At 43.6% G+C, this 72,089-nt stretch overlaps 1 protein-coding gene and 1 long non-coding RNA gene across 3 annotated transcripts; one reads left to right on the forward strand and one right to left on the reverse strand.

The window, feature by feature from the left end:
- Window positions 1-336: 336 nt before the first annotated feature.
- Window positions 337-43,161, reverse strand: LOC135910265 (uncharacterized). 2 transcript variants are annotated; one of them, XR_010566981.2, is made up of 6 exons: window positions 41,433-43,161; window positions 36,284-36,373; window positions 27,657-27,757; window positions 26,650-26,753; window positions 3,066-3,180; window positions 337-1,083 (listed from the first exon to the last, which is right to left on the reverse strand). It is a non-coding gene; the product is annotated as an uncharacterized lncRNA (long non-coding RNA). The 2 variants fall into 2 exon arrangements; XR_011508970.1 differs by lacking the exon at window positions 27,657-27,757.
- Window positions 43,162-57,306: 14,145 nt separating this feature from the next.
- Window positions 57,307-59,869, forward strand: LOC135910262 (uncharacterized). The gene has a single exon (XM_065442338.2). It carries the CDS (start codon window positions 57,726-57,728, stop codon window positions 59,841-59,843), a length of 2,118 nt encoding a protein of 705 aa, XP_065298410.2. The 5' UTR covers window positions 57,307-57,725; the 3' UTR covers window positions 59,844-59,869.
- The last annotated feature ends 12,220 nt before the right edge of the window (window positions 59,870-72,089 follow it).

Here is a 72,089-nt window from a genome sequence, read left to right on the forward strand (position 1 = left end):
TTGCACCCCGTTCAATCGAGCACGGGGGTGCAGGGTGCGCTACTGCACTTCGGGGAATCGGGGGTCTAGGTGCGGTGCACCGTGAATAGGTGCAGAAGGTGCAGAGAAACTTGGTTGAATTGAACAGACCTACTGTTAGCTTCGAAATAGAACTCCACGCAAATCACGTACGATGTCCACTTATTGTCCTAGCCGTCGTCAAATGGTGGTACTTGTTATGATCCTCTTTAAGCATAGTAGCCTTTCTTTTCAATATGTTTGTACATTTCTCAGTGCCACTGCTACACCATGCCCGGGGGCTGAGAGCGCAGTATGCAAGACACAGCAAACCTTGGCTGCCAGAGGAAGGAACATTTATTTTGCGTCAGTTGTTTCTTAATAGCCACCCATCAGAATACGACAAACAAATAGAATCAAGTAAAACTCAGTGCATGCATAAACAAGCGCTATCACGGACAAGCACGAAGTTATGCACGCGCACTGGCAGCACAGTCTATATTGAAGAAGTTTACTACATGCATAAGAATGTTCAAGTAGTGACGATGAAAGCATATCTTTGATACTAGACCCACAGTGTGATATCTGTCCAACACAACCTCTTTAATACTTGCACAGTCCTCTTGAATAATAAGTAAAATATGCTGTTTCCAAAAAAGATCTGAAAGCACAACTAGCATTGAAAAGATCACTTGCCCTTGTGAAGGTTCAGGTGCTCAGTTAGGTTGCTTCTAAATCTAAAGGTCTTAAGGCATAAGTGGCACTGAAATGGCCTCTCACCTGTGTGAATACGGAGGTGATCAGTAAGAGTGCGCTTATGTGGGAAGCTCCGAGGGCATGAAGGGCACTGAAATGGCCTCTCGCCTGTATGAGTGCGCAGGTGTACCATGAGAGTATCCTTTTGTCTGAACCTCTGAGGGCACAAATGGCATTCAAACGGCCGCTCGCCTGTATGGGCCATAGTGTGCTTTTTGAGATTACACAATTTATCAGTCTTATAGTCACAGAAGTTACAGTGATGGCGGCGTCCCTGATGTGACTTGCCACTTTTCGTAGTGGCAGCTTGACAGCTGGAAGGCCTCCATGCTGCATAAACAAATTAGAACAGGTTACCATAGTAATACTTTTCATTTGAAAACAAAATTGTAATTACGAAATGCCAACAAAAAACACAAGATAGGTACTAATACTCATGATTGCTTTTTTCTTCATTGAAGAAGTGTTGAAGGCAATTTCAGATCAGACCAAACATAGCATTGCTTGTCAACTAGTTTTGATTTGCCTAATATATTTACGTGTGGTTTCTCAATGGTTCAGTTGGTGAAATTCACACATACCTATTTCTGCTAAGAAATAATATTATATTTTGAATTGTAAAGAAGATGATAAGGTGAGAGCACGGGAAGTGTAGTATTACTGCAAGCTCCTGCTGCAGAGTTTTCAGTTTTCTCTTTAGGAAGCCTAATGTCCAATGCCAAGCAAGCTGTCTGGTACATAAGCCCATCAGTAAGAAACAGCTGCTGGCATCACAAATACATACGCTTGAACTATCTGCTTTATATAGGACCATACAAGAGCAACAACTCCTTTTTAAATGCAAGAAGCAACACAATAATAATAATATTTGGGGTTTTACGTGCCAAAACCACTTTCTGATTATGAGGCACGCCGCAGTGGAGGACTCCGGAAATTTCGACCACCTGGGGTTCTTTAACGTGCACCTAAATCTAAGCACACGGGTGTTTTCGCATTTCGCCCCCATAGAAATGCGGCCGCCGTGGCCGGGATTCAGAAGCAACACAGTATATGGTTCCTCGGGGGATGAGAATGCTAGCACGATGCAGCTTTGAACTGAGACAAGTTTCATTTGGTCGAGTGTACTAGGTTATTACCACTATTTCATCCTTTTATGGAAGCTGTTTGTTGTCTCTGCTATTACAGCTTAACACTCTGTAACATAATATTTCTCTTGGCAGAATATGCATAGTGGGCGGCGGCTGTTAGCCACAACAGGGTTCAACAGTACCCTGTACACAACTTTGCTTGACATCTGGAACATCTAGAGAACACACCAATGTTCAACGGTCATAACAATTGCATACAGTGCTCTAGATGTTGCTCCAGCAATGCTCTTGTTCACAAACATTACTTCAGCTACATTATTATGCTATACCTTCTTTTCTTAAGCATAAAAGATCTGAGCAACCTTAGCACATACTAACACACATAAAACACATACACAGGTAACAAAATGTCCAATTAAGACAATGGTGCTAGCTTTGAAAGGAGGCTAATTCAAATATGTTATTTTGCTGTGCAGGAACTACTTTAACTCAAGACAAGCAGTGCACAAAATGAGCACAATAATCGGAAGCTTGTCATGCTAAGTTACTGATGAGAAGGAAATAGCCATGCAAATGCATGTGTGTGAATTTCAGTGAATTTGTTATTTTCAGGCAGTTGTGTAATTAAGATTTATTGCATGCAATAAATGAACTGCCAAGTGCGATAATTCAACTTTCGTTGGAGCACCAAAAACAGCAAAATGCTAATGATACCGAAAGATTACATACTACAAGTGCAAGGTTTAAAATATTAAGAATGAAGAATGCTATAACATTCACTAGACACTGTTATTTTTGCACTCGGACAGACATTGCGAACAGAATTCTTAGTGAACAATAAAGACTCAATTAGTACTATAGAATAAATTCGAGGGTTTTACACGATCTGATTGCGAGGGATGCTGTAGTAGGGGATTCCGGAATAATTTGAACATCCCAGGATTCTTGCACCCAAATCTAAGTACACGGGTGTTTTCGCATATAGTTTCCATTTAAATGCAGCCACTATGTCTGGGATTCAATCCCGCAACCTCGTGCTTAGCAGCCAATCACTAAATTACTACTATAAACCACTATGCATAAAGGAATGCCTACATCAAACACAATGAAAAGGCTGAAACAGAATAATAACCCCAACAAACTCCTAGGAAGAACGTAGAAGTAAAATATACATGAGCCTAGCAGAAAAAGATGTAAAAAATAAAGTGCGAGAAAAAAACACGCCATGGCATGGAGTAGTCACAACGATGCCACGAATAAGCAGTAACATCGCATATCATCAAGTTGGTAGATGGTTGGGGTCACAACATGATGCACTTTGTCCACCGGTGGCACACACCTAGAGAGAGAAAAAGGGAAACAAAGTGTTATCAACAATGAACAGAATCTTGAGCATAATTATCGGACCCACAAACATTGCTACAAGCAATAAAGTTGTGAGCAGCAACTTAATTTTAAAAGTAAGAGAGTAACAATTAGTTCATGTTTGAATGGTGGCTATATAGTTTTTTTCTGAGCTATTTACAATATAACACACAACAAAGTAAATATCTGTGTGCGACATATGGTGACCTGCCCCAGCGCTTTCCTGAAACTGGGTTCTGCTTGCACTGTACATATCTCTGCCCGAAATCTAAACACACAACCAAGATCAATGGTAAGATGCTGCTGTAGCATCATTTGCCTATATTTTCATAATTTTAGCTGTTTCATTACGACACATATTGTACTGCTAAGCACAAAAGGCGTCAATGACCTTAACAAATGCACTCATAAATAACGCAAACTGAAGAAAAATATTACACTAATCTCAGAAAAAAGTAAGCCCAAGATGTCTTCTTGCAATGTATGATCTGGCTCAGCTCAGTGCAAGCATCGCACTCAGTTAATTCTGGGGAATGCAACTAATAATCTGTCATAGTATACTATTGCCCAGTTACCCGCCCACAAAATGGAAGACAACGGGCATTGTCGAGCCTCAAGTAAACTATGTGTGAGGTGTTCGTCTGGAAAGTCACCGTCTATCTCCTGTACCTGGGCTGATTAAGAAGATATGCAAACCGAAAAATAAAATTTTTGTTGTAGAAAATAATGTTTCTAGATTTTGATTCTGTATTTATGCTTCAACCGCCTACTTCTATGTGCAAGAGTGTTAAAACATTGCTCCAGCAAGGATATCGCGAAAAATAACTCTAATGGGGGCAGCTAGCCCTGGCATAGTCGACACCAGCTGATTTCTCACTTTTCAGCATTGCTCAGGCAAAGGCTGTGCTTCCTACATATAAGAGGCTGACGAGCAAAAATCTGTTGTTTTGCTGGATTCAGGACAAACTCCAAAACACGGCTGATTCTTTCAGGAGCAAGATTTGGTTGCTGTGGAACAAGCAATTGGCTTCACGCTGTGAAAGCCACTTCTACAGCCATACTGTTGTGCAACATAGGCTTTGAGAAGGTTCTACAGGAGTTGGTTACCCTCCAACTCAGGAATTGTTAGCTCTGAGCAGCCAGAGAAGGATCAAAAGAATCTCTGGAACACAGAGAGCTGAAGCCAAATTCTTAATATCAGAGTGCTGCAAACAAAGCCCAGCTGGAAAGGTAAGCTCACAAGGGTTATCAGGATTCTACTGACACAGAAGAAGAATGTTAAACTCGAAAAGACTGTTCTGCATTCTCGGCAAATTTCATGGAAATAGATCATATGCAACAGTAATGCCATGTTTATGAACTTGCACCTTCATTTCCCTCTTTCTTTTCAATCTTACACTGTTTATACTAGTACTTTTGCAAAAAACAATTTTGTGTTTAGTGTGGCTCAGTCTAAGCGTAATTTTGTGTATGAATGTATGAGAACTTCGAAGATGCAGCTGTTTCGGCATTATTCTAATTTGCGGTAACTTTCTTCAGGTGCGTTTAAGGTTACCAATTCTTCTTCTTGATAACTACACTTATGACTATATTTTTCTATTTAGATCATACAGCTTGAATGGATTCTTTTAAGGCTTATTTTTTATATTTTTCTGAAGCTGTATGTAGCCTATTTTATAACTATCTCCTACGCTCCATTTTAAGACACAGCGTTGCACACTTTCCTATTTCCAGGGAGTACAGAAAAAGATCAGGTAAGATATTGACAAACTAGTATATTAAACAACCGAGAATCAGTTGTTTTGTGCATGAAGTCCACCCATTTACTTTTATTAATGAAGAAAAGGAATTTTTCAAGCATTTCAAAGAAATATTACTAGAGAAAGATGATGTGCCAGAACTGTAGTTGTAACATTGTAGAAATGGAGTAAACGCATGGATCTTAATGCAAGGCTAAAAACTTAAATTACTGATAAATATTTGTCATAGCAAGTGCATACAATGGCAATAATAGGTCAACTTCCAAGTGCCATCGCCCAACATCTCTTGAAGAAGCCAATATATACATGGCGTATGAAACTGAATAAGTTTATTACATATGCTATAAGTGCAAGCATGGAAATACAGTAAGTGCTCATCAGCCTCAACTTTTAATATCTCGTAAAGTCCGTGAGTAAGTAGAAATCTAACGCGCGCCCGTTTTTCAGCAAGAAAAATTTTTGCACAACAACGCCCCATTTGCAGAAATGGGCTTCGCCACGCAGTTCCCAAAGTTAGCTTCGCAGCAATAAGGTTGCGTTATGAGGGAAAACATACAAAAGTTCCGAACTCGGTTTAGGTTTATTGTCCTATTGCTGCGCGCAGGCAATTTACGGCTAAATTTTCTCCTAAATATAAAGAAACGCATTAGAATTGGCTAATTACCGTAGTAAGATATTGCGAGCTAGGGTTATTACTTGAGTGTCTTCATACAGCAGAGTGAAAAGGTGCGTTTCGACGAGCGATGACATGTGCTCAAAGCAATCTCCGCCTCCTAAGCTCCGCCGAGACAGACGCTGCTACAAAGGGGCCATTATCGGGGTCTCCGTAGGGGCCACTCGCCCGCCTGTTCACTTGCCAAGTTCGAATTATCTGGCGAAAGCTAACTTTAGGATCAAAATAACAGAACTTTGGAAGCATACAAATGCAGGGGCGCAGGTCGGGACTCTCCGTATCGAATTAACCGCAGTCGAATTACTGAAGTCTGTTGTATTCGAGAAAATATTCTCCAGAAAAAGAATCTAATATTTTGTTTCTAAACAGAACCAAATATAGATTGCCTGGAGTCGTCCTGAAAAAAAAAAGGTAGAGGGAGAAGAAATAGCATTATGGACTGTATTTAGATGGCTTAATTGCCGACGTATCTAAATGCATCTAACATTGTTTGTAATCCGACATACACTCCACTGCAGAGCTTGTAAATGGAAAGCAGCTGCTAATGGTTTTTGGGCACTGTGAGAATGTCAGCAATAAGTTAGTAAATTCAAGTTTAATAGCGCAAAAACGACTAAGGCCATACTGCACCAGTCACAAGACAGTAGAAGATCCAATGTTAAGGCAGCAATAGCTGCATTACCCCCCCCCCCCCCCCCCCTAGAGTCGATGTAAATACCCAGTTTCATCTAAAAACTTGGACAAGTTAGTGAATGGCACTAGGGGCTCATCACCCAATATTAAAGCAGGGTGTAAAGGTATGTGCAAGTGATAGAAATTAGTGAAATGTTTCCGCCTGTGTGCTTCAGTACGTGGACAACATAATGATGTAGTTTACTGTAAGCGATTCATGGCATTTCTCGCAAGTTGGTGGGTTTTCTTTTCGACATAGAAAATTGTGTGTTAGATGCACGTGTCCAATTCGAAGTCGACATAAGATCACCTCATAGTACCGTTCTTGGTGACTGCATGATTTCCACTCGCCAAGCAGGGGTTTAGTGATATGTAACTTGTTATTTATGCACGAGTTCCATTCTTGTTGCCATTTTGATGTTAGGGCCTTACGAATCGCTCGGATATTGTCTTTGTATGGAAGTGTAATGCGAGTTATGCTTTTACGCAGTGCCATGGATGCTCTTCTATCAGCTGCTTCATTTCCTGGTACTCCAACATGGCTTGAGACCCAGCAGAATCGTATGGTTCCTCTGTATTTCTTATTAAAGACCATGTCTAAGATATCGCCAAGCATGGGCTCTGACGTGGAGCTTCAAGTACATATACAGCTCACAGGGCACTTAATGAATCAGTATAAATAATAGCATTCTTCTGCTTGTCGGTAGTAATTTTCTTAACTGCCATCCATATTGCATAAACGTCAGCGGTAAAGACTGAAGAAAAATTGTTATACGAATGCTATTTTCGCAATTTTTCTTTATGATCCCGACACCTACATTTTGTATTTTAGAGCCTTCAGTGTAAAATTCCATGTAATTTTTAAACAGCAAAGTGTAAGTAGTGCTCTGCGGTGCTGTAGGGAAGGCCCATTGCAGTCAACGTATAAACTTTGTACACGCGATGTTCCATAGGCACCGCTAACCAGTCGTAGGCCGAGGTTATGGACTCGATCAAGTCGCTTAATGTAGGACTGCCCAGCTGCCCCATAAACTACACTACCATAGTCAAGGATGCTACGTACAAGGGACCGGTATATACGTAGTAGCCATGATGATGATTGGAGTTTATTGGCGCAAGGGAATCTAAGGCCAAAGAGCGCCAGGACATGTGTTTTTGTTTAGTAAAATTGTGGGTTTGGTGCTGTGACTTAGAGGTCTACACGTAAGACAAATCTATAAATACTAGTGAATGAATTCTAAATGTATGAGGAGAAATATAAAGTCTTAAATGCATTGGTTATAGGCACACATGGTAAATTGTTGTGGATTGATCGAGTCCCTTGCTGTACAATTCTTGCTCACGCAACGGCAAGAGAGCTCAGACATACTGTTGTGCGTCAGATTACACTTCACCTGTGAGGCACAATCTGATGGTTAGCATGGAATGAGATATCTAGAAAATTAGCTTGAGCAAGATAATTAAGCATTATTTTAAAGTTAAAAAGTGCATCTTCTGATAAGAACATCGAGGGATGGGGTGGTATATGGTGTGTGTAGAGTCTCTTAAAATGAGCTACTCGCTCTCGGTGAAGTTCGGGACATTGAATGAGGACATCTAGGATGGTTAAGTTCTCACCGCAGCGTGTGCAGGTCGGTGGGTCAGTTGCAGTCAATAGGTGTTTGTGTGTGCCATAAGTGTGTCCTATTTTGAGTTGTACTAGGGTGACTTCGGTGTGCCTATCAAGCTTCAGCGGGAAACATTTGGTTAATTGCGGTTTAAGCAGGTGCAGCTTATTTTCCACTTGCTTGTCCCACTCAGCTTGCCAATGGTTATGAAGCACCTTTCGTACAGCAGGTTTCATATCTACGCCAGGTACCCAGCTTTTACATCAATAATATCCCGATGAGCCACTCGTCCAGGACTTTTGTCTGCCATTTCATTGCCTACGATCCCAGAGTGTCCTGGCACCCAGCATACAACAAGAGCAATGTTTTGTTTATATGCTACGTGAATGTGTTTAAGGAGCATGTTTATTACAGGGTTTCGGCTTGTTTTGCCACAGGACAGGGCTGTGACAAGACTTAAGGAATCTGTGTATATTATGGACTTTTGTATAGTGTGCTGCACTATGTATTCAATGGTGATCAGGATACCATACGCTTCGGCTGTGAAAATGCTGCTATGTTTATGTAAGGTTTTAGTGTTGGAGAAGTTTGGGCCATGGGCTGCACATGATACTGAAGTTGCCGACTTCGAAGTATCAGTGAAAAATGCCATCGATCTATACTTGTCTTCAAGGGCTAAGAAATGTTGTTGGATGAGGGCACTTGGACAACTCTTTTTGTTCAGTTCTCTAAAAGACAAGTCCCAGGTAACTGTACATTGCTCCCAAGGTGGGATAGGTGCAGCATTGTCGCTTTCCTGACGATCTGTGAAAAGTACTCAGAGTTTTTCCGCAATAGATTTTACTGCCAACGGGAACGGCGGGGCGTGTGAAGGCCTGTTTAAGTACAACTGATTTGTGGACTGATCCCTTATGAGTGCTTTGCATGGATGTTGTTTTAGTGACATGATTCTTATTGCATAGGTGACTCCCAGATATGTACGTTGATAATCCAGCGGCCACTGATTCGATTCTGCGTATAGACTTTGAACGGGGCTCGTCCGAAAGGCACCAAGTGCTAGGCGGATACCTAAGTGATAGACAGGATCAAGTTGCTTAAGTGCTGTCCTTGAAGCCGACTGGTAAACAATACATCCATAGTCTATGCGTGACAACACAAGGCTTTTAAAAAGAGATGGGAGGCAATACCTATCTGTTCCCCACGACTGATGAGATAAAATCTTTAAAAGGTTCATGGCTTTAAGACATTTCAGTTTTAACTGTTTTATATGCTCCATGAAGGTTAGCTTACTATCGAAGATTACACCTAGAAATTTGTGTTCTTTTTTATTTATCCGGTTTCTCTCATGCATCATAATACAGAGGTCAGGACATATCCCTCTACGTCTGGAAAACAGCATACAGGTGGTCTTCTCTGCACTGAATCTAAACCCGTTTCCGTCTGCCCATTTCGCGAGCCGGTTAACACTTAACTGTATCTGGCGTTCGCATATGGACAGGTTGCACGATTTAAAGCTGATTTGGATGTCGTCTACATAGACAGAATAAGACACCATTGGTGGTATAACAGAGTGGAGAGAGTTCATTTTGATTATAAAAAGTGTGCAACTTAGCACACCTCCGTGTGGTACACCGTTTTCTTGAATAAAAGTGCGCGATAATACCTTGCCAATTCTTACGCGGAACTGCCTTTCAGATAGGTAATTTTGTAAAACATTCAGCATACTACCACAAATTCCATAGGACGACAAGTATTGCGGAATACTGTATCGCCAGGCAGTATCATATGCCTTCTCAAGATCAAAGAATACAGATAGACAGTATTGGCTGTGTACAAATGCATCACGTATATATGACTCGAGCAGAACAAGATTATCGGTTGTTGACCTCGCTCTTCGGAAGCCAGATTGGCGAGGGTCGAATATACTATTATAATCGAAAAAGAACACAAGGTGACGGTTAATAATTTTTTCTAACACTTTAAGTAAGCAGCTAGTGAGTGCAATTGGTCTGTATCTGTTAACTAAGGGAGGGTCTTTGCCGTCTTTGAGTATTGGTAGAACTATTGCTTCTTTCCAAGAGGAAGGTGTATGACCAGTAGCAAATATCTTATTGTAAAGGCCTAACAGGCAGTTTAGGGTCTTATAAGGCAGATTGTTCAATATTTCATAAGTTATTGCATCAGAACCTTGAGCCGAGCTACCACAAGAGCCTAGGGCAAGCTTGAGTTCATGGAATGTTAACAGTCTATTGTACCCTTCTGATGACTTGTGTAGATGCACAAGAATATTTTCAGCTATTTTCTTATGCTTTAAGAAAGTTTCGGAATAGTTTTCCGAACTTGATACTCTCTCAAAGTGCTCGCCAAGAGTGTTTGCTTGGTCTTCTATTGACTCACCAGAGCCATTGACGACAGGAAAAGGATTTGGACGTTATCCTTTTAGTTTACGTACCCTGTTATATACTTTGCTAACATCCGTGTATGAGTTTATTGAGGATATGTAGCGTGTCCAGCTTTCTCTTTTGGATATTCAGTGGATACGGCGTCCATTTGCTTTGCACCGCTTAAATTCTATTAGGTTTTCTGTGGTTGGATAGCGTGAAAATCACTCCATGCTTTGTTCTGGCATTTCTTTGCAGTTTCGGAGTCTTTGTTCCACCACGGCTTTGGATTGACTTTATCTGTGCAGGACTGAGGTATGCAGTTTTTAGCAGAACAGAGGATATGTTCAGTGATGTAGCTGGCCAGTTCCTCTACACCTAGGTGGTCCACATCTTCCAGGCACAGTTTACATATGTTTCTGTACTTTGACCAGTCTGCACTACGAATTTTCCACTTTTTGGGGTAAGCTGGTCCATCCTGCCACTTTGTTGTTTCTAGGAGTGTAGGGAAATGATCGCTCCAATATGGATTATTGATAACTCTCCATTCCAGGTATGGAAGGAGTGACGCTGACCCTACTGCTACATCTATACATGAATACATGTGTGTGGAACTGTAAAAGGTTGGCTCTGCCTTGTTAAATAGGCAGGCTCCAGAAGAAAGAAGGAAGTTCTCTATTGCCCGTCCTCTCGCATCACATCTTGAGTCACCCCAGAATGTGCTGTGAGCATTGAAGTCTCCGATTATTATATAGGGTTCGGGAAGCTGGTCAATCAGCTCTTCAAATTCTGCAATGTCAAATCTTTCATCAGGCAGTAAATATATCGAGCAAATAGTTATAAGTTGCTTGAACAATATAGCCCGAACAGCCACTGCTTCAAAGGAACTTAGGAGTAATACATGCTGGCATGCTACTGACTTTTGGGCTATGATTCCCACACCACCTGAAGAAGAATTGCCATTATTTCTATCTTTACGGAAAATTATGTACTGTTTTAAGAAGTTGTGGTGCATAGACTTTAAATGTGTTTCTTGAACACAGAACACTCGTGGCTGATATTCCTCCAGTAGATCTTTGACGCCATCTAGATTGCGAAATAGGCCCCTGGCATGCCACTGAATTATTTGTGTAGCCATATTGAGGAAGATTTTTGTTGTCTGTGTTCAAGAGCACGTGGTAAAGATGGATGGATATGTATACAAGGGCAGTAACCGTTTAGGTTACCGGTCCCTTTCTTTGAGCAGTTACAGGTATTTTATCTCTTCCAGCGCGCTCTTGAGAGCGCTGATCTTTCGGCGTCGATGATGCCGGGGATTTCTGATCGACCTCCATAACCTTCTCTGAAGCGCTGGAGGATTGTGAACTAGGCGCTGAAACTCGCGTCCTAGGCCGTGTAGTTCGGATTAGGTTTGGGACCTGCGGGACCGGAGTCGGCAGGCCCACCTTCGATGTTGATGGAGCAGCACTTGCTGCAGCCACCAGAGGGGCAGGCAGAGTGATTACCGGGCCACTATCAGGGACCACGGTAGACTCCCTAGGGATTTGTGACGCTGCCCCCCGTTGCGCCACCTTGGAAAAGCTTGTGTGATCTAAATATGACAGACATTTCTTTGCTTCGTGAAATGTTATATTTTTTTACCTTTAATGGAATGATTTCTTTTTCTTTCTTCCATTTAGGGCATGTTGATGATGTTTAAGGTTTAATGGCGCAAGGGCCAGGTATGGCCAAAGAGCGCCATGCTAGTGGTAATGAATATGTCATGGTCTGATGGGCTCTGTGAATTTAATGTGACTCGGCTGTAAAGAGGCCTAAAAGAGTTTGTGTAAATTGCATAAAATTACACGTAATAAAATTATGGCAATGATTAATGACATGTACTATGATCACTAAAATGCAAAAGGAATGATGCATTACATAAAATATGCAAGATGCTAAAATTATCTAAAAGCACTACTGCCTCACCAGAGCCCTTGAAACGCAAGGGCCGAGAGGCATGTGCTATACAAAATAGCTATCACAGCGGCATCCTCTGGAGAGAGGAGACGCTATGAACATATAGGGCTAATTAGATGTAACACAACATCTTTCAGGAAGTCTAGGATTGCGTTAGTGTCAAAGAGCGGTTCTGGGCCGAGTAACATTACAGGATGAAGGGGAATGTGCTGCCGGTATGCTAATGGAAAATGTTTCTTTTTGTCAGATTCGGCTTTCCGACACTCCAGGAGGACATGGAGAACGGTCAGCCTCTCCCCGCATCTCCCACAGGTTGGGGGCTCATTTCCAGTGAGTAAAAAATTGTGGGTGCCAAATGTGTGTCCTATTCTTAGACGACAGAATAGGACATCTGTTTGGCGTGATTTTGTATTCGAGGGCCAGAATCCTAACTGTGGTTTTATCAGGTGGAGCTTATTACCCGTTTCCGCGTCCCACATGTGTTGCCAGTGATCTCGCAGCCTCCTTCGCAAGAAAGGCCTCAGATCTGTGACAGGCACCTGAGCGGTAGGGTTAACAGTTTGCGATGCGATTGATGTGGAAATCTCGTCCGCCAGAACGTTACCCTCAATGCTCCTATGGCCAGGCACCCAGCATATAATGATACGCTGGTTAGAGCTGTACGCTATACACAAGACGGAATATGGATCGTTGTGTGTATAGAGTGACATCAGGGCCTTCACGACACTTAGGGAGTCTGTATATATCGCTGACTTTTGGAGTTTTGATTTTCTTATATGCTTCACAGCAGACAGTAATGCGTAGGCGTGGGCCGTAAATATACTTGTTTCCGGATGTAGTACATCGGATTCTGAGAAGGATGGGCCGACAACAGCATACGACACCCTGGCATTAGACTTCGAAGCGTCTGTGTAGAAGTCTGCGCAGGAGTGCTTGTGCTGGAGTTCTAGGAAATTAGTTCATATTTCGATCTCTGGTGCGTGTTTTGTTACTTCTAAAAAAGGATATGTCACATTCTATGACCTGCCACTCCCAAGGCGGTAACAACTTGGTTGGATGCATTAGGCGAAGCTCGAGGAGTGGGACACGCGTTTCATTACTAAGCTCCCTCACTCGAAGCGAGAAAGGCTTTCTTACAGAGGGGCGATTATGGAAAAGTGTAGTGCAGGTCATATCGTTAACAGTGTTAAAACATGGATGTTGATGATTGGATTGCATTTTTAGGAAATATGTAAGGCTGATGTAAGTTCTCTGTAGAGGGAGGGACCATTCATTTGATTCCGCGTATAAGCTTTGGATCGGGCTCGTTCTGAAAGCGCCAGTGGCTAACCGGATACCTAGATAGTGAACAGGATCTAGCATCTTTAGCGCGCTCGGGGCGGCAGAGTTATATACTACAGCACCATAATCCAGTCGAGACCGAATTAGGCTCTTGTATAGGTTCATTAAACACTTCCTGTCACTACCCCATGTAGTCTGGGATAGAAGTTTCATTAAGTTCATTGTTTTTAGACATTTTTCTTTCAGATATTAAATGTGTGGAATAAAAGTGAGTCTGTAATCAAGTATAATACCCAGGAATTTGTGCTCTTTGTTGACAGATATTTGGTGTCCACACAGTTCTAAGGAAGGATCCGGAAACAGGCCTCTCTTTCTTGTAAAAAGAACACAAGAGCTTCTGTGGGGGTTGATTTTAAATCCGTTTTTGTCTGCCCACTTGGAAATGTTGTTCAAGCCCTGCTGCACCTGTCTCTCGCATACTGAGAGGTTACAGGATTTGAAGCCGATTTGAATGTCGTCAACGTAGACAGAATAAAGAATGGCAGGTGGTAGCGAAGCACGAAGCGTGTTCATCTTCACGATGAAGAGCGTACAACTCAGCACGCCTCCCTGTGGTACACCTGTTTCTTGTGTGAAAGGTCGCGACAATACATTGCCGATTTTCACTCGGAAGATGCGATTCAACAAATAGCTTTCTATTATTTTCAGCATATTGCCACAGATGCCCATACAGATTCCGACAAGTCTCGCAAGATGCCATAGCACCATGTTGTGTCATATGCCTTCTCCATGTCAAGGAATATTGACATGAAAAACTGCTTATGTACAAATGTGTCCCGAATATATCCTTCAATGCGTACAAGGTGATCTGTTGTCGACCGGCCTTCTCTGAAACCGCACTGATAGGGATCAAGTATATTGAGTTCAAGGAAATGTATGAGTCTGCTGTTAATCATTTTTTCAAAAACCTTACACAGGCAGCTTGTAAGAGCTATCGGGCATCGGGCAATAGCTTGCCGCCATGGATGGGTCTTTCCCCTGCTTCAAAACAGGGACCACAATTGCTTCTTTCTATGCAGTTGGAAAGTATCCCGCAGCCCAAATAGTGTTGAAAATTGTGAGTAGTGTAACTTGGGTGTCATTGTGTAGGTTTTTGATCATTTCATACATGATGCTGTCAGAACCCGGTGCGGAGCTCTTGCATGATCTCAAGGCAGCTCTGAACTCGGCAATACCGAAAGGACAGTTGTACGATTCATTCTGTAGACATTTTCTTTTGAGTGACTCACATTCTTCTATTTGCTTATATTCCAGAAAGTATTTCGAATAATGTTTTGAACTTGAGACACACTCTCAAAGTGCTCCCCAAGTGAGTCTGCCTGATGTTGCAGCGTATCACCCTGTGTGTTTACCAGAGGGAGTGAATATGTTTGTCTCCCTCTAATTCTATTTACGCGGTTCCAGACTTTCGCGTCATCTGTAAATGAGTTCATGTTAGATAAAAACTTTTGCCAACTCTCTCTTCTGGTCTGTCGGCGGGTTCTCCTGCCTTGAGACTTAACTTTCTTAAAATTAACAAGATTCTCTGCAGTGGGCGAAGCGCGTAGCAACCCCCACGCTTTGTTTCGATTCCTACGTGCGACTCTACATTCATCGTTCCACCACGGGACATGCCGTTTGCATGCCGAGCCACTTACTTCACGTATGCATTTAGATGCAGCATCTATAATGAAAGCTGTAAAGTAATCCACAGCAGCATCAATTTCTAACGAGGACATTTCATCCCAAGATATGCTAGTTAAGGTTCTGAATTTCTCCCAGTCGGCTGTATCGATTTTCCACCTAGGAGCCTGTGGTAGACATTCGTTTTCTTTATATGTTCTTGGTAGTATAGGGAAGTGGTGGCTCCCATAACGATTGTCGTTAACTACCCATTCAAGTTCAGACAGTAGTGACGGGGAGACTAGGCTAAGGTCTATTGAAGAAAATGTTCTGTTTGCAAGAGAATAGTATATCGCTTCCTTCTTATTCAGAAGACAAGCACCAGAAGAGAAAAGGAACTGTTCAACAAGGCGTCCTCGCGCATCTATACGAGGGTCACCCCACAGGTAGTTGTGTGCATTGAAGTCGCCAAGGACCAGATAAGGTTCTGGCAATTCATCTATGAAGGATTGAAATCCATGTTTAGTTAATTTGTAACGTGGGGGTATATAAAGCGAGCAAATAGTGATGAGTTTGTTTAGCAGAACAACTCGCACCGCCACTGCTTCAAGGGGCGTTCATAGCTGCAATGGTTGACATGCTATACTTTTATGAGTGACAATCGCAACACCACCCGATAATGCGACGGCGTCATCGCGATCTTTGCGAAACGTAACATACGTTCGGAGAAAGTTTGTGTTTGGATTTTAAGTGTGTTTCCTGTAAACACAGCACTTTAGGATTATGTTTATGGATGAGTTCTTGCACATCATCAAGGTTTCTAAGAAGACCCCTGACGTTCCACTGAATTATTTGCGTATCCATTTTTATAGTAAATTGGTGCTTTGTTTACGGAAACGGCAGTGATGCCTTAGATTACAGAGCTCTTTCGAGGCCCTGTAACCGGGGTTTTGCCCTTTCTGGAGCGTTCGAGGCAGCCTCGCCGCTCCTTAGGCGTTTGGTGCGCCTTGAGGACAGGCGTAGTGTCTATTGCCTCTAGTGAGGCTCCGGACACGTGCTCTTGCGAGCGAGAAGTTTTCAGAGAGAGTCCTGCCTTGGAGGGCGAGACCCCTGCACCCACCAGCCCGGAGGTCGATGGGGCTCCCTGAGGAATTTGGCTGCGCCGGCTGTTGCCAGCGCTGAAGGGGCAGGGGAGGGTGGGGCAGTCTCGGCTGCGCCCACCTTCGGGGTCGGTGGCCCCGTCTGCTGGGTAGACGGAGCAGCGCTAGCTGCAACCGCCACGGGGGCAGATGGCGTAACTGCTGACTCACGGCTTGTGGGTCGGACAGCCGCCGGAGGCCGTTGTGACACTGCCCCCTGACGCGCCACTTCGGCAAAGCTGGCCTTAGGATGGTATGCAACCCGCCTGCGTGCCTCTTTGAATGATATGTTTTCTTTTACTTTGATTGTTACTATTTCTTTTTCTTTCTTCCAAGACAGGCATGACCGCGAGTATGCGGCATGCTCGCCATCACAATTGACACAGTGGAAAGAATTCTCAAGCTTCAGAGGAGTGTTCATGCGCGCTGCATTTCGCACAAGTTTGGCGGCCTCTGCAGCTCTGCGAACTGTGGCCAAAACACTGGCACTTGAAACATCGGAGGGGATTTGGCACGTACGGTCTTACACGGAGCTTGATGTACCTGGCCTCGATTGACTCGGGCAGGATACCTAAATTGAAGGTGAGTATTAGGTGTTTGGTCGCAAGTTCTTTACCATCTCGCCTCATCTTAATTCTTTTGACATTTATAAGATTTTGTTCACTGAAGCCCTCCAAGAGCTCAGCCTCAGTGAGCTCCAGCAAATCATCGTCTGAGACAACGCCGCGGGAGGTATTCATTGTGCGGTGTGGGGTTACTACTACTTGGGTCTCCCCAAATGATACTAGCTGAGGCAGTTTCTCAAATTGCTTCTGATCGCGGAGCTCCAAGAGGAGGTCACCGCTAGCCATCCTCGACACCTTATATCCTGGACCAAAAACTTTGGTAAGAGACTTAGATACAAGGAATGGGGAGATTGTTCGTACTTGTTTAGCTGGTTTTTCTGCGTGGATGACATGAAAACGAGAAAAATTGTGGACTTGTCGTCCGAAAAACTGAAAAACTTCTTCGGTGCGCCCTCGTTTCTGAGGGCGATCAGGTAGTTTAGGAAAAGCATGTTCCATAAGTAATGTTGGATTTTCGGCCGCGATGCCGACCACCCACCATGGAGCTCAACAGGGGGACGAGAGAGAAGTTCCTGCTAAAGAAACCCTGCCAACGCCAGCCATACATCGCTGCTATAACCAAATACTGCATAACCAAGGCTGGCTAGCTACGCAAGGTTAACCCTTGCCGCCTGGAAACTAGGAAGTGAGGAGAAGTGATGAGAAGAGAGGAAAGATGAAAAAGGCGAGAGAGAAAGACGAAGATTGGAGAGGAGGACAGTGTGGTATCCATAACTTCTGGTTTCGGTTTTGCGTCTTTACATCAGGGCGCCACTCAGCACCAAACGCTGCAAGTTGCCTCCTCAGAAATAAACAGGCATTCTTCGTCTGGTCCCCGACTGGAGTAGTCCGGCTCTTATCTTGCGGCGCTGCGCGCCCAGGCCGTTAGGCCTCATGCCGTAACCCTTCCATCCGGCCGCCCCGTCGAAGCCACAACAGACAGGAAAAGGCGACTACCGATTTCCCCCGGGTGGGTCAGTCCGGGGGTGCCGTCTACGTAAAGCAGAGGCCAAAAGGGTGTGTTGCCTCCGCCAGGGGGCCTTAAAGGTCCAAACACTCGGTATCGGCTCAACCCCCAGGATCCCCCTTTCCCCGGAAACGGCTAAGCCGTACATGGCTACACGCGGGAGGCTCCAACCCTCGTGTGCTCGGGTACGTGGTGTCGCAACACACCAAACGCCTGCTGATGCAGACGCCCCTGCGGGGATTTAGGGCATGTTCTAGAGTAGGCTGGATGGCTTCCATCACAGTTGACGCAATGTGGAGATGAGTCACAAGTGTCTGATGGATGATCGTTCGAGCTGCATTTTGTGCAAGTCTGCCTTCCTCGGCATGTCTGGGATCCATGCCCATACCTCTGGCACTTGAAGCACCCTCGAGGATTTGGGATGTACGGCCTAACACATACTTTGATATAGCCTGCATCGAATGTACTAGGCAGTAGACTGGTACCAAAGGTTAATACTATGTGCTTTGTTGGAAGTTGTTCATTGTTCCTGCGGATTAGGATTCTTTCTACTTTGATCACATTTTGGTCCTGGAAACCTTCAAGCAGCTCTTCGTTACTAAGGTCTAAGTAGTCGTCTTCAGAGATTACTCCACGGCTCGTGTTCATGGTTTGATGTGCCGACACAGTGACTGCTACATCGCCAATGCATTTCAAGTCATTAATTTTATCATGTGTTTTATCCTTCAATTCAAGGAGCAGGTCTCAATACGACATCTTCGTAGCTTTGTAGCCAGATCCTATAGTGTTTGCGAGGCATTTTGCCACCAAGGGGGAAAATTTATGCACGCTCTTGTTGCCTTCACTGTGGATTACTTGGTACTTAGGGAAGTGCTCTTGATTGTTCTTCAAAAAGAATTGAAACGTTGCATCGGTGCGCCCTCTTTTTAGAGGGCGACCAAGGGAAAGTGGTTTGCTAGAAGCCATATAGAAGTCTTCAGTTCGGCAGCAGCGCCAACCGCCCACCACCGAGCCCAACATGGGGACGGAGCAAGTCCTATGAGTAAGACAAGCCCTCGCCAGTTGTATGGTGCTACTATAACCCAATCTGGAGTACCCAAGGTTGGCCACCCACACAAGGTTAACCCTTGCTGCCAGGAAAGTCGCGGAAGTAAATTGAAAAGAGGAGAACACAGGAAAGATTGAAAGGAAGAGAGAGAGACACAGAGTGGAGAGGGGGACAGAAAAAGGCAACTACCGATTTCCCCCGGGTGGGTCAGTTCGAAAGTGCCGTCTATGTGAAGCAGAGGCCAAAGGGGTGTGTTGCCTCCGCCGGGGGGCCTTGAAGGTCCAAACACCCAGCATCAGCTCAACCTTCTTGTGCTCGGGTACGCGGTGTCGCAACACACCAAACGCCTGCTGACGCAGACGCCCCTGTGGGGATACGTAGTAGCCATGTTCAGTCAGATCCCCAGTGCTTGTGTGATAAAACGTTGAGGATATTTAGTGCCTTATTTGCTTTATTTTAGTTGTGTTAATGTGGGCCAGGAAGTTCAGTTTTGTGTCAAAAGTTATGCCTAAAAATTTGTAGTCTTCTTTGACCGGCAACGTTGTACCATCCAATGTGAGAACTGGACTGCAGTGTAACCCTCACTTCTGGGAAAAGAGAACTGTAACAGTTTTGTGTGTTGAAAATCGGAAACCATTTTTGTCATCCAATTGTATAAGATTATTTATGGTTATTTGTAGTTGTCCTTCGCAGGTGGGTAAGTTTGAGGCGCGACAAGCCACTTGCAAATCGTCGACATATATTGAATGCATAAGAGAAGAGGGGATGATCTTATTAACAGAGTTCATTTTTACTATGAAGAGTGTTGTGCTCAGAATGCAACTTTGTGAAACGCCATTTTCTTGTGTAAATGTGCATGAAAGTTGTGCCGAGACGTACTTGAAATGTTCTGTTAAACACTAAATGGCATAGCGAATTTCTCAGTCTGCTGTGAATTCCCAGGTCCGCCAGGTCTCTCAAAATTCCATATCGCCACGTGGAATCACGTGCCTTTTCTAAATCAAAGAAGACCGCAAGACAGTGCTGTCTGTGTAGAAACGCATCACATATATTATGTTCTACTCGCACGAGATGGTCAGTGGTGGAGCAGCACTTTTTGTATCCGCACTGGTGCTTGTCTATTAGGCTTCTTGTTTCAAGGATGAATGTGAGTATTATGTTCATAGTGCTCTCATAGGATTTGGCTAGACAACTTATTGGTGCAATGGGTCTATAGCTGCAAGGGGATATTGCGGGTATAGCAGATTTTAGAAAAGCCACTGCTACGGTGCTTTTCCAATCTGTAGTCATTACCCCAGACTATCACACCTTGTTGAATTTAAGAAGTGCCTCAACCGATGTTTCAAATAGGTGTGCCAGCATTGTGTAGTGGACATGGTCAAGACCTGTTGCCGTTTTCTTTACCAGGAGAAAGAACCCTGTTCAATTCCTGAATTGTGAGGTGATTATTATAAAGTTTATTTGAAGCCCCAGTGGTGGGCAGTCTCTGCTTCTCCGCCGATTCTTTATATTTTAAGAATGTATGCGAATAGTTTGCTGAGCTGGATGCGTTGTAAAAGTGTTCACCTAACAAGTTCGCCTGGTCGTATAGTGTTGTTTGTGTGCCCTGACATGTTAGTATTGGTATTGTGTATAATGAGTACTCTCCTTTAAATTTCTTCACCCGGTCCCACATTCATTTTCATGTGACTGTACTATTGAGTGAACATATGTACTTTTGCATTCACGATTTTTTTGCCTTTCTTCGACTAAATCGCGCTTTGGCTTGTTTGAAATTTAAAAGGTTGCTATTGGTGACATACCTCCGTAGAATTCCCCAGGCCTTATTTCGTTCTTTTTTCGCTTCAGTACACTCATTTGTACACCAGGGAGTTAGCTTCGTGTGCACAATACCGGATAACTGGGGTATTGCCTTTTCTACTGCTGAGATTTTCACCTCAGCGAGCTTTTTGTTAAATTCATCAACGCTTAGTTCTGGCGAAAAGAAATCTTCCAGCTTTGCATTTTCCATAAAAACCGGCCAGTCAGCGAGCTGCAATTTCCACTGGCGTGGCCTAGTGCTTAAGGTTGGTGGTGTGATAAGAGTTTAATGACTGCGGGTAAGTGATCACTGCCATATGACGTGTCGAGAGCTTCCCATTTAAGATCACTAAAAAGAGAGGGCGAGCAAAAAGCTAAATCTAAACAACTAAAAGTGCAGGAAGTCGGTGAATAGCAGGTCGGTGCACGCAAGTTTAAAAGACAGATGTCATTTGACAAAATAAAGTCTTCGAGTTGCCCTCTTTGGCCAGTTTTGACACTGCCCCAAAGAGTACAATGAACATTAAGCTCTCCTACTAAAACAAATGGCTCTGGTAACTGATCTGTTAAATTTTCTAAGTGTTTAGTAGTAAAATGGGTGTGAGGTGGAATACACAGTGAACAAATAGTGATGGTATTGTTAGACAGAATAGTGATGGATACGGCCTCAAAAGATGCATTCTATTGGATATTTCATGTAGGAGTGCCGCCCTGCACGACTACAGCGACTCCTCCTGACAAGCGGCTGGAACATTCGCGGTCCCTTTGGACAACAGTGAAGCCTTTAAGGAATTGACTCTGTCTAGGGCCTAAGTTTGTTTCTTGTAGGCAAAATGCGACTGATGAAAACTTATTTATTATGTCTTTAATGTCACCTAAATTGTGAATATCCTCTACAATTCCAATGCATGATAAAAGCCATAGTGGTAGAATTGAGAATTTAATTTATGTGTATGTACTAAGCAATTGTAGGTAACATTTGTTAAAGGTATTGTACTATTGCAATTATCTCTTTCTTTTTCTTCCAGCATGGGCAAGATCGTGAATACGCTGGATGATCTCCTTTGCAGTTTGTACAGTGTGGAGGAGCATTGCAGTTCTCCGACTGATGGTCATTGCCACTACACTTTGCACATGTCGATTTACCTCTGCATGTTTGAGATGCATGTCCGAACCTCTGGCACTTGAAACACTGCCTCGGGTTTGGGACATATGGTCTCGCATTGTTCTTCACATACCCTGCATCAAATGTACTAGGTACAATAATGGTACGAAATGTAAGTATAATGTGTTTGGTTGGAATTTGTTCGTCATTTCTTTGGAGAGTTATTCTTTGAACTTTGATTACATTTTGTTCTTGGAAACCTTCCAGGAGTTCTTCATTGCTCAGGTTTAAGAAATCTTCTGATAGCATGCCCCTGCTTGTGTTTAGAGAACGGTGTGCTGAGATTGTGACTTTGATGTCAGCGACACTGGTGAGATGAGTGAGCTTTTCTACTTGGTCTTTGGTATTGAGTTCAAGGAGGAGGTCCTCATTTGACATCTTTGAAGCCTTGTATTGCTTTCCAATTTTTTCTACGAGGCATTTCGCCAATGTATATCACATGGTAGCATGGGAATGTTTCTACGTTGCTTCTCAAGGTGAAACCAAAAAGTGCTTCGGTGCACCCTCTTTTGTACGGACGATCTGGATGGTGGAGGGGGGATGCATTTGCCATGACATTCTTAGAATATTCAGCGGCGATGGTAGCCACCCACCACCGAGCCCAACAAGGGGACGTAACAAGGTTAGGAAAATACGTGTGGACGTCAGCTATACAATGTCGCTATATCCTAATATATGTGCCCAAGGCTGGGTAGATACACACGGTTAACCCTTGCTGCCTGGAAAATGGGAAGTAAAAAGAAGTGAGTAGAAGACAGGAAAGATTCAAAGTGAGAGAGAAAGACGAAGATTGGAGAGGAGGACAGGAAAAGGCGACTGCAGATTTCCCCTGGGTGGGTCAGTCCGGGGGTGCTGTCTATGTGAAGTGGACGCCAAAGAGGTGTGTTGCTGCCACCGAGGGGCCCTAAAGGTCCAAACACCCAGTATTGGCTCAACCCCCACGATCCTCTTTTTCTCCGGACATGGCTAAGCCATGCATGGTTAAACGTGGGAGGGACTAACCCTTGTGTGCTCGGGTACATGTGGCGCAACGCACCAAACGCCTGCTGATGCAGAAGCCGCTGCGGGAAATGTCAGCAATAAATAACAAACAGCCTGTCACCAGATGCACATAGAATGTCGAGTTCCTTCAAGGATAGAAGAGCAATGCTATGGCACTGCATATTGCTTTAAAAGGGCAAGACCATGTTGCGATTGCCCGAATACTTTTAGGCTGCATTTTTTAAATTCTCTATTATTATAATCAGTCATCTGTACATGCTATGTATATCGTTCCACACCCTTCTGTAACGCCTTCGGCCCTTGAAGGTACAATAAATAGATAAAGAAAGAAAGAAAGAAATACAAACACGTTACACACGCTGCCGATCGAGTTGCCCATAAAGTCACAGTGAAACCTGGCTGTCGCAGTCGAGCTTGCGCAAGCAGAAAGGTGTGGTTCATCGAGCGTTCACTGCGGCTGTCATTGCTTTTATCCACGGCTTCGTGTCCTTCAACATCTTGTTCTTTGTGTTGCTAAACTACAGCGGCAGTTGCAGCGAGTTTGATCTTGGCACGCTTCCATGCTTGGTAAGCTTCTATATAACGAGCTACTCAGGCTTCCTTTTGCACCAGTGTTTCAGCAGGCAACTTGGCGTTTGCCTGCGATTTCGCATTGTGCTGTCTAGCTACATCTATTGAATGACTGCATTCAGCCTGTTGCTTGCGCTGAAGTGGACAGAGAGACGGCCCAGCGGCTGCGCCACCCATGGAGACGCTGAGCGACCAAGTGCCAGTGTGGCAGTCATTGAACGTGCGTTTATAGTCTGCCGTAGTCGGCAAACAGGCGAGCGTCGCTCAACGCCTTCTACGTCGGAGCACGTGGGCATGTCCAATTACACTGGCTGCACCAGTGTGTCAAACACCGGTCAAACACCGTCAAACTATAGATGCTGCTGTTCTCGCCAACATGATGTAATGTGTGCGTGCGCTCACAGTACATCGGGCTATGTCGGCACTTTCACCCTCACCTACTCACGTAGTACCACACCGGCAAGGCTCCGAGCAAGCACAGCTGCAATGCCTCTCCACAGTAGATCACGTGGAAGCTCAAAGTCATTGCGACACAATGAATGACCTTGAGAGACATGGCATAGTAGAGCTCTCGCTCTTGAAATTGCGAAGTGAGATGAGCTGGTGTGTAGCATTCATGCATACGGCCACTACTGTGAAGTGTAATGTTTCCAGTAACGTGCTCAAACACACTTGATATTTTCCAGATAAAAGTATGCTTGTATATAAATTGCAATATAACAATCTGCATTACTGTCATTTGCTTCGTACATTTATTTTCTATCGCACACTTGCGCAAAAATGGCCTGCATCCAATGTTGGAACATTTTATACATAGTTATTGCCCATGACTATTTTTCATTTTGTGATCTTCAGGACCATGAATGCCACAGGGCAGCAGAAATATAAGAGAACGTGCCCTGGTCAGAAGGACGCAACAGCCAGTGTTCCCAATACAATATTGAAACAAGCACTGTGCAAGAACAAGCCTCTGAATAACATATTTATGGGCCCCACGAGGACATACACAAGGTGCTCTTTGCATTGACCATTCAAGAGGGAATCCTCCTTTCATATAAAATCTCACACTATACATCACGAGCAATTCTTGAGTATTGTCTGCTGTAACTAATTTTCGTTGCCGAGGTGGACTGCAAGCATGAGATACCAACCATATCACAGCTGCCAAATTCATATTTAGTGCTGGCAGTGACTGTATATTCCTCTTGACATAGCCTGAAACACAGCAACCTGCGCTTTGAAAGTGTACATGTACCCAACATCATAAATGCAAATTTTGCTGGTGACATGAAGCAAGGTATCTACAGGGTTTTTGTAGAAACGTTTTTCAGACTCGCAATCATAGAAACATTTCCATTATTCTTTTCAGGCCTGAATAATCCGCCAGCAAATATAGTTCATTAAATGGTGATAATGATTAAGGTTAATGACGCAAACCCCACTTTGGCCACAGGGTGCCAAGACAATGGCGATTCGTTGGCTCAAGGTAATGATAAGAAACAAACAGATAATCCATGTAGTAAAGCTAACTAAAGGCACTGGTGTATAAGGCCACATTAAACAAAAATTGACTCACCATCCAAGTCCTGTGAAAGTGGATGTCCAGCAAAACTGTTGCGAAACCACTGCTACAACTGCTGCGAGGGTATTCAATGTTTAATTTAGGGTTCCAGTGCTTGTTTTGAGCTCCATCTTTATTGAAACGTGTGCTGTTCTGTTGCACAGGTTATTTCAATGAATGTATGCACTGACTGCTTCACTTTACTGAGTGCTTGTAGCCGTGCATTATGAGGGGGTTGAGCCAGTGTTGATAATTTATGCTCACAAACAGACAACGAGAGGCTAACAGCTTCACTATAAAAAAAGAAAGAAGATACATTTTCTAAAAAACATTGCTGCATCAAAATGCGTGTATCATGGCCCACGCTTAAAATAACTCGCTCACTGGCTCTAGCAGGCAATAGCCAAACCAATTTTGATTCAGCAATCATGTTTGTGGGCAAGTAACTTTTTCAGTGGTTTTGTAAACGAGATATCCACTCAAAATGTGGGCCAAACATGTTGCCTTGCTCTTCTAGTTTATAGCACGTGACATATACAAGGGTGAGGGGGGTTAGCTCTTTTACCCTGCACACCATGCTATAGAGTTCGTAGAATATGCAAAAGTTTATGGACAAAATGCACCCTGACCAATTATTCCTTTTTTGCTTTCTGACACACACATCTCCAAATTGCTTTACATTGTTTAAAAGGTATTTGATTTTAAAACGTAGGGAACATTCAAAATAACACCCAGGTCTCATTCTGCATGGAAGCACCATATAGTAAGAGCGACGTGCACAAAACAGACGCTGATGCCGAGAAAACTACCGACATAAGGGTAGCTCCAGGTCGTCTCCAAAGCACAATGTTCCATGCTTTTTGTTTATATCTCACATTTCTTGCCATGGACACCACAACTGCCCCGATCGAGGTGGACACTTGAACTATGTCTAAGCACAAGTGCACATAATCAACACCATCTAGAAAGTGAAACGTGCGACCATATGGCGTTCCCTTAAGTACGTAGGTTACATTTCCCTACATGCATAACTAAAGCAGACACAGAAAGACGTGCGAAAGAAAGAGGCGTGCGCAGAAAGAAGGGCGAAAGAAAGGAGATGCGTCTCTGTTGCTAGGCAACACTTTTCTGTGCATTGCATGTGCTCGCAAGACCTGATGCACTGTCGTCTCCGCTCACCTGCATACTTCTTTTTGGGGCGCCGTCTCATTTTTTTCCAAACCCATGCATTGCGACATCCACTCTCTGGGCCTTGTCATCTGCTAGCCTATTGCTTCGACTGCTGTGAAGGATACATGGAAATCTAAACATACCCAGATTTCAGAATATTAGTTTGTACTACTGAAGTTTTGTTAACATCACAGGGAAACTGAATAACGATCATTATTCTGAAAAGTTCGGGTTTCTTAAGTTCGTAGTACTGAAATTTTTTACGTTGAAACTATGGAAGTCGGCAGAGAATTTCTGAAAAGTTTGTTAAAGTGGTGTTCGTAGTAATGAGGCTTCACCATACTTCAATAGGTAATGCTAGATGATCTTCGCCTCATCTCTACAAGAGAAGTCTTTTGGTTTGGCATGAGTCAAGACAGCTTACCTCCATGGCCTTTGGCGGAGCACTGGAAGAGTTGGGAGCTGGAGGAGATGGTTGGTCTCTTCATTGCAGTTTCTGTTGAATTTTCACTGTTCCACACCACGCATCTGCAGTTGGTCGTACAGTGAATGGAGAATAGGGCCAGGTCAGCAAAGCTATACTGTACTCCTGTGGACACATGCTGCTTCACAACCCTACGAGCTACATCGGCACAGTTAATGCTTGAAAACATGTAAGTGCCTTCGCACACTTTGGAGAGATACACATTTTCTCGAACTTGTAGCAGGTTCAGTATCTCTTTTGGTGCACGCATGAGAACATACAGCATGTGGACGACTGCCAGCTCAGGTACCTCTCGAATGCATTCGCACAGTTGTAAGAGTTGTGTTCATGTTTACTGAATTTAGCACACGTGAATTTACAATTCCAAGATTGTGAGCTATGATGAGACTCCTGGTATTTGGAGCATATCGGGTTTGAAATGTCCAGTTTCACTTAATGCTGAGAAAAGCTATAGTGCCTTTCCCAATCAGACACATTTAGTTAAAAGTGAGGACTAGGTATTGTATTCATATCTCTTTGTTGGCTGTTTCACTGTTGTGCGCCAAACAGCAGTACCTGCTTGGCCATGCATCACATTCAGAATATCCGCGTCTTTGCTGTTTAAGAAATCTAACTTCAACATGGCAAGATGGCAGGTTGATTCTAGACTTTTCTCCAAGATGAGACCTTTCATACGGTTTAAATTGTGATGCAGTGAAATTGTCTGATCAGTGATTGCAGCAAATGCGAAAGTGAGTTCCTTTGTATTAAATACACTTGAAAAGGAGGGCGTTTGAAAATTCTCAACATTTGTCTCTAGTATGGCATGCTCACCCAACACACAACCAGTTGTAAGTTTTTAGGTCTCTGGCAAGAACACATAGGGAAAGAAGTCAGTGAACCTGATCTTCGAAGCAGCCTCCAAGTTAGTGGTCTGGTGGTATGAATAAAGAGCACGCTGTTATCACCTTCTTATCGAAAACTGCTCAGATCACTTCAGCTTCAAGTGACGAATGGACGTCCACATGTTGACATGCAATGGACCTCTCTACAGCAACTGCCACTCCACCTGTAAGATGGGCATGCAGTGTATTCATTTTGAGAAATTGGTACGTTTCAGGTTAAGGCATCTTGAAGACTTTCGACCTCTAACTTTCTATTTTGACAGTCGCTCTGCCATTGAAAAGTATCAGAGAATGAAAAGCAACTGTTGTATCTGGAGGAGTTCATCGCGACCTGTCTTTCTTGCCACTCTCAGAAGCTTGCTTGTCTCTCATTGCTAAGGCTGATACAACAGGCACTACCGCCATAGACACTAGCAAAGAGCTGAAGGCTGGTCGAAAAGGGGCGATACCTCCCCAACCCATTTCAATGTAATGATAGATAATCTTAGCATCATCCCTACATGGGAGACCATGCAGTTTGACAAGGAGTAAAGAGAGCACACCTCAATGAGCATGGGTTTAGTACCGGAGGAGGTGGCTTGGTGGAAAAGGAACAGAGAACAGGGTCAGTGCAAGGGTGAGTGCTCACCCTGTTCTTTGTTCTTTTTCATTATCCCTTCCACCTTCCTTCTTTGCTCGTTCGGAGCTGCGCTACATATTTAAAAAGTCATAACATACCAACTCGGCCAAACTGCTATGCTTTGGCCCTAGCGAGATTCGTTTGCTTGATGTGTTTGACTGCAAAGAGTATCGCATATTCTTCCGTGTAAAAATACATGTGTGTGGATTCAATTTACCAGACATTTTTTTTAACAACGATGGTCCTACTGCTGTGTAAGCAACACCACAAGGGGACATAGAAATATGTTGCAAGAGTATGGCTTATGTGTAAAATTCAGCACAGGAATACTTCTCCTCACGTTCAAGAAAATGCGAATGTATGTGTGCCTGAGGTGCTCATCTTGATATTTCTATAAAAGAGACATCACACTGAACACTCTGCCACTCCCAAGGTGGTAGAAGCCACGTAGGAGCCATTAAGACATCCTCTAGAAGAGAGGCGCCCGTTTCTTCGGACAGTGCTTCCAACCGGATGGTCAGAGGAGGCCTAGTGGTTGGGTGGTTACGGAACAGCCTGGCTGTGGATAGGTCGTGAATAACAATGGCGTGGGTGATGGAAATCTCATTTCACCTTCAGGGGATACCGGAAACTTAAGTATATCCTTTGGAGATGTAGAGAAGATTTGTTGGATTCAATGTACAGGCTTTCTATAGGACTAGTCCTGAATGCCCCTGTAGCAAGACAGATATCCAGGTGGTGGACGGAATCTAGTATCTTCAAAGCACTAGGTGTGGCTGAGTTATAAACAATGGCTCCGTAGTCAAGGCCCGACTGTATAGGACTTTTGTACAAGCTCAAGAGGAATCTTCTTTCACTTCCCCAAGAAGTGCGAGTCAATAGCTCGAGCACTCATTACACTCTGGATTAGATGATACTGTGTCCCTTCCATCATTATGACTGACCTTGGCCGTCAATTTGACTCAACCTTATTTGCCACTCTATCTCACCCACTCAGCGTCAATCACATCAAGATAATCAACTGTCACCCGATATACAACGTGATCATCGAACGTTTTCACCGCTAACTTGCTTGTCACTGCTTTGCTTATGGCTTCAACTTCTCTTTTATCATGGATCAAGCACCTTCCTTTCGTTATGCTTGGCATTTGCACTGCTCTTCGCAGTGGTTCTTCCACCAACGCAGTCGAGGTTATGTTTGGCACAACTCTGCGAGTCCCTGGCGAATTCTTCAGCGACTCACCCACCGCACCAGCTGACATTTCCAACTATGCCTACAGTCTACGCAGCACTATGCGTACTTTCCTTCCCCCCCCACCCCCCCCTCACAATAACAACGTTAATCCTGACGTGTATATGTCAACGCTGGCCTTAAGAACTCCACACAAGTCTTTGTACACCACGATGCACAGCGTTCCTCCCTTACAGCCTCCGTGTGATGGTCCGTTCAAATTACTCAAGCGTGCGCCTAAAAACTTTCTTTCGCTCATCAACGGCCTGGAAGATGCGGTCTCCATCGACCGTCTGAAGCCTGCCTACTTGAACTCGGACGCTTTAGCCACTTCTGCTGTCACATTTTCTCCTGACCAGCCTAGTCCTACTTTCCGTGTGCATTTCGCACCACCGCCATCTGCACGTGGCCATTCGTCAAGCTTACAGCTTCCTCACTAGACGGGGGGCCCTGTAGTGCACTACTACCTGCCACAATGGCCCGGTCACAAAAGACGACAACATGCCTAGCATGCTGACGGTGCGCGAGCAGTGGAATCTGCAGCATCAGGCTTTCGTTTGATTGAATCAGTTCAACTAAAATAGAATTCATGGACACCAAGCATCAGCGTGTGTCTGGTTTTTCTTTACTTACAAGCTATTTTTAGCCCACAAGGTTATTTGATATACTTGCATCTGACTGTATAGTTTAAAGATCGGAAAGTGAGATGAGGTGGTGTGTAACGTTCGTGCATGCTTCCACGTGTAACGTTTCCGGTAAAGGTACACTTGTAAACAAATTGCAACAAAGTAATTCACATTACTGTCACTTACTTAACATATTTATTTTTTTATATCTCAAGCTTCTTCGAACATTGCAAGAGGCCATTTTTGCACATGTGTTATGTAGTTTATGCCCTTGCCTATCTTTCTTTGTTTTGTGGTCTTCAGGACAACGAATGCCACACGAAAACAGCAATATAACAAAAAGTGCCCTTACCAGAAGCACACAGCAGCCAGTGTTCCCAACACAACACAAAATAAGCACTCTGACAGCGTAAGCCTCTGAATAACATAGTTATGGGCCCTCACAAATATATAGACAAGGTGCCCTCTTTGCCTTTACCATGCACGAGTAAATCCTCCTTCCACAGAAAATGTCATATTATGCTTTCCGGGCAATTTTCGAGTACTGTCTGCTGTTACTAATTTTTGTTGCTGAGGTGGACTGCAAGCACGACACGCGACTTATATGACAGCTGCAAAATGCATATTTAGTAGTGGCAGTGGATGATTGCAGTTTATTGGTGCAAGGGCTAGAAGTGGCCTAGGAGCACCAAGACTATAATAATAGACTGCCATTAGCAAATGATTAATGAATAACGAGACGTAGATGAAACACGGCTGTATAGAGGCCTAAAAATATTTAATAAAAAGTGCGTAAATATGTTCGCAATAAAACCAAATAACGATACATATGCTATGTATAAATGACGTACTACGATGAGGTGATGTACTAAAATATGTTGCTACAAGGGGCACTACTGCCTCACCAAGGCCGTTAATCACGAGGGCCTGGAGGCATGTTACATACAGGTCGCTACTATCGCAGCATCAGCCTCTAGTAAGAGGGTGTGCTACAAATATTGTGGGTTTATAATGGACAAGAAATTGACATCTTGAAAAAATATTCAAAAATTATTTATTATTAAAAATTGGTTCTGCTCGAACAAACAATACCGGATGAAAAGGAATGTGGAATCTGTATACTAGACGAAAGTGCTACTTTGGTTCGGCTTCTGCTTCCCAACACTCCATCAAGACATTGAGAACGGTCAGCCTCCCACCACACCTACAACAGGGGGAAGCTTGACTACCGGTCAGCAGGCAAAAATGAGTACCATATGCATGTCTTATTCTCAGTCGACAGAAAACGACATCAGTTTGTCATACTTTTGTTACAGAAGGCCAATTTTGTATGTGCGGTTTAATTAAACAAAGTTTATAAGGGGTTTCACGGTCAGAGATGAATTGCCAAAAGTTTCGCAGCATTCTGCGCAAGAAAGGCTTGAAGTCTGTGGGAGGGATAGCTATGGTAGTGTTATAGGCTTTCATTGTTATGGATGTAGCAAGTTCTTCTGCAAGCATATTGCCCACTATGAATCTGTGGCCTGGCACCCAAAATGCTACAATGTGTTGGTTAGATGCATAATAGTATTCAGACACGATTAGGGGCCATAGATTACTGGATTCCTATATTTCTGTAAAGACACCAAGGCTCTTACTCCACTTAGGAAGTCTGTAAATATTACAGCTTTTTGCAGTTTTGATGCTTTGTGTGTTTTACAGCCGAGACTAATGCCTCAGCCTCTGTAGTAAAGATGCTCATTTCTGCATGCAGAATTGTTGAATTCCAAGAAGGATGGCCGACAACACGTCAGATACAGAATTAGGTACATTTTATGCGGTGGTATAAAATTCTGGACAGGAGTGGTTAGACTGGAGTTCCACAAAGTGCATACAGATATGCATCTCTGGAGCTAGCTTTGTAACTTTGACAAAGCACGTGTCGCGTTCTATCAGTTGCCACGGCCACGGTGGCAACAGCCTTGTTGGGTGCACATGTAGTGGGATGTTTATTTCCTCGCTCAGCTTCGCTACGTGTAGTGAAAAAGGTTTTCTCATTGAAGGTTGGTTTTGAAAGAGTGTGGCAGACGTCAAATTATTAATGGTTTTATAACAAGGGTGTTCAGGATTAGATTTCACTTTGAGGAAGTATGTGAATCTTATCTATGTTCTTTGCAGGTGGAGTGACCATTCATTAGATTCCATGTATAAACTTCGTATGAGACTAGTTCTGAAGGTGGCCGTGGCCTGGCAAATACCTAAATGGTGAACGGGATCCAAAATCTTCAATGCACTTGGAGCAGCAGATTGATATATTGCAGAACCACAGTCCATACGTGACAGTACGAGGCTCCTGTACAGGTTAACTAGGCAGCCCCTGTCAGTGTCCCATGTCGTCTGTGGGTGGCAGTGACTTTAATTTCATCCTCATATTGACTGAAACACAGCAACCTACACTTTGAAAGTGCAGCTGTACAGACCATCGCTATCACAAGTTTCCCTGCCCACACGCAACAAGGTATGCAGACTGTTTTTGTAGAAACTTCTTTCAGACGGGCAATTAATCCAACATTTCTGCAACTCTTCAGGCTTCAATAACCTATCAGAAAATATGCTTCATTAAATGGTGATGACATCTAGAGAGCAATCACATTCATATGCAAGAAACTTTTTTCAATAGTGTTGAAAACTACATGTTCACTCAAGATGGACGCCAAGTGTATCCCCTTGCCTGTGACATTGTATTGTATTGCCCGTGACACATACAAGGGTTAGGTGGCCAGCATTTTTAACCTGCACACCCTGTTATAGAGCTTCCAGAATATGTGCGACTTTATTGACAAAATGCACCTTAACCAATTATTCCTGCTTGCTGTCCGAGACACCTGTTGCTTTGCCTCGTTTAAAAGCTATTAGGTTTTTAAATGCCGGGAGCATTAAAAATAAAAGGCAGGCCTTCTACTTTAGCTGATGCTAGTGTGCATTCGTCACCTTACAAAGGCTTTGGGTTGACTCGAGGTATTGATGATCGAGGCATGATTTTACATGCAGCATTATGTCTATGGTATGTCATTTCATCTATGTTGAGTTGTGTTCATGCAGCTGTCAGGGTGGAAAGCTCCTTGAATTTATGCCAGTTTGGAACACGTAGATTCCATCACTTCAAACATAAAGGACACCTGTATTCTTCAGTTGGCTCAAGTAACACTGAAAATTATCACTTCCAAATAGCCTATCTAATCATTTGCCAATGCAGGCAAAGAAGTGCAGATGCAGAGACTGTGACGTCTTATGAAAAATTACTGTTATGTGTAATGCTACAAAAAGTAAGCAACCTTGTATTAAATGAACTTGCTACAGAGGACGTCTGAAGATTCTCAATAACTTTGCCAATAATATCATATGCTGACCTTCCCCACAGTGATTTGCAAGTGCATGTATGTCTCCAACAAGAATGTACGAGGAAGGACTAAGATGAACCAGATTTTCAATATCGCCTCTAACTTGGTGGTCTGGTAGTGTATATAAAGAACACACTGTTATTGTCTTGTTAAATAAAATCGCCCGTATGGCAACAGCTTCAAGTGGCATATGAATACTCCCATGTTGCAATTGCCATTTCATCTGAGAAATGTGGAATAAAAGCACTTCAATGTTGTCAGTATTTCATAAGAGACATCTAAGATCTTATAGTGCTTCTTGCATTGCCACTGAAACCTAGAAGAGAAATAAAAAAATTATGTGTGGGTGGTAGTCAAACTAAATGGCAGGCTTATTTGGAGCAGTTACTCATAGTCTTTTTTTTTTCGGCACGCTCAGAAACATGCTGTGCTCTTGGTGCTAAAGCGGATGGGCCAATGCTAAATGATCTTTACCTCATTTCTGTAAGAGGCGTTTTTGAGTTTGGCATGAGTCAAGACAGCTTACCTTCGTGTACTTGCAGCTTACCTTCATGTAGCTGGCAAAGAATATGGCGTTTAAATATAGGAGTGTGTCGTGCGCTTTGAGGTGTAGGTGCTCAATCACCTCATAAACTATTTGATCGTTTCCAGCAGCCGACTTATTGCAACAATTTAGTGCAGCCTGAAATTCTGCCATGTGAAAGATGGTTGCAAGATTCACTTCTTTTCCCTTTCCTATTCAGAGGTAGTTGCTCCACTTTTTGGTGGTACTTCAGGAATGTATCTGAATAATGGGATGAGCTAGAAATGTGCTCAACATGTGCCACTAGTGAATCAGCTTGATCCCCAAGATTATTTGCCTGTGTGTTCACTAATGGTAGCGGATGAGTCTGCAGACCTTTGATTTTGTTCTCTGTTCCAGGCTATTCTTTCATCAGTATCAGAATTAATGGTGCAAATTATTTTTGCACCTTCCCTTTTGGCACGACGGCATGTCCCTCTACTCTCAGACTTTATTTTCTTGACAACGATCAGATTCTCTGTAGTTGGAGAGTCTCGAAGATGGCTCTAAGCATTAATTTGATTTCTATGCGCTTCCTTACACTGGTCATTCCAGCAGAGAACATGTCGCTTACAGCGCAATCCATTTGTTTCGGGGATTCCTACTGACACCCCATCCACCACAAACGCCACGAAATATGCCACTGCATCATCGAGAGTGTACAGATGTCATACCAGGTCAAATGCGCAAGCTCCCTGTACCGTTGTAGTCGGTACAATCAACAACCCACCAGGGAGCATGTAGAAAGCACTCATCACCTTTTGTTAGTTTCGTGACAATGGGGAAATGGTCACTCCCGTAGCGATACATAATCCACTCCACTGAAGATGCGGCAAGGGTATACTCGATGCGATGCTTAAATCGATAGATGAGAATGTTTTGTTTGCGACAGTAGAATGTAGGCTCTTTCCCTTTTAGCAAGCAAGCATCTGTAGAGAAAAGGAGGTCTTCTACTAAGCACCCTCTGGCATTACGACAACCTCTCTAAAGAGTGTTGCGTGCATTAAAATCTCTTACGACAATATAGGGTTCAAGCATGTCATAGATAAAGATATGAAATTTTGTTTTTGAAAGATGGCAGTTCGGAGGGGTGTATAGGGAGGCAATTGTGACCAGCTTATAAAAGAGCCCCTCCTGGACCACAACTGTTGATAGCTGTTGATAAACAGCTGTTGATAAACAGCTATCAACATAAAGCTGTTGCTGCTGATAGACAAGAGCACTTATCACCTAGTGTGAAGATGCTTGGATATATTACTGATTGATGGCAGTACCAAGTTGTGTCTTCTGAACGAACTTGTATATGTTTTCTTTTTTTTTAATGATCTCTAGCGCCCAGTGGATGGCATGCCCTCTCCGATCGCGAGATATTGGATATCCTCTTCGATAGCGGCAGCGATGACTAGCCAGAAGGCAATCCCAGGTGTGAAGGCTAAAGGAAAGAAAACTGAATGCAAATGGGAGAGCGAAAAGAGGGGTGCTGCTTTGCACATGCCTCAGTGTTTTCAGATTTTTCACACTGTGAAACGCCTCTGACTTGTAAAAACTTCACAAAATAAAGTGTGAATATTTCTTAAATGTTGATGAATCTATTTTTATCAGTGCCCATCAAATAGTTTGCTTAGGCGCTCATGACGCGTTGGGGCTTTCAGTGAGAAAATGCGAGGCACGTATGGCACGCACATGCGCACGGCGGGCACCCCGCGAATGGGTTAATGTCATCTTGATCGTGCTGTAAAACCCGGACATTCCAATGCATTATTTGTGTATCCATGTTATATCTGTGTCGTGCTGTGTGGCTAAGAGATATAGATTAATGTTAGCTCATAAGACCTTTCCAGAACCTGTGATATAGCATTTTTTTTTTTTGTTCTTGGCGCTTGAGTTTTGCCGTTCCTTGGGCGTCTGAGACCGCCCTTGTGCTCGTATCCATCACCTCATCTGAGGCGGTGGATAGTGCCTGTTTATCGGGCTGTTAAGGGGGTTTTACAGCCTATCTGCATGGGCAGCGGCCCTGGGTCTGGCAGGCCTGAGGGTTTGCTGGTGCTCCTTGGCAGGGGCCAGAACAACACTACCTACTACAGCCGGAGAGGGGGGGGGGGGGGGGTCAAGTAGGGCGCTGGTGGCATGACCGCTGTCAAACTTTGTGCTACTTTAGAAGCCAACAAATGACGTGGCCCTGCCCCCCGGTGTGCCAAACCGGTGTAGAAAGGACTTGACTGATTGAATGAAAACACTTACATGCCTCTGGGAAACATTGATTTAGACTAACCTTCAGTTCCATTATTTGTTTTTCTTTTTTCCAGTGGCGCAGGATCGCGAGTAGACAGGTGGTCTCCTTCACAATTGGCACAGTGGGTTGCTGAAGGGCAGACGTCAAAAGAGTGTTCAGTGCAGCTACAGTTAGCACAAACAGCACGCCCTCTGCAATTTTGCGAAACACGCCCAAAACGCTAACACTTGAAGCAGCGACACGGATTTGGGATGTATGGCCTGACATGAAGCTTACAGTAACTGGTTTCGATTGATTCAGGAAGGTTGCTGGTTCCCAAAGAAATGACTATGCACCTAGTTGGTAATTGCTTGTCATATTGCCTTATTTTTATTCTTTGCACCTTGACAATGTTCTGTTCTTGCCATTCCTCTAGTAGTTCACTTTAGCTAAGTTCAACAAGGTCATCTTCCAAGATGGCACAGTGCACTGTGTTCATTGACCTATGTGGGCCTACTGAAACTGGAATGTCTCTGAGCGCTACGAGCTTCAAGAGCATGTCGTACTGTGGTTTGTTGTGAACATCGAGAAGACTGCCGGTTCCCACCTTCGCTACTTTATAACTTGGACTTACTGCATCAGTAAGAGATTTGGCTACAGGAAATGGTGAGATCATTCGTACTGTCTTAGTTTCATACTGACTGTGAACAGCATGGTACTTGGGGAAAAGACTTTTGGTTGCATGAAAAAAATTGAATGTTTTATCAATGCGTCTCCTCTTCAGGGAGCGATCACGTAGTGGTGGAAAAGCATTCACTATGACTAGGAATTTTTTAATAAATCATGTTTTTCCTTCTGAAGTTTCTTTCGTTGAACCCCTTCTTGGGGCCTATCTTTTTCTAGTTGAAAGTATGATCCATACTACTGTATATGCTTGAGAGCCTGCAACAAGATAAGCCGAGGTACACCCCTACAATTTTCGCGAGGACCCATAGCCCTCTGTTTGGCAGGGAGACAGAACACATTGGCCAAGGCTTGGCTAAGGCTTCAACCGACACCATTTGCAGTTTGTTACCCTCCACCTTTCGACGTATTGCCATGGTAACGTAAGCAATTGGTTGTAACAGCTCAAAGCGCACGTTGGTGGAAAATATCAACACTTTGATCACTGAAAGTGCTCCTGTGAAGCTATGGCTCATCATGAGAAAGTTTTGGCATACATAAAGGGACACTAAAGAGAAAAATGATTTCTTCTGTACCGGTAAATTACCTTTCTATGACACCAAAAACACCATTCTAACCACAATAAGGCACTTGGTAAATCAGAAAAAGTGCAAAAATGAAAGACAGGTGGTGACGCCTCCACGAAGTTCTCGCCGCTGGTCGCTGTGACGTCATGAATTTTGATGGCATCTTCTACACCCTACTTAGTTATATAGCGAAACAGATTGACTACATTGTGTTCTAAAGGAGCAAAGCATTAAACATTGCAAGTTTCGGGAACCTTTAATTGGCCAACGCGGCCGTAAAGCGAAACCATACTTTGGAATCCCTGACGTCTCACTGACATACCGGCGTCGGGGTTCCGGCGCAAAATTCAAATACTGTTTGATGAAAAGAGCGCTACGAAGACGCGGACGAAAGAACAACATGTATGACAGACATGTTCTTTCGTCCGCGTCTTCGTAGCGCTCTTTTCATCAAATATGCATAACCAACTCGCCCACATCAAGCTTCTGCTGCTTCAAATACTGATACTTCGACTTTCATTTACTCAAAAGGATAGACAGTTGGGCAAGTTGGTACGGTAACATGATTTTGGCTTCTAGCGCGAAGTGAAACACTGACACAGAAAGGAGCAGACAGGATGTGTTCTTCATTTTAATAAAAATTTAGTTGAGAGTTAGCGCTCGTCCTGTCTGCTCCTTTTTGTGTCCGTGTTTCACTTCGCGCTAGAAGCCAAAATCATGTTTCATTTACTCATCTAATAATCAAACTATTATCTTGAAATGACTGCCCGCAGGGTTCTCAAACAATGCTTTGTCTCAACTGTTTTATTGGTTGCTTTAGTTTCCCTTTAAGGATACATTATAATCCCAGGAACTTCAATGCAGGATGCACTAATAAAAGCGAAGAACATTTTCTTGGACACATGCTACCAATGCATAAAATAGAATCCAAAAGCTTTATGGACGTACATTAAAGGCAACAGTTGAGAGCATGTCATTGATTCCTCTCCTTGATCAAGACTGTAAATAGACAACAATCTCGCGAAAGCTGCTTGCTTCAATATTTTTTTACACTTGGTGTTCAAGTATGCACACAAGATGGCAACTTTCATCCTTGGTATTGTGAAATGGATAGCAAACCCACGAAACACAGGCTCCTTATCACTGTAATCCACCAAAACTACTCAGCAACGTTAAGCGAGTAACAGCTGCAGGCTTGACGATACAAAAAGTGTTGTTCAAGTGCATTCTCAGAGAAAAAATATCTATTTTGACAAGGTCGCTAGGAGAAATAGCCTCACCTCAAGACTGGAAAATCGCAAATTATGTGCTGCTGTTAAAATCTAACTGCTGTAGCATTGTTAAGAATTACCCCGAAGTTTTATTAACAAGTGTCACATGTAGGGGACTCTTGAACACATCTTTTTTTCTGTTATCGATCACTTGAACAGATATATTTTACTGAATATCGAACACAATGGCTTTTGCAAGGCTATTCCTGCATAACGCAATTCACTGCACTCGCACGATTTAGCAAATGCATTGCTTGAATGTTTCTCACTTCACTGAACTGTTATGCAATCTTAAAAACGCCTTTTACTCTGTCCATCTGACAAAAAAAAATGCAATCGTATAACATTTAAATTTAAGTAACTGTATGTATTAAAGGATATCTACACCAAGGGCTCCAGAGAGTAGTTATGCCCACCTGCCATGCTAAAGAAGTCGAAGTGACTCCGGGTGTACCGCAAGCTTGAGTGTTTGTACCACTGCTGTTAATAATTTACATGAAATATATATTTAGAAATATTACACCATATATGACACTATATGCTGCCAATTCTGTGCTGTAGAAGATAATTATGAACACAGATAATTTTGCTGTTTTGCAGACTTACATTAATAGGACGTCTGGGAGCTGTGATCACTCACACATGCAGGTTACATACAGAGAGGAGTTCATAAAAGCTTTACAAGAAAAAAAAGAAGGGCTGATGACACCGATTAGTGAGTTGCCAAGTACCCTTTTCTCACCTGAATTCCTCTGACATCGTCATACCGATCACATAAGTGGGATGTCACAGAGGGGACTCATACTGAGGCCAAGCAGGCCCATGTCATCATGCGAGTTCTCTTCACAAGGATTGCTCCTTTAGTGAAGAGTACAAGGTTGAAAGGATTAGGAACGGAAGAGTGCTCATTTACATTGGAAAGTGAAGCTTATTTACATAGAACAAGAGGTACTCGTACTGGCTGGAGCATGGAGCGCAGTATATCGTTATCATAGCATGAGCTACAGGTCAGAAGGCTACATCTTTTTGGTGAGCACACATCAGAGCACAGTAGAATAGCACAGGTATCCGCATTTAGCCTTTCTGTCCTCCCTAGATCCCTAGGCCAGTGAAATCGTCGGTCACATCATCTTCCAATCGAAGCGCTCGCAGCTGCCTTGAGGGCGTGTGTACAATCTCTCCAAAACATATATCTGAACGCTATCGGATAAATACCGCCGTGCGCACATGGCTTACTCTCCCAGATAAAGAAAGGGATGCTAAGCCAGTGAAATCTGCCGTTACACCATCATCAAATCAGAGTCCTTGTAGTTGCATTGGAGTGCGAGTGCACACAATCGCTCCGGAACATTTCTTCACTGAACACCATCACATAAATACCCCTGGGCCTGCATGGCTCACTGTCCTAAGAAAGGGATCCCTGTAGTCAGGGTTGTCACACTTGACTGCAATTGGGCACTTTGGCTCCTGGTATGGCCCAGAAGTGACCATAATGAATCTGCGAATAACAAATTTTTCCAGGAGTTTCTTGGTCTCAGCGTCGTGCCATAAATCAACCTCACAGCTGTCAAGTGCATTTCGCCTTGGTGTCGCCGCTGGTCTGTCCGAGGGAACGTATTGTGAACCTGAAGAAGTGATTGCTCATAGTAGGGCAGCAGAGGCTGGAAGATCACATTCCGCACTGCCAGATCGTAACAGTACATACATGCAGCTCTTGAATGAACCCCTTCCACGATGTCATGCGTCGCTTTAGGTACGCGACTGGGTACGTACTGCTGTTTGAAGAAACTCCTTGATGCCAACTTGGAGCAATGGGTATGTACAAGCTCAGTACTGGTCTTTAATGAGTCTCTTCAATGCCAACTAGGTTAACTCTGTGTGCGCCAGTAGGTGTGTGCCACTATACAATGATGAAACAAACCTACGTCACATACCTTGGCTTTGCCCGACTTGGTTATGCCAAAACAAAATGCTAAGGACTTCTGCTTCATCTGTGAACTACTTCATTCGGCTTGGACCAGTGTTTGGAGACAGAACCCTATAGGTTTGTCTATGCTAGCAATACGATGGTAAAGCCGCTAAATGAAATAAAGTTAGTGCCATCTCCTCCACCTGTGCTGGGCTTCACTCTCTGTTCTGTCAACCGTGGCTTCCCCTACAGGGTGCTGAACTTGCAGACGCTCTTCATGCATCTCTGTTCAACCCTAAGCAAGCAGCGAGAACACAAAGCACGAATCTATATCAATAGTCGGCACTCTTTGTCGGCATCGCAGATTGTGTTCAAGGTAGGGTCCCCACGGTGTTGCCATTGCCGCAGTACATTTCGTCACACTTCATAACGGTTTGATGTGGGTGAATAAGGTACTGAAGAGAAATACCGGCTTATAATGTTTCAAACGTAATAAGCGCACCTGTGTGTTTACATACCGTCACCGATTTTTTACGAACGGTGATACACTCAAAAGGTGCTGCTAGCATACATTCAGGCCAAGCAAAGACTGCACATGAAATGTATGACTGAGTCGACAAAAAGCATGTGCGTTTGAAGACTACTTGATTGAAGTCAGGCAAGAAAGTTGCAAATGCAGCGGAAACATGCGACACTTAGGAAAAGCAAAAACTAATGTAGCCGCGTACAACAAATGGCAGCATATGAGGTTAGTGATGAGCAAAGAATCGCTCGCCTACCTCAGAGAGCCGGGACCATTGCGTTGCGTTGAAATCACCCCAGCTGATTCTTCGAAGCCAAACCTCCCTCTGGGCCGAATCTCACTTGGCAGATGGAATACAGAATAGTTGCGTGCCATCCCTTTCACTTGTGCTGTAATCGAAGGCACAGCAACACTGCATTGCAAACATACAAATTCGTACAAAAGCACAATGGAGGTGTGAAACATGGTGCCTGGGTACACCGCTCGCAATGTTTGGCACCGTGAAGGCGGCGGAAGCAAAAAACAACCAACAAAAAGGCACGGGAGGAAACACGACGGTTTTCAGCCAATGGGAAGGCCCAGCGTCAAGGTAAAGCGCGGGAGAGGAGGACAGTGGTAAACTTCAAAGACTGGAGCTGCTTTTGATTTGTATTGGGCAATGTACACGAAGGGGCACCGCTTCTACTTATGCGTAGATGTGTTGCACTGGAGGCGCAGCAACTTCGTTGCATCAGAATATGTGAGCATTCTGACATTTCGGAGGGCTTTCATATTGTTCTAAGGACTGTTGCTGCTTCGATGAGAATTTGAAATGACGATCCTTTACAAAGTTGCACAACAAAGCAAGCATCGTTGCCAAGCTCAGTACATAAACTGCTCCAATAAGCGAGAAGACTTATGTAAGAATTGAGCTTGCTCACATTCATTAAAGAACACTTATGCTCCCATATTTTCACATCACATTCACGAAAATGCTGGTGGACTGCCTTGAGATCCATCTACTGTTGCATTTCCCTTCTGAAAACCAGTAACCTATCCATGCATGCTTGTACGCCTGTCAGACCGCCAAGCATACTTTTCACGATGCGCTGAAAAATAGCTGGTGAGTAAGACACTCCAAAATGTAGGCGATTGAAGGAAAGCAACCCTTTGTGGGTAGTGATGGTCTTCAACTTCTTTCACGTTTCATCAGATAGAATCTGGTTATAGGTATCCTACAAATCGAAAATGCTGTAGATGTCTCCATTGTGCACTGCTGAAAAAATATCGACGACTGGAAGCAGATTATGTTGTGACACATGCTGCATTTACAGTTAGGTCGTAGTAAACACAGATCAACAGATCCATCTTTCTACAGTACCAGCACAATTGGTGTAACCTATCCTCAGTGAGTCACAGGAGAAAGCACGCCCGACTTGACTAGCCTTTCAAGCTTTTCAGTCACCTTGTCTCACACTGCATACGACAGTAGCCTTGCCTTGACAACTACACAGGGGCTCCCCTCTTGACGTACAGGTGAACAGGCAGAGCTTTGAACGGACCTAGTTCTGGCTTGAAGACGCTGATACTGCAACATTTCTTTGAGGTCCTTATGTCGTCTGCTACTACTCCTGAGGTTTGGGACTGTAGCACCTGAGATTGTTCAGGGCTCGAATAAGGTTGCAACCAGATAAACATGGCCCTGAATGATGAATTACTGTCATGGAAGCAGTCAATGACTTGCACTCATAGCAAACTGTCATTGTAACCTTGCCAGCCATAGCTAGAGCTCCCAGTTATCAGGACAACCTTAAGTCTGTGTTCTTGGTTTTAAGCCACATTGTGCAGTGTATGTTGTAGACGTTGCAGGGAATGACGCATAACAGGGCGCCAAGGTCCATTTTCATCGACGCCTTCACAAAACATGTGCTGCACGCCACGGATGACTTCATTACTCAGCACCGACACTTGGCTTTTGGCGATTGTGAACAGTCACCAAAGTTGCATTTGTCAGCTTGTCTGAGCTCGACGATCAACTGCTGCGGTGATTTGTCTTCATTTTGCATAAGAATAACAATCTGAAGCTTTTTCTCCAACCTGGTTTGGCCTGGGTTTCTAGAAGACCTCCAGAATTTCAACAGCCTCCTTGTAGGTGAATTGGTTCATCTTACAAGAACATCACCCATTGAATACGTCAATTCACTTTGATCTAAGAGCCAAGACAAGAAGTATTGTCTTATTTGCATCCTTTGCAATGCTGTTGCCTCATCAAACGGTGGTACTTGTCACTACAATGCACAAACAGCAAAGCCCTTGCATTCCAATATGTGAATACATTTCTTGTTGCCATTGCTACACCATGCTGGCAGGCTGAGACAAAGTATTAAGACACAGCAGACATACGCTGCCAAAACAATACTTATTTTGTCGCAGGTGTCTTTTAATAGCCACCCATCAAGATCAAACCAACAAATACAATCAAGTAAAACTTGCTGCAAGCATAAACAAGCACTATCACTGGATGGCAGGAAGCTATGCACGCGCACTCATAGAAGTCTACTTTGCAGCAGTTTCCTATATGCATAAGAATACACAAGTAGTAATGATGGAGGCATATCTTTGATACTAGACACAAAGCTTTATATGTCTTACAGAGGTTCATTGACACTTGCACAGTTCCGACAAGTAAATAAGGAGTTAACGAAAAAGCTCTTAAAACAGAATTAGCATTGAAAGGGTCACTTGTCCTTGTGATGGCGTTTGTGCCTATTAAGGTTGCATCTCAATGTAAACGTCTTAAGGCATAAGTGGCACTGAAATGGCCTCTCGCCTGTGTGAGTGCGCAAGTGATTATTCAGATTGCACTTAAGCGAGAAGCTCCGAGGGCATGAAGGGCACTGAAATGGCCTCTCGCCTGTATGAGTGCGCAGATGTTCGTTGAGGTTACCCTTACTGTTGAAGCTCCGAGGGCATGAAGGGCACTGAAACGGTTTGTCGCCTGTGTGAGTGCGCAGGTGTACCTTGAGACTATACTTATGTGCGAAGCTCTGAGGGCACAAATGGCATTCAAACGGCCGCTCGCCTGTATGGTACATGGTGTGTCTTTTCAGATGACATACATTATCAGTCTTATAGTCACAGAAGTTACAGTGATGGCGGCGTCCCTGATGTGACTTGGCACTTTCCGTAGTGGCAGCTTGACAGCTGGAAGGCCTCGATGCTGCATAAACAAATTATAACAGGTTACCATACCAATGCTTTTGATTTGAAAACAAAATTGAAATTATGAAATGCCAATGCAAAAAACACAACGTAGATACCAATACTGACAATTGCTGTTTTCTTTATTGAAGAAATATTGATGGTAATTTCAGATTAGACAAACGAAGTACGGCTCATCTATTATTTTTTATTTGCGGTATATGAATTTTCCAGTGTATAAGTCCCTCTTCTACAAACCGCACCCCCCTCAGAACTGCAGTTTTTCAGAACAAAATGGTATATAAGTCGCACCAGTGTATAAGACGCAGCTGTTCAGTCGGTAAGCAACTTAAAATACAGTGACATTTCACTTCGTGAACGCAGGTCATGGTCATATTGTGTATTTCTGCCATCATGGCCGCTGCTATATACTGCATGAATTCCAAGGCCAATAACATCGTCCCCGTGCGCCATCTATGCTGTATGTGCAATTTAAAGTGTGCAACTGTAAGCCAAATCGTGCACAAAGGTGGAAAGCGGACACGGGAGGAAGGTTTGTACTGTCGTAGCAACTGCGTAGTTTGCACAAAGGCACGCGCGTATCTTGAAAGCGAGCTGAGATGCGCCGACTTCGTAGTCTGTCGACTTGTGGCCTTCCACCACTCACATTGCTGCTCCATCCTTCTCGCACTGTGTGCTTCCCAACTCTATCACAAAAGAACCCGGTACCGCCATAGCGCGCACACAACCTGTAGCAACTGCCAGAGGAAACCCAGCGGGTTGCTAGAGGCCATAGCATCCCATATGATTTTGACAACCGTATACCTCAAAAAAAAAAAAAAAGAAACAGGACAGAGCTGTATACAAGTTCTACCGGTGTGTAAGACGCACCAACAAAAATTTCCGAAAGAAAAAAGACTTGTAGACTGGGAAATATGCTATGGGTGATTGCTCAATGACCCATATGGAAAAATTGAGACATTTTCGCAAAGAAAGCAAATTTAATTTTAGGAACATCATAAAGTCAGAGAACGAGAATTGTAGTATTATTGCAAGCTGCTGTCGCAGGGTTTTCAGTTTTTCTATCAAAGAAACCCGAAGTTCAATGCCAAAACAAGCAGTCTGGTACATAAGCACATCAGTAAGAAACATAGCTACTGGCTTCACAAATACATACACTTGAGGCGACCGCTTTATATAGGACCATACAAGAGCAACAACTATTTTTTAAATGCAAGAAGCAATGCAGTGTGTGGTTCCTCAGGTGACGAGAATACTAGCAGGAAGCAGCTTTGAACGGGTACCAGTTACTTTTAGTCGAATCTGCTACGTTATAACCACTACTTTGTCGTTTTATGGAAGGTACTTATTCTCTCCTATTACTGCATAACACTGCATAAAATAAAATTTTTCTTGGCTGAACCGGCATCGTGGGTGGCGGCTGCTGGCGACATAACTACAACAGGGTTCAGCAGTAGACTGCACCGACCGCTGCTTGACATTTGGAACATCTAGAAAACACGCCAATGTTCAACAGTCAATACAACTGCATACAGTGGTCTAGATGTTGCTCCAGCAATGCTCTTGTTCGCAAACATTATTTTTCAGCTACATTATTGTGTCATACTTACTTAGGTTAAGCATATAAGATCTGAGAAACCTTAACATGTACTGCTCAATTAAGACAAAAACTGCTCAATTAGGACAACAACAATCTGACTTTACAGGTGACAAAATGAGCACAAAAATCAGAAGCTTGTAATACTTTGGTTGCTGATGAGCAGGAAATGGCCACGCACATGCATGCAAGTACAAGAAAAGAAACCAGACAGATTATACAACACACTGAAAATAAAAACTACAAAGTATGGAAAACCCAGTTTTACCGACTCCTGCGCAAAAGCTTCTACATCAACAAATGAAATAAAATTTCACAATTCAAAAGACTCGAGAAAAGAAAAGGTAATGTATGGAAAGAAGCAACCGGTCGCCATAAGAAATGCTTCGCTGCCATAGCCCCAGCACAGTTGCCTCAATAATAAATATATTTGATTTATAACACACTTTTAGTATATATCTATATAAACATGTCTCATAAAACAAAGCAATAGCAAAAGATACTATGTCCAGTACACAAGAGAGAAAAGAAACAATGTCTTGAATCTGCAATTAATGCTTCAGAGCTGAGACTGTAGAAACAGAGGGATGATTCTTCTAAACGTACCAAAGAAGACACACTGCAAAAAAGTCGCAGTTTTGACCGAAAGCCGAAGCATTGATTGCGACAGCAAATCATTAGATAGCTATACAAAGTAAGGAAAGTACATTTACCGGCCGTAGAAACTTGTACACATTCGCTTATTAAATTAACAAGCACAGTGCCAGGTGCGCACAGGTACACATGAACTTCAACATCTCGCGTCATGACCGCGGAAACTTGCTGTGAAAATGCTGGAGTGAGGAATCGTGGCAGCAACAACGAGTGAATTGACCTTCATGCATCTCTCGTTTCAATGCAAACGAAACATCAAAAGCACAGAGCATACAAAGCTACTGGAACTGCGAGCACTCTGCAAACATCGCAGATCCTTTTAAAAGTGAGGCCACTGTGGGCGTGCACTTTGGCCACGTCGCAAGCTGGTTTCGAGTTACGGCAACTGCACGGCAACACCACAAGCGCCTGCCACTGGTATAGACCCTCGCCTCACCGCTGTACGTCGCATAGGACAGAAGAGGACATGCTTCCGGCCCACTTTCCTCGCTCACGCAGGCAAGATTAAGGCAAATTTGCTGGCTCATCCTCGAACACTGTCAATCGCACGTACAGCACAAAGTGCGCATCGACGATTTTATCGCCCTTGGGCTTTACACGAAACTCATGGCGACATTGACTGAGGTCAGCAATGCGCCTGGAGTGCCCACGTAATTGCTATCACAATAAAAGTATAAAATACAGAAATAAAATATATCTAGCCGGATCACAGACCAACTTCAGTGAATTTGTTTCTTCAAACAGTGGTGTAATCAAGACCTACTGCCTGTATTAGGTCAACTTGCAAGTGCGATCACTCAACTAGCCTTGGAGCACAAGACAATAAAGTGCTAAAGGTGCCAAAAGATTACATATTACAAGTGCAAGAATTAACCCTTTGAGGGTTGATTTTTTTTTGCCATATGCGACCACCCAGGGTCGATTTCTTTTAATGCGGATTCCAAATCTTCTTAGGGACTTATTTTGAAAAAAATTTACTGTAATTTTTCTAGGGTGACCGTAAAATGAGAAAAAAGATCTTTTACATTGCTATATATGCACACTTCATTCATGAATAACAAGAATAAAAAAGGAAGTAAACTTATCACAATTAAAAATTTGATGCATTTTTATGCACTTAGTTGAAGGCTTTGAAAATCCGCACACGAGAATATTTCGCAAGTAATATAATAATATTTGGGGTTTTACGTGCCAAAACCACTTTCTGATTATGAGGCACGCCGTAGTGGAGGGCTCCGGAAATTTTGACCACCTGGGGTTCTTTAACGTGCACCTAAATCTAAGCACACGGGTGTTTTCGCATTTCGCCCCCATCGAAATGCGGCCGCCGTGGCCGGGATTCGATCCCGCGACCTCGTGCTCAGCAGCCCAACAGAATATTTCGCAAGTCTCAAATGTTCCTGCTCTTACACTAATATGTACGTCCATAGCGTAATCGAACTGCATAGGTGTGCGCACTCAAGAAAACTGTTTGGTTGTGTGCGCATCAAAAAAGCCACATGTGTGACAAACTTCCGCTGATCTTCATCTTATTGCCAACCAGCTAGGGCAATCAGTTCTCGCAGGTCTAAAGAAAAAACAAGAATGCATGCACAGCGGCATCCTTCCTATGCGCACCCTTGTGAGCACGAAACAAGCGAGAAACAAGCGGTCGCCCTTTGAGTGATTAGTAACGAGATAGCCATCAGTTTTGAAAGCACAAAAAGCCAGAACCGCCTGCGAAACAAAATCCAAACTGGCGCACACGCGCCAATGTGCGAGCGGTAGTATATAGATGCGCAGGAACAAACTAGTGCTAAAACAAACCATGCGACGAAAAACGAGAGAGGGAGGCGCGCAAAAAGAATTCCCTGTATGCCCACATAGTGGCAGTACGACAGAAAAGAAAAAGTTAGGAAATTGGCGCGCTTTTTAAACGTAGAGACTGCACCGTAAATATATGCCATCAACCATTTTCGGACTTGTTTGCGGCGCCGTATTTTTACGTCATTGACTGTCAAAGGTGTTAAACATCACCAAAAATTAAAAATGCACATACATTCAACAAACACTGCCACTTTTGAACTGAGGCAAATTGAGCAAACAGAATTTCTAATCAACATGAAACAGTGAATACAACTAAAGGAAATGCTAACATGCAAACATAATGAAAAGGCTGAAACAGAATAAGAACCAAACAAAACGCCAAGGAAGAACCTACAGGGAAAAAAATATGTGAGCGTAGCAGAAAAATATCAAATCATATTATGTAAATCACTAACACTACTGGAGGCACCAGTCACAAAGATGCAGGAAGGTTTACAATGTACAGAAACGAATAAAAAGTGACATCGCATATTATCAAGATGGTAGACGGCGGGGGCCACAACATGGCGCTCTTCATCCATCAGTGACATACACCTAGAGAGAAAGACGACGGCAAAGTGTTATTAACAATGAAGAGAAGCTCAAGCATAGTTACCAGGCCAAAAAACATTACAACACACAATGCAGTTGTGAGCTCCATCTTAATTTCGAGAGTAAGATCTCATTACAACTAGTTTATGGTTTAATGGTGCTTAAATAGTTGTTTTCCAAGCTATTACTATATAACACATAACAAAGTAAATTTCTGTATGCAACACATGGTAACCTATCACAGCGTTTTTCTGAAAACAGGTTTCTACTTGCACTGTACACACCCCAAATCTAAACGCACACCAAGCTCGATGCTGCTGCAACACTGTTCATGTACATTTGCATACCTTGAGCTGCTTCAACACGGGACATATTGCATTGCTAAGCACAAACAATGTGAATGATGTTAACAGATGCATTCATACCTGAGGTAAACTGAAGAAAAAAATTGTGCTAACCTCGCAGAGAAGGTAAATTCAACATGTCCTCTTGCATTGCTTGCATGACCTGGCTTAGCTCAGTGAGAGTACCGCGATATGTAAATCCTCGAGAATGCAACTAATCATCTGCCATACTATGCTATTGCTCTGTTACTCCTCAAAAGGTACAAGACGGGAGGCAATGTACAGCTTAATATAGATTATGTACGAGGTCTTCGTCTAGAACTCTATCGTCTATCTCATTGTGTGACTAACCTGATTAAGGAGAGGTGCAAGCCGAAAAACTATTTTTGTTTAAATATTTAGTGTTTCTACATTTTTATTCTATATTTATGTTTCAACATCGTATTTCTACATGCAAGAATGCCAAGACATTTCTCCAGCAAGAATATTGCAAAAAATGAATCTAGTGGGGGCACCGCAGCAGTAAGAGCTTCAAATTTCCATTCATGCCCTACAGATGAGGTTCGCAACCACAGATATACTGGCGACATCACAAGCTTTCCTGGTGCAACAACAAACGAGCACTGGCACTGCCTGAGTCGACAACAGCTGATTCTTCACTTTTCACCAGTGCTCAGGCGAAGGCTGTGCTTCTTACATATGAGAGGAGGATGAGCCAAAATTTGGTGCTTCGCTGTATACTGCACAAACTCCAAAACACGGCTAAGAATTTCAACCACCAGCAATTGGCTTCATGCTGTGGAGACAGTCACTTCTAAATCCATACTGTTGTACAATATAACTTTTGAGGTGGTTCTACAGGAGTTGGTAACCATGCCAACTCGGCAACTGTTAGCTCTGGGATACCAAAGAGACAAGTGAAGAACCAAATAATTCGGTGGAATGCATTTTATCGCTAAATGCTTTCATCAGAGTACAGGAAAGAAAGCCCACCAGAAGAGCGAAGCTCGCTAGAGTTAGGATACCAATGACACAGCATGAAAATGTTAAACTGCAAAAGACTGTTCTGCGTTCTCGCCAAATTTCACACAATGGATCATATGCAACAGTAATACCAAGTTTATAAACTTTCAACTTGACTTTCATCTTTTTTTTTCAATCTTACTTTGTTTGTACTAGTACTTGTGCAAAAAAATATTTTTGTAAAGTGTGGCCCAATCGAAGCCAAATTTTGTGTGCACATGTACAAGAATTCAGAGGATGCACGTGTCTTGCAATTATTGTATTATTTAAGGATATCAATTATCAATGCTCTCGATAGCTATGCTTATGATTAAATTTTTTACTTAAATGATACACCTAGAAGAAAAGGATTTTCTTGGCTGATTTTAAATATTCTTTTATAAACTGCATATAGAAATTATAAAAATCTCTACTAGGCTCCATTTTAAGTCAGAGCCTTGCACACTTTTCCATTCCTGGAAGCACACAAAAATAATGTTCAAGTTGATGTAAGGTCATATGAAGCTGTATAGGTTCAGATTCGTGTTCAAAATCGCAAATTCTTATTCATGCGTACCTTTTATTGGCTGCCTAGCAGTAAGGTAACCATTATTGTGGACTTGCAGGCTGCAATAGAAGTTTTAAGTGAAGTGTTTATGGTTTTCTCTGAAGACTTTATTCGCCAGAAGATGACTAGTGCCAGTGCAAACTTCAAAATTATGGCATCAGTGCATCAGGTAATAAAATGTTAATGATATGGGATTCTTTTTCCTTTTATTAAACGGTACAGACATGAACCTGCTAGAAGAAAATACTAGAATAAATGTGTACGAATCTATATAGATCTGTTCAGTCTATACTTGTATCACCCAGTGTAAGTGATCACTGTTCTGCGTGTTGTGAAATGAACAGTATGCAATAGTTGCCTGCAGTGCTAACAGTATTGTACCGCCATAAAAATGCTTCTATGGAAGAAATAATGCTTGTGCTCAATTCGTACCATTCCAGGGAGCACACAGAAACAATTAGACACAACGCTGAGAAGCTATTATCATATTAAAAAAAAGGTTCCCTGTTACTTTTATTATTAAAAAACAAAGAATTTTTCAGGCGCTTCAAAGAAATATTACTAGAGAAAGATGAAGCGCCTGTGCCAGCAGAACTGTCATAACTGTAGTTGTACCAATGTGGAGATGGGGTAAGCCGATGCATATTAACAGCTGTCTAGTAACTTAAATTGCTGATTAATATTTGTCATACCAGTGCATTCAATGGCAATCAGAAGCGAACTTCCAAGTGCAATCGCTCAAATTCTCTTGGAGCAGTCAACAGGACATAAACAGCATACCAAACTGAATAAGTTGATTACATGCTATAAGTCCAAGCATGGAAATATAGTAAGCCATCATTAACTTGAACGCTGATACCTGAAAATATCGGTTAAGCTGAAAATTTTCTCCGGCTTTGTATCAACCCCATATATTTTTCAGTTCTTCTCTAGAGAACCTCTTGTGTAATACTCTGGAGAAGTATCTCAAATCTCTGAGTTAACAGGGTTTTACTGTATCAACAATAATAAACAAGGCAAAGTCATCAAACAGAATCATTTATTTAGTGCCCTAAAAGGGGTCTAGCTAACTGAATTTGTATTACAGGATATGAACAACCAATTACAACAAAGAAACACTAGGTGCAAAAAGATAATGACATGCTGCCGATTCATTTGGCAGTAGTCGCCAGATTTTAACATGCCCCCGAATCAAATGCATGCACACTTTCTATGTTTGCAAAGTAGAAAGCAGACGTAGAAATGACATGATAGCTCCTTAAGTAGAAATCTAATGCGTGCCAAATTTTTTCGTAAGAAAAATTGGTGCACAATGGGCGCCCGGCTTTTGAAAGAGGGCTTCGCCACACAGTTTCATACAGTTATCTTCGCAGCAATATGGCCGCGTTCTGTGGTAAAACATACAAATGCTGTAAATGCAGTTTTGGTTTATTGTGGGATTGCAACATTCAGGCAATTTTCGGCTCAATTTTATTCTCAAGAATAAAGGCAGGCACACATCATAATCGGCTAATTACTGTAATAGGACATTGTGAGCTAGGCTTATTGCTTGACAATTTTCCTAGAGAGAAAAGCGGCGCTTTCGACTAACGATGACGTGTTCAAAGCAACCATTTCCTCATAAGCTCCGTCAAGACAGACGCTCCTACTAAAGGGGTCATTACATGGGGTCTCAGTAGGGGTCAGTCGCCTGCCTGTTCACTTGTCAAGTTTGAATTATCCGGCAAAAGCTAACCCTAGGATCGAAATAACAGAACTTAGGGAGCATAGAAATGCATGGACGTTGGTCAGGACTCTCGGCAGAGTTAGAAATAACCAAAAATTGAATGAACCGGAGTCGAATTAAGCCCGTTCATTGTGTTCGAGAAACCAATCTCAAGACATTAAATCTAATATTTTATTTCTGAACACAATGAAATATAGCTTGCTTTATGCTTGTCTAAAAAAAAGGCTTATACATTGTATTTACATGGCTCAACTACAGACATATCTAAATGCATGCAACATTGTTTGCAAATTGACAAACAAATGCAGATAGAATTTCGAATTCCTTCAAGAAGACAAGAGCAATGCTATAGCACTGCATATTGTTTTAAAGGGGCAAAACTATGGTGCAATTGGGCAAATAATAAATTGTTTTGCCTACGTCGAGACCACTAATTCGCATACACGCTGCCTAAAAGTGAGGCGTGCATAATGAACCATTGGGAACAAATTCGGCAGAAATTATATCTGCAACGTGCATTGAATCGGGAAGTGGTGCAGCAACTGCAGCTCCCCTACAGAAGTGTCATTAGGAACACAACTTTATTTAGTTGTTTTCTATCGATTAAGACTCCAATAAGTGATCTTGTTCTCCAGATATTCAAGAGAAGTGAATATTCAAACTTTCAGATAGCGACTTTTCAAACAATACGAAAGAAAGAAAAAAGCAACAACTATTTGATTTGCATTAAAAATGTTGAATATTTGCATGGGAGTAATAAATATCTTTGAAGTATTCTCCCATTTTGCACGCCAAATGTGCTGATCAATTGATTACACTGCCAGAGTCCAGTCTAGAAAGGACGAACAAATGAAACATCTATTCCATGCACATCCAGCCATAGCCCAAGCGTTTGCTGGATAAGAGTTTGAGTATGTTTCGCGACTGCAGCCCTTAAGAACAAATCGTCGGCATTTTAGAATTGCATAACAAAAAAAACAAGCTTATCTGGGTACGTTATAGGCGAGTTTGTGTATATCAAATCACCTGATAGATCAAGCTATTTCTTAGCCCACAAGGTTGTTCACTATAATGGGTTTTGGCTGTACATTTAAAAAAATCTGGCTAAGGTTTAGCTCTTGTAAACGTAGTCATCAACAGCAAAATGTCTGTTTGGCTTGGTTTCGCAAGACTATGCACATAATGCTTTAGTAAAGTTGGGCCGCAGTCTTTCATACTCGTTACACACATTGCGGAACAGGTTGTCCGTAAAGTCATGGTGAAACCTGGCAATCGCAGTCAAGCTACCTGGGTGCCGTTGCTTATATTGATGGCTTCATCTTCTCCTTATTGTTCTTTATGTTGCTGAACTACGACGGCAACTGCAGTACATTTGATCTTGGGACACTTACGGGCTTGGCAAGATTCTCTATAACAAGCTACTCAGGCTTCCTTTTGCACCACAGCTTTAGCAGGCAACTTAGCACTTTCTTGGAATTTCGCAGCATGCCATCTAGCTATCTCTACTGGATCATTGGACTCAGCCTGCAACTTGCGCTAAAGCGCAGGCACAGACAGCCCAGCCGGCGTGCCATCCATGGTGAGAGACTGAGCGACCAAGTGCTAGCGAAGCAGCGGTTAAAGGAGCATTTATACCACGACCTAATTGGCGCGTGGACAAGCGTCGCTCAATGCTGGGTGCTTCGAACCACCAGTCGAACTGTCAAACTATAGACGTTGATGCTCTTGCCAACATGACATAACATGTGCGCGTGCTCACTGTACGTCTGACTATATTAGCACATTAACCTTCTATTGCGCTCGCAGCGGCTAGGCTCAGTGCGAACGCAGTTGCAACACCTTTCTGCAACGGATCACGTACCGCCTCAAAGTCAATGCGACACAACAAATGGCCTTGAGAGACATAGAATAGTGGAGCTCTTGCTCTAAAATTGCAAAGCAAGTTGAGTTGGTGTGTAGCCTTCGTGCATACAGCCACTACTGCAAAGTGTAATGTTTCCACTAATGTTTTGATGACACACTTCATATTATTCAGATAAAAGTAAGTTTGCGTACGCACAGCAACAAAGCAGTTTAAATTACTGCCAGTTCCTTAGCATATTTATTTTCTTTTATCACAAACTTGACCAAGACTGTCTGCATCCAATGTTGGCACAAGTTATACGTAGTTTACGCCTTTGCCTAGCTTTATTTGTTTTGTGGTCTTCAGGACAATGAATGCCACAGGGCAACATAAATATGAGAATGTGCCATGATTAAAAGGATGCAGCAGCCAGTATTCCTAATACAATACCAAAACAAGCAATTGGCAAGAATAAGCATCTGAATAACATAATTAGGAGCCCCACAAACATATACACAAGGTGCCCATCTTGCATTGACCATGAAAGAGAGTCCTCCTTCCCTATAAGACCTCAGACTATACATCACGGGCAATTTTTCAGAATTGTCTGCTGTAACTAATCTTCGCTGCTGAGGTGGACTGCGAGCATGGCATACCACCTGTATGAAAGTTGCCAAATGCATATTCAGTGCTGGCAGTGACTGTATCTTCTCTTGACATAGCCTGAAACACAGCAGCCTGCATTTTGAAAGTGTAGGTGTACAGACCATCATAACGACAAATTTAACTGTCCATATGCGGCAAGGTATGTACAGGGTGATTGTAGAAACATTTTTCAGACTTACCTATACCGACATTTTCACGACCCTTTTCAGACATGAATAATCTGCCAGCAAATATTGTTCATTAAATGGCGATGATGTACGGAATGACACAAATCCTACTAAGGCCATAGGGTGCCAAGATAATAGTGACCCGTCGGCTCAAGATAATGATAAGAAACGAACAGATAATCCATGTAGTAAAGCAAACTAAACATGCTGGTGTATAAGTCCAGAATAAAAAAAAAAAAAACATTCACTCACTATAGAAGCCCTAAGGAAATTGATGGCCAACAAAACTTTTCCAAAACCACCAATACAACTGCTAAGGGCGCCATACAATGCTTAATTTATGGTTGAGGTATTTTTTTGCACTTCTACTTTATTTAAACGTATGCTGTTCTGTTTGCTGCACGAGATATTTCAATGATTGTTTGCACTGATCGCTTCACTTTGCCGATTGCTTGTAGCCTCTGCATTACGAGGGGGATGAGCCATTGCCAATGATAATTTATGCTCAAGGACCGACACAGAGATGCTAACAGCTTCGCTGTAAAAGAAAAAGAAGACAAACATTTCCTTAAAAACACTCTTGGGGAAAAAATCTGTATGTCCCATGGTTAAAATAAATACAATTGGAAAGACAAAGAAACACTCACTGGTCCTAACTTAGGCAATGGTCAAAGTGATTTTAATTCAGCAGTCATGCTTGTGTGCAAGAAATTTTTTCCAGTACTTTTGTCAACTAGGTATCCACCCAAATGTGCGCCAAATATCTAGGCTTGCTATCATAGTCTATAGCCCGTGACAAAAACAAGGGTGAGGGTGTTAGCTCTATTACTCTACACACCGTGCTATAGAGTTTGTAGAATATGTGCGAGTTTATGGACAAAATGCACCTTGACCAATTACTCCTTTTTTTGCTTTTGGATGCACCCATCTCCAAGTTGCTCAGCATTGTTTAAAAGGAATTGGAATTTTAAATGTTGGGTACACTAAATTAAAACCCAGGTCTTATTCTACTTTTTGTGATGCCAATTTGCATTCCTCACCTTACAAAGGATTTGGGTTGACTTGAGTGCTTGAAGATGGAAGGGTGATTTTGCGTGCAGCTCAAAGTATACGGCATGTCATTTTACCTATGAAGGGTCATGTTCATGGAGGTGTCAGGCTGGAAAGCTGCTTGAATTTATCCCAGTTTCCAAAACACATAGACACCATCGCTTTAAACATTAGGGACATGCACACTCTTCAATAGCCTCCAGTAACCCTGGGACATTACCACTTCTAAAGAGGCATTTTAATCATCAGCCATTGCATGCAAGGAAGTGAGCATGCAGAGGATGTGACTCTAGAAAAAACTATTATGTACCATGCTAGAAAAAAAGTAGGCTACGTTGTATTACCTATACTTGTCCCATAGGACATTTGAAGATTCTCAATGAGTTCACCTATAATATCACACCCACTGTCTTGCCCAGGAACGCCACCTCACCCTTCTTAATACCCCTGGCTCCCCTACTCGAGCGGGCACTGTCTCACAGCGCTCCACGACACCCGACCTCTCTTTCTCTCGGGGCTCCCTTTCCTTTCACTGGCAGGTCACAGCTGAAACACTCCTCAGCGACCATTTCCTCATTCATATTACCGCTTCACTTTCCCACATCCCTCGATCGCACTCAACCACTCACACTGACTGGCACGCATTTCGCACTAATCTCCTTTCCGCCTCCTTTGAATCTTACGATGACTGGACGTCGCGCATCTCCGCTGCGCTTTCGACCAGTAGCCGTCGCGTTCGCTCACGGCATCCTATCCCAGACCCGGATCCTCACTTTCTCCGTTTATGGCGTCGGATGAAACGTCTCCAACGTTCTTTGCGCTCCCAACCCAAGAATGCCCAACTTTCCTCTCGGATTGCTGCTCTGCGGGCCGAGATAGTCGCCCATGGTACGTCCCTCGAGCATTCTCGTTGGAGTGCGCTTTGTGACGGCCTCGATTCTGCATTACACTCGCGATCCACGTGGTCCCTTTTTAAATCTTTCTTAGGTACGAAGCCTGCACTTGCTCCCACTCTAGCAAAAGCCCTCACTCAGGGGACTCCCTCCGAGGTCTTTGACAAGCTCACTTCTTTGTATCTCCCACCCCCTCTCACACCTTCCTACCCAGCCTACTCTGGCGATCCTAACCCAGACCTCGACCGCCCTTTCACTCTCCGGGAGCTCGAAGCTGCCCTGGCTGCTAATGCTTCTCGCTCGGCTCCCGGTGAGGATACCATCACATACACTACACTCCGCAACCTCCCCGACCACTCCAAGGAATTCCTCCTTCAGACTTTCAACAATGCCTGGGACAGCGGCTGCTTGCCGAGCGCTTGGACATCCTCTCTTATTTCTATGATTCCGAAGCCGGGCAAACCTCCCTCCCTTTCTAACCTTCGCCCTATCTCCTTGACGTCGTGTGTTGGCAAGACCCTTGAGCGAATGGCTTTGACTCGCCTCTCTGATCTTATTGAAGCGAAAGATTTCTTCCCCCGCTCTCTTATCGGCTTTCGACGGCGCGTCTGTGCACAGGACATGTTCCTGATCCTCCAGCACACCTTTCTCTCACCCAATCCCAGCCAGATCCACGCTCTTGTGACTGTTGATGTCCGCAAGGCCTTCGATGGTGTGTGCCACGACCATATCCTGTCTCAGATCTCCTCCCTAGACTGCGGACACCGCATGTACTGTTATCTCCGCTCCTTTCTCTCTAACCGAGTGGCTCGTTTCCGAGTGGACACACATCTGTCCGATCCCCACCCGCTCACCCGTGGCACTCCTCAAGGTGCTGTTCTCTCTCCTATCCTTTTTAATCTTGCTATGACCCCTCTCGCCTCCCAACTAGCCCAGATTCCTGACCTCCACCACATCTTTTATGCCGACGACATCACCCTCTGGTGTTCGTCTGGTTCTCCCGGTCACGTACAGGACACCCTGCAACGTGGCCTCGATCTCATCAACTCCTTTCTCCCCACTGCTGGCTTGTCACCTGCTCCGGAGAAATCCGAGCTTCTCCTTCTTAACTACTCCTCATACCAGCGCTCCCACAACGCCCTAATCTCTCTACATCTTTCCGGCTCTCCCATTCCTGTTGTCCCCCAATGCAAAGTTCTTGGCTTCCCGTTACATGCAGCCAAGAATGTGCAAGCCCTACACCACGCGGTCAGGACTTGTCACTCGGTAACTCACCTCCTGCGGCGCGTGGTCACTCGGCGCTCGGGCCTCCACGAGGCTCATGCGTGCCGAGTTGCCCATGCGCTCGCCCTCAACAAGTTCCTGTACTTTGTGCCTTACGTTTCCTTCACCCACACTCAGCTTAACACCCTCGAAACCGCCCTTGTTGGCCTCTACAAGGCAGCTCTCAACCTCCCTATCACCACCTCCACTGCTAAGCTCTTTGCCACAGGCCTCTTCCATCCTCTTCGTTCTCTTCTCTCTCTCCACCGTGACTCCCAGCTTGCCCGGCTTTCTCTTACCCGTCAGGGTCAGTGGTTACTGGCCCAGGCGGGTATCTCTCCCATTCCCGTTTCCTCCTTTACCTCTCCAAAATCCACCCCGGCGCCCAATCTTCGCATTCTCCCCCTCCCGTCTAATATGTCCCCTGTCCTGCATGCCGGCCGTCGTCACGCGGCCGCGCAGCATCATTCCCCCCTCTTTACTACCCAGGGAGTAGCCTACACGGATGCCTCTTTCATAGCCCCTCGAGGTTCCTGTGGCTACGCTATCTACCATCCCCACCTCCCAGCACCTGAAACTCACACGAGTGGGCCGTACCTACACCCTCCGGATGCACTCTCTCTCGAGGTCCTTGCCATTGCACATGCCCTACAATCATTTCCCTCCCTGCCCTCGCTCCCAGAGTACACGATATACACCGACTCCCAAGCCGCCATTCGCCACATACAGAACCGCACCCTACCCCATTCACTCCAACAAGAGGTCGAACGAGCGGTCTCCGCACTGCAACCTTCCACCGTTTTCCTCCGCTGGGTCCCTGGGCATTCGGGGATTGACGGCAATGAGCTGGCCCATCAGCTCGCCCGTGATGTTTTTAACCGGGCACCGTTGATCCCCTGGTCGGGGCCCTCGCAGGATTCTGGGGGACTCTCCCTGCGCCGCACTATCAAGGAAGTTTACCTCCAGCTCCGTCTCGACAAGCGCCTCTACCCTCCCCCTCATCCATCACTCACTGTGCCGGAGGCTCGCCTTCTGCGGCACATCCAAATGAATGCACTGGTTACCCCTTCCCGCCTCTTTCTCTATCGCTATCGCTCCGACCCCTCCTGTCCCAACTGCCCGTCTACTTATGCAGACCTATCCCATTGCCTATTCTACTGTCCGACTGCTCAGCAATCAAGTTCCTACCCTCCCCCTTCGCTTTCCATCACCACCTGGCTCGACTGGCTTGGCGCTGAAGGTGAAGAAGAACAGCGTCGACTGGCCGCCCAGGCGGTCGATATGCTCGGCCTGTAATTTTTGGCTGAATAAAAGTCTTATACTACTACTACTACTCACATACCGACCTCCCTCAAGCGAGCTTAAAGTGCAGGTCTCATACAAGGACGTATGGGGAAGGACGCGGACAAACCAGGCTTTCAATATGGCCTCTAAGTTGGGGATCTGTGGTGTATATAGAGGACACACAGTTATTGTCTTGTTAAATAAAATCACTTGTATGGATACAGCTTCAAGTGACATATGGATACTCCCATGCACACTGTACAGCAATTGCCATTTCATCTGAGGAATGTGGAATAGAAGCCCTTCAATCTTGTCAGTATTTCACAAGAAACGTCTAAGATTTCGAACTAGAGGGGACTGTGATAAATTTTTGATTATTCTGAAAGACTGTTATAGCGAAAGCCCCAAAATTAACCATTCACCCATCAGCACATCAGTTCATAAGTTGTCAGCAGATGAGCTAACCCCAAAAACATCGCTGTTGGCTCTCAAAACGCACTGTTGCAATTTTCCATAGATTCTGCTGCCACACATCACCGAAGCTCCGTATAATAAGAGTGACGAGTGCAAAACAGATGCTGACGTTGAGAGAACTACCAACAAAAAGGTAGCTTCATGTCACCTCCGAAGTGGAATGTCCCTTGCTTTTTTGCTTATATTTGACATTTCTTGCGGTGGATACCACATCTTTCTAGCTCAAGGCAGACACTTGAACCATGTCAAAGCACAAGCACGTCTAGAAAGTGCAAATTGTGATAGTGTGGCACATGTGCGAGTATTAAGGTTACATTTCACCGCGTGCATAGCTAGCATTACCACCGAAAAAAGCAAGAAAGAAAGAAGTGTGCATAGAAAGAAGGGTGAAAGAAGGAAGAGACGCGGTTCCATTGCTAGGCAACACTTTTCTGGGTGCAGCAAGCGCTTGCAAAACCTGATGTGGAGTCGCCTCCACTCGCCCACATTCTTTTTTTCTTGGGCACCCTCTCAGGTTTTCCGAACTCATGCGCCATTACGTCCTCTCTGTGCGTCTTCTTTGCTAGCCTACTGCTTCAGCTGCTGTGAAGGATATAGGAAAATCATCATCATCATCATCAGACTGCCTACGCCCACTGCAGGGCAAAGGGCTCTCCCATACTTCTCCAACTACCCAGGTCATGCGCTAATTGTGACCATGTTGTCCCTGCAAACTTCTTAATCTCATCTGCCCACATAACTTTCTACTGCCCTCTGCTACGCTTCCCTTCTCTTGGAGTCCAATCCGTAACCCCTAATGATAATCGGTTATCTTCCCTCCTCATTACATGTCCTGCCCATGCCGATTTTTTTTTCTTGATTTCAACTAAGATGTCATTAAATCACATTTCTTTCCTCACCCAATCTGCTCTCTTCTTATCCCCCCGTTAATGTTACACCCGTCATTCTTCTTTCCATACCTCGTTGCGTCGTCCTGAATTTAATAGGAATCCTTTTCGTAAGCCTTCAGGTTTCTGCCCTGTACACGAGTACTGGTAAGACACAACTGTTACACTGTTCTCTTGAGGGATAATGGCAACCTGCTGTTCATGATCTGAGAGTGCCTGCCAAATGCACCCCAGCCCATTCTTATTCTTCTGATTATTTCAGTCTCATGATCCGGGTCTGCGGTCACTACCTGCCCTAAGTAGATGTATTCCCTTACCACTTCCAGTGCCTCACTACCTATCGTAAACTGCTGTTCTCTTCAGAACATGTTAAGCATTACTTTAGTTTTCTGCAGATTAATTTTTAGACCCACCCTTCTACTTTGCCTGTAAAGGTCAGTGAGCATGCATTACAATTGGTCCCCTAAGTTACTAAGGTATTCTCGATTAACTCTTATCCCCTATTCTTTCCAATCCAGGTCAGAATACCTCGTGCAAACCCGCTGTGAATAGCATTGGAGATCGTATCTCCCTGCCTGATGCCCTTCTTTATTAGGCTTTTGCTGCTTTCTTTAAGGAGGACTACGGTGGCTGCGGAGCCGCTATAGATATCTTTCAGTATATTTACGCACGGCTCGTCTACACCTTGATTCCATAATGCCTGAACGACTGCTGAGGTATCGATTGAATCAAATGCTTTCTCGTAATCAATGAAAGCTTTATATAAGAGTTGGTTATATTCCACAAATTCCTCTATCACCTGATTGATAGTGTGAACGTGGTCCATTGTTGAGAAGCCTTTACAAAATCCTCCCTGGTCCTTTGGTTGACAGAAGTGCAAGGTGTTCTTGATTCCATTGCAATTACCTTAGTAAGTACTTTGTAGCCAACGGACAGTAAGACGATCAGTCTATAATTTTTCAAGTCTTTGGCATCTCCTTTTTTATGGATTAGGATTATGTTGGCGTTCTTCCCAGTTTCCAATACGCTCGAGGTCCTGAGGCATTGCGTATACAGGGTGGCCAGTTTTGCTGGAAAAATCTGCCCACCATACTTCAACAAATCTGCTGTTACCTGATCCACCCCAGCTGCCTTCCTTCTTTGTAAAGCTCCGAAAGCTTTCTTTACTTCTTCCGGCTTTACTTGTGGGATGTCAAACTCCTCTGGACTATTCCCTCTTCCATTATTATGAATCAAGAAACCTCAAATTTTTAAATATTAGCTCATGGTACTGAGGCATTGTTAACCTCACAGGAAAACTTAATAATGATCGTAATTCTGAAAAGTTCAGTATTCTGAAGTTTCGAGTACTAAAATACTTATACATCGAAACTATAAGAAGTCAGGACGAAATTTCTGAAAACTTTGTTAATGTGGTGTTTGTAGTAACGTGGTTTAACTATACTTAAATAGGTAATGCTAGGTGACCTTCACCTCATCTGTACAAGAGGGGTCTTGTGGTTTGGCATGAGTCAAAACAGCTTACCTCCATAGGCTTTGGCAGAGCACAGGGAGCTTGGCAAGTTGGAGGAGGAGATGGCTGGTCGCTCCACTACAGTTCCTGTGGAATTTTTACTGTTCCAAACCATGCATATGCGGTGGGGCTTACCGTCGGTGGAGAATAGGGTGAGGTCAGCAAAGCTATACTGTCCTCCTGTGGACACCACATGCTGCCTCGCAACCCTGTGAGATGCATAGGCACAGTTAATGCCTGAAAACTGTATGTGCCTTGTGCACACTTTGGAAAGATATTTAAACCTCAACATAATGAAGCCGGCAAAATTTGCAATTTGCCTCATTATATTAAAACTCGTTGAACTGAAACTGGACTTCTTATGCAAATAAGTACAGTCACCGACAGAATTTTTTTACATGTAAAGGGTGTGCAGAATTATGTATATTATCGGGAAAACGAAGAAAGTAAATTTGAATGAGAAAAAAATTCATTTTAATGAATACTGAAGAAGTTTGCACGGAGACACGAGGACAATGCAAATAAAAGGCAGGGACGAGCTCTAATGACATAACAAGCAGATTTTGATGAATTTAGGAGTCTGTGACGAATGATACCGTATCGTGTGACGATGACATCTTCATGTGAGCTGTACAAATTAAGCGAAGCCAGCCGCACCTTCACGTGCACATGAAAGACACTGTGGCCGGTCTATGAATGGCAGAAACGCCTAAAAGGGGTTTTCTTTGAATTTTCGCATAAGAGAATTATCTTTTCAAGTGTAGTCAAAGTACAATCCGACGCTACTATGTCTATACATTGTGTGTAAGCCGTGCTTTATGATTTTTCTGTCTTTTAGCTTGAGAAATTCACTTAGTTGAGTAGCTGCCATGGGCAACATGGAGGGCCTAGGTATGTGCGGTTCGAGAATCTTTTTGCCGAAACAATGTTTGATGCCGGATTTTCTGTGGCACGGTGCCCTTAACGCCATTGCATTAAAAGCCGAGATGGAAATACTTCAGCGCCACGAGCCCGTGATTTCAGGCTAGTTCTGTTATGCTATGCTGTACATGAAGTTACTCGGAGCTAGAAGCCGATGCCAACGCTTAAAGCGCACTGCCTTGAGATGCATGCAGTCAACTGTGCGAAAGGCCGTCTGCTATGCTCGAGCGGTGTAGGTGGTGCCATGATCGAGGAGGGAGGGAGGAAGGACAAGGAGGAGTGAAGACGGAGGAGAAGAGTGTCGTTACTTTACGAAGTTTTAAGGGGCTTTAAAAATTGGCGCAGGCAAACGCCATCTATAAGTGTATCAAGGAGGTGAGTGTGCCGCTACGTGGACTCCTGCACCGGTGCGTGCAAATGGCGGACGCCGTTGGCATTCTATGAATTGTAGAAACGCTGGAAAAGGGGTCTCAATTTTCGCGTAACAGAATTACATTTTCTCATATAGTCACATTATAATCTAAGAGACAGGTTAACTAGGCAGCCCCTGTCAGTGTCCCATGTCGTCTGTGGCTGGCAGTGACTTTGATTTCATACTCATATTGACTGAAACACAGCAACCTACACTTTGAAAGTGCAGCTGTACAGACCATCGCTATCACAAGTTTCCCTGCCCACACGCAGCAAGGTATGCAGACTGTTTTTGTAGAAACTTCTTTCAGACTGGCAATTAATCCAACATTTCTGCAACTCTTTTCAGGCTTCAATAACCTATCAGAAAATATGCTTCATTAAATGGTGATGACATCTAGAGAGCAATCACATTCATATGCAAGAAGCTTTTTTCAATAGTGTTGAAAACTACATGTTCACTCAAAATGGACGCCAAGTGTATCCCCTTGCCTGTGACATTGTATTGTAATGCCCGTGACACATACAAGGGTTAGGTGGCCAGCATTTTTAACCTGCACACCCTGTTATAGAGCTTCTAGAATATGTGCGACTTTATTGACAAAATGCACCTTAACCAATTATTCCTGTTTGCTGTCTGAGACACCTGTTGCTTTGCCTCGTTTAAAAGCTATTAGGTTTTTAAATGCTGGGAGCATTAAAAATAAAAGCCAGGCCTTCTACTTTAGCTGATGCTAGTTTGCATTCGTCACCTTACAAAGGCTTTGGGTTGACTCGAGGTCTTGATGATTGAGGCATGATTTTACATGCAGCGTCGTCTATGGTATGTCATTTCATCTATGTTGAGTAGTGTTCATGCAGCTGTCCGGGTGGAAAGCTCCTTGAATTAATGCCAGTTTGGAACACGTAGATTCCATCACTTCAAACATAAAGGACATCTGTATTCTTCAGTTGCCTCAAGTAACACTGAAAATTATCACTTCCAAATAGCCTATCTAATCATTTGCCAATGCAGGCAAAGAAGTGCAGATGCAGAGACTGTGACGTCTTATGAAAAATTACTGTTATGTGTAATGCTACAAAAAGTAAGCAACTTTGTATTAAATGAACTTGCCACAGAGGACGTCTGAAGATTCTTAATAACTTTGCCAATAACATCACATGCTGACCTGCCCGACAGTGATTTGCAAGTGCATATATGTCTCCAACAAGAATGTACGAGGAAGGACTAAGATGAACCAGATTTTCAATATCGCCTCTAACTTGGTGGTCTGGTAGTGTATATAAAGAACACACTGTTATTGTCTTGTTAAATAAAATCACCCGTATGGCAACAGCTTCAAGTGGCATATGAATACTCCCATGTTGCAATTGCCATTTCATCTGAGAAATGTGGAATAAAAGCACTTCAATGTTGTCAGTATTTCATAAGAGACATCTAAGATCTTATAGTGCTTCTTGCATTGCCACTGAAACCTAGAAGAGATATAAAAAAATTATGTGTGGGTGGTAGTCAAACTAAATGACAGGCTTATTTGGAGCAGTTACTCATAGTCTTTTTTTTTTTTTGGCACGCTCAGAAACATGCTGTACTCTTGGTGCTAAAGTGGATGGGCCAGCTACTACTTCAATAGGTAATGCTAAATGATCTTTACCTCATTTCTGTAAGAGGCGTTTTGGAGTTTGGCATGAGTCAAGACAGCTTACCTTCGTGTACTTGGGCAGAGCACTGGAAATGTTCGGCGCTGGAGGAGGAGATTGGTGGACCCTCCACTACAATCCACCCACTACAGTGAAATTTTCACTGTTCCAAACCACGTATCTGCGGTGGAGCTTATGGTGTGTGGAAGATAGGCCCAGGTCAGCAAGGCTCTACTGTCATCCTGTGGAAACCACAATTTCGCCTCGCAACCCTGCGAGCTGCATCGGCACAATTAATGCCTGAACACAGTATGTGCCCTGTGCATAGTTTGGAGAAATATATCTTTTCTCACACTTGTACCTAGATTATCTCTTCTTCTGAAAATGACACACACACAAGGGCAGTCATCATCAGCACCACTGCAAGTTAAGGCCCTTCACAAATGCATTCGCACAATCGTCTGAGTTGAATTCATGTTCACTGCATTTAGCGCACATGCGATTTTCCAAGACTGTTGGTATTTGGAGTATCTTGGGTTTGAAATGTCCAGTGCCACTGAATGCTGAGGAAAGCCAATATCTTTTGTGGACAGACATATTCGGTTAAATGTAAGGCCTAGGTGTCGTATTCACATTTCTCTTGGCTTTTTATCGTTGTGCACAAAACGGCAGTATCCACTTGGCCATGCTGCGTTTCTAGCATGTCTGTGTCTTTGTCGTTAAACAAATTGCTCCCCAAGAGAAGACCTTGGATAGCATTTAGACTGCGGGGCAGTGAAATGGTCTGTTTAGCAATTGCAGCGAATGCAAAAGTGGGCTTGTTTGTATTAAATATACTTGAACCAGAGGACATTTCAAAATGCTCAATAACTTTGCCTTTAGTATCGCATGGTCACCCAACCCACAATGAGTGCAAGTGTTTAGACATCTGGCAAGAACGCATTGCGAAGGAAGCCAGTGAACCTGACTATAAAGACAGCCTCCAAGTAGGTAATCTGGTGGTATGTATGAATACCACTCTATTTTCACCTTAATATAAACAATTGCTCAAACTACTACAGCTTGAAGTGACGTATGGAGGTTCACATGTTAACATGTGATGGAACTTTCTACAGTAACTGCCACTCCACCTGTCTGATGGGCATGTGTCATTGATTTTAAGAAATTTGTATGTTTCAGGACAAGGTGAGTCTCTTGAAGACAAAGTACCTCTGACTTCCAACATCCTATTGTGATATTCGTGTTGCCACCAAAAAGTATAAGAGAATTAAAAGCAAGTGCTGTGCATGTGTGGCACTCAAACTTAGCAGCAGAGTTATCTGGAGGAGTTAATCGCTGCCAATCTTTCTTTACACTCTCCGGAGGATGCTGTTCTCTCGGTGCTCAGGAGGATAAGTCAGACGTACCACAACAGGCTCTAGCAAAGAACTGAAGGCGAGTCAAAGGCGGACGATTCCTCCCTGACCTATTTTAGTGTAATGATAGATGAGCTTTGCATCGTCTCTACAAGGGAGAACATGGGGTTCGATAAGGAGTCAAGAGAGCGCACCTCAGTGAGCTCTGTTTTAGTGCTGGAGGAGGTGGCACGGTCCTTCCAGAACAGCTTCCGTGGAATTTTCGTTTTTCCAAGCCATGCATCTGTGGCAGGCTTACTGGAATTGGAGCGTTGGCCCCGGTCAGCAAGGCTGTATTGTCATCCTGTCGACCGCAGATGCTGCCCCACAACCCTGATGATGGTGTGTGGTGTTTAATGGCGCAAGGGCCAGCTATGGCCAAAGAGCGCCAGGACGTATGCTGTGAATTTTCTATATATTGAATTGAGTTAAAAATGTAGATGTAATGTGGCTGTAAAGAGGCATAGGATTGGGTCACTGTATAGAGTGTAAAATATGTAAGCAACAAAATGATCATGACTCATGATAAAACAGCATAAAGATTTCACTACAAAGAAGCGATATAACAATATCAATACAGGCACTAATGCCTTCACAAAGCTCTTGAAGAACTGAGAGGCACGTGCTGTAACAACTGATCTCATTGCAGCTACAGCCTCAAAGGCAAGGCTGTGCTACACACAGTGGCCAAATTATTTCCAAGATACTAACATAATCTAAAACACACAAACTGTTTTCAGGTTAAAAAGCGGTTTGTGAGCAAGAAAAAATGCTAGGTGAAGCGAAATATGTTGACGATATGCAGAGGGAAATTACTTCTTATGCTCAGTTTATATTTGTCTGCACCGGACGAGGGCATGGAAAACTGTAAGGCTTTTGCTGCACCATTGACATGTAGGTGGATCCCCCTCCAGTCAATAAGTAAGAGTGGGTGCCATATGTATGACCTATTCTTAATCGACAAAGCAGCACTTCATTGTATCATGATGTTTTTTTTCCGATTTCCAGTGGCCTAATGCAGGTTTGATTAAGTCCAGCTGATTGGATACCCGAGTATTCCACTTTCTGCCAGTGCATCTTCAGCTTATGACATAAGTGTGGTTTAAGATCTGAGGCTGGGATGGGTATGTTTGTGTAGGTGTCGCTAAGAGCTGCTGAGGTAGCATTCCCGTCAGCAGCTTCATTGGCCTTTTCTACCACTCTGGCAAGGTACCCAGCTTAGGCTGATGAGTTGTTTACCACTAAAGGCTGAGCATAGTAATGTATATGGTTCATTTTTTATGCTTTCGTAGGTTCACTAGGGCTCAGACTACACAATGAATAAGAGAACACAACGGCCCTAGTGAGTTTTTTTAGGATTGTAGCGCAGCTCAGAACGAGCAAGGAAGGTGGAAGGGGTAATGAAAAGGAACGGAGAACAGGGTCAGCGCCAGGGTGAGCGCTCACCCTGTTCTCCATTCCTTTTCATTACCCCTTCCACCTTCGTTTTTTGCTCATTCTGAGCTGTGCTACAAGCTTAAAAAAGTCACGACATACCAACTCGCCCCAAACCGCTACGCCTTGGCCCTAGCGATATTCGTTTGCTGGATGTGTTTAACTGCAAAGAGTATTGTATATGCTTCAGTGTAAAAATACATGTATGTGGATTCAATTTATTAGACATTAAAAACGATGGTCCTACTGCTACGTAAGCAACACCACAAGGGGACATAGAAATATGTTGCAACACAACTGCTTCTGTGTAAAGTTCAGCACAGGAATACTTCTCCCGACGCTCAAGAAAATGTGAATGTATGTGTGCTTGAGGTGCTCGTTTTGATGTTTCTATGAAAGAGACGTCACACTGGATATTCTGACACTCCCATGGTGGTAGAAGCCACGTAGGAGCCATTAAGACGTTCTCTAGAAGCGAGGCACCCGTTTCTTCGGACAGTGCTTCCAACTGGAGGGTCAGAGGTGGCCTAGTGGTTGGGTGGTTACAGAACAGCCTAGCCGTGGACAGGTCGTGAATAACTGAATGGCATGGATGATGGAAATCTCATTTCACCTTAAGGGGATAGCGGAAACTTAAATATATCCTTTGGAGATGTAGAGACGATTTGTTGAATTCAACGTACAGGCTTTCTACAGGACTACTCCTGAATGCACCTGTAGCAAGACAGATACCCAACTGGTGGACGGAATCCACAAACTTCAAAGCACTAGGTTCGGCATAGTTATAGACAATGGCTTCATAGTCAAGGCCTGACTGTATAAGACTTTCGTACAAGCTCAAGACGAATCTTCTGACTTCCCCAAGATGTGCAGGACAAGAGCTTGAGTAGATTTATTGTCTTCAGGCACTTCATTTTCGAATAATTTAATTGTGCGATAAAAACTAATTTAAAATTTAAAATGAGGCCTAAAAATTTATGCTCATGGCTCACAGATAGCCGTTCTCTATTAAGATCATTAACGGGGCCCGGTTTTACACTTCTCATTTGTGAAGAGAATGCACATAGATTTTTTGAGGGTTTAGTTTAAAACCGTTCCCGTCCGCCTACTTAGACAATTTATTCAAGCCAAGCTGCACTTCTCGCTTGCAGGTAGTAAAATTACATAATTTGTAACCTATTTGGATATCATCCACATACAACATTGTACGTGGTATGATGGTCTAGAGCGAGTTCATTTTTACAACAAATAAACTACAGCTCAGCACTCCACCTCGTGGCATACAAGTTTCCCGAGTAAATGGACGAGGCAGGTCGTTACCAACCCGAACATGAAATGTGTGGTTGGAGAGAGAACTTCGAATCAAGTTTAGCAAGATATTGGCTTCTAGCGCGAAGTGAAACACAGACACAGAAAGGAGCAGACAGGACGAGCGCTAACTCTCAACTAAATTTTTATTGAAACAAAGAACACATATATATAGGTGATTGCAAAAACCGTAGCATCAGAAAATGACAATGTAAAAGCATCAGTTAAACATGTCAGTGGGTATGGAAGTCAAAGAACAAAAATTATTTCAGATTAGTACACGTATTGCGAAGGTACTGGAATTCGCAATCTAACAGAGACAACGAAGCATGACTGACACAAGTGTCTCCTAATCTTTTTATGTGGAAAGCCTCTATAATTTCCCTCGTGGGGAAATTATAGAGGCTTTCCTGTCTATCCTTTTGCAAGTTTAGCAAATTGCCTTGGACGCCCATTCCAGCCAGGTCATGAAGGGTTCCGAAACACCAAGTAGTGCCATATCCTTTCTTCATGTCTAAAAATACCGACATGAAAAACTATGCACAAAGGCAACACGGATATTTGTGTCGATGCAAACAAGACTACCTGTTGTGGATCTACGTTCCCTGAAGCTGCACTGCAAGGGACATAGTGTTTTGTTGCTTTCAAGCAGATGGATCAGGCGCTCGTTAGTAATTTTTTCAAAAGCTTGCATAGGCCGATAGCTGCTGACCAAAGACGGGTCCTTGTCTTTTTCAACAACAGGAACTATGACTGCTTGCTTCCAGGTGGACGCAATGTAGCTGGCAAAGAATATGGCGTTAAAATATAGAAGTGTTTCGTGCGCTTTGAGGTGTAGGTGTTCAATCACCTCAAACTATTCGATCGTTTCCAGCAGCCGACTTATTGCAACAATTTAGTGCAGCCTGAAATTCTGCCATGTTAAAGATGGTTGCAAGATTCACTTCTTTTCCCTTTCCTATTCAGAGGTAGTTGCTCCACTTTTGGTGGTACCTCAGGAATGTATCTGCATAATGGGATGAGCTAGAAATGTGCTCAACATGTGCCACTGGAGAATCAGCTTGATCCCCACGATTATTTCCCTGTGTGTTCACTAATGGTAGCGGATGAGTCTGCCGACCTTTGATTTTGTTCACTCTGTTCCAGGCTATTCTTTCATCAGTATCAGAATTAATGGTGGAAATTATTTTTGCACCTTCCCCTTTGGCACGACGGCATGTCCCTCTCCTCTAAGACTATTTTCTTGACAACGATCAGATTCTCTGTAGTTGGAGAGTCTCGAAGATGGCTCTAAGCATTAATTTGATTTCTATGCGCTTCCTTACACTGGTCGTTCCAGCAGAGAACATGTCGCTTACAGCGCAATCCATTTGTTTCGGGGATTCCTACTGACACCCCAACCACCACAAACGCCGTGAAATATGCCACTGCATCATCGATAGAGTGTACAGATGTCATTCCAGGTCAAATGCGCAAGCTGCCTGTACCGTTGTAGTCCGTACAATCAACAACCCACCAGGGAACATGTAGAAAGCACTCATCACCTTTTGTTAGTTTTGTGACAATGGGGAAATGGTCACTCCCGTAGTGATACATAATCCACCCCACTAAAGATGCGGCAAGAATATACTCGATGCGATGCTTCAATCGATAGATGAGAATGTTTTGTTTGCGACTGTAGAATGTAGGCTCTTTCCCTTTTAGCAAGCAAGCATCTGTAGAGAAAAGGAGGTCTTCTACTAAGCACCCTCTGGCATTACGACAACCTCTCCAAAGAGTGTGGCGTGCATTAAAATCTCTTACGACAATATAGGGTTCAAGCATGTCATAGATATAGCTATGAAATTTTGTTTTTGAAAGATGGCAGTTCGGAGGGGTGTATAGGGAGGCAATTGTGACCAGCTTATAAAAGAGCACCTCCTGGACCGCAACTGTTGATAGCTGTTGATAAACAGCTATCAACATAAAGCTGTTGCTGTTGATAGACAAGAGCACTTATCACCTAGTGTGAAGATGCTTGGATATATTACTGATTGATGGCAGTACCGAGTTGTGTCTTCTGAACGAACTTGTATATGTTTTCTTTTGTTTTAATGATCTCTGGCACCCAGTGGATGGCATGCCCTCTCTGATCGCGAGATATTGGATATCCTCTTCGATAGCGGCAGCGATGACTAGCCAGAAGGCAATCCCAGGTGTGAAGGCTAAAGGAAAGAAAACTGAATGCAAATGGGAGAGCGAAAAGAGGGGTGCTGCTTTGCACATGCCTCAGTGT

This window comes from Dermacentor albipictus, chromosome 10 (genome assembly GCF_038994185.2).
Source record: "Dermacentor albipictus isolate Rhodes 1998 colony chromosome 10, USDA_Dalb.pri_finalv2, whole genome shotgun sequence".
NCBI classification, from domain to species: domain Eukaryota; kingdom Metazoa; phylum Arthropoda; class Arachnida; order Ixodida; family Ixodidae; genus Dermacentor; species Dermacentor albipictus.

What these genes read in the sequence shown, in the direction of transcription:
- LOC135910262 (XM_065442338.2), top strand. Translation starts at nt 57,726, where the DNA reads ATGATTCCGAAGCCGGGCAAACCTCCCTCCCTTTCTAACCTTCGCCCT.